At 43.8% G+C, this 53,892-nt stretch overlaps 2 protein-coding genes across 2 annotated transcripts; one reads left to right on the plus strand and one right to left on the minus strand.

Annotated features, from left to right (window-relative positions):
- Nucleotides 1-554: 554 nt before the first annotated feature.
- OSTF1 (osteoclast stimulating factor 1) lies at nt 555-34,902 on the minus strand. The gene is made up of 10 exons (XM_054397584.1): nt 34,869-34,902; nt 10,627-10,673; nt 9,966-10,016; nt 9,818-9,881; nt 5,125-5,178; nt 4,616-4,723; nt 4,107-4,156; nt 3,913-3,991; nt 3,341-3,439; nt 555-686 (listed from the first exon to the last, which is right to left on the minus strand). The coding sequence occupies exons 1-10, from the start codon at nt 34,900-34,902 to the stop codon at nt 628-630; spliced, it is 645 nt and encodes a 214-aa protein (XP_054253559.1). The 3' UTR covers nt 555-627.
- A 2,855-nt stretch (nt 34,903-37,757) lies between these two features.
- Nucleotides 37,758-42,905, plus strand: NMRK1 (nicotinamide riboside kinase 1). Its single transcript, XM_054397369.1, has 7 exons — nt 37,758-37,802; nt 38,211-38,301; nt 38,833-38,881; nt 40,270-40,438; nt 40,533-40,604; nt 41,726-41,832; nt 42,808-42,905. Exons 1-7 carry the CDS (start codon nt 37,774-37,776, stop codon nt 42,903-42,905), a joined length of 615 nt encoding a protein of 204 aa, XP_054253344.1. The 5' UTR covers nt 37,758-37,773.
- Nucleotides 42,906-53,892: the final 10,987 nt, after the last annotated feature.

Raw genomic sequence — 53,892 nt, forward strand, 5'->3', positions numbered from 1 at the left:
AGAGAAGACAAAGCATGGAGGGCAGATTGTCCTATGCCGTTCTACCCCTTGCTTAGAGTGGTACGGGAAGGAATGAAAGTAAAAAAATTGTCAAAAAAGACAAGAAAAGTCAAATCAAATCTTGTCTTGCTGGCTCCATGTGGGCAAAAGATGGTCACCCTCCATGACAGCACCTCCATTCATGCTTGTCAGACAGTACTTAATCTGCCAGTATTATCTGACGAAGAAACCCATACCCAGGGAGATCTGCGAAAATGTTAGCAATGGTGTCCTGCTGTCCTAGAGGAAGCTTTTAGTTTGAGGAGCATATTCTAGACATGTAAGGCACTTGCTGAGAAGGCCTGAGAAGAAACCTATGAGTTTCAAAGATGGTTCTCTGCCCATTCAATCAGGTGGGTATGTCATGCTTCCTCTCCAAAATAATTCCAAAGGAACTCTAATTTAAAATATGACATCTTCTGGCATACATCAAGATTATTCCTTTAGAAAGCATGATTTCACTCTCGATCGTTTATATGCTACATTGGAAGACTGCAATACTCTAATGCATTTTTACAGTTGTAAAGGTATGTTTTGGGAACGACATAGGCAACATAAGTTATAGTTCTTTCAGCTGAACAAAAAAAACTAATCGGAGTCTTCATCATCAAGGTATTCCTCTGCATTACTTAATGTTTGGACTGTACCTGTAAAGAAACAAAGCTCTCTCTTAATCCAGGATAAAAATCACAAAAAGCCTCATATTTGCAATGCTTGCAAACCAACATCTAAGAAACTTCATCCTCTATCATTTAGAGATATTAGAGCTACACAGATAGGGCTGTAACACAGATCTCAAAGGCAGGGCTAAGCCAGTAATCACATCTTCTACATAAAAGATTTAGTCTTTTCATGAACTGGAAGAGCCATCTTCTGGCTCCTTGGAACCTGAACTCTCTGGAACTCTTCAGTTGTATTTTCTGCATGTTACCTTTAAACCAGAAAGGAAAAGATGGGTGAGTTGGTGGAAGAGTCTATGGTTTTATTCTGGGTGTTTAGCTGGCTGCCATTCTCTGCTTAAAATCAAATATATTCTCTCCTCTCACTAGTTTTTCTCATGAGTAAGTATTACTTAAATCTAATTAATTAGCTTTTGTAAGACAGTAATCAGAAAACAGAATATATTCACCAGATGTGCAGCAGTGTCTGGAGCGCTACATCCACTTTTGGGACTATATGAAGATACACAGTGTAAGCTTTTTGTGATAGGTGATTATTTGCCTACAGATTTTCAAATATATTGGAATGGGAATATGGATAAAGTATAACACACTGTACTGATGAGATCCACGAACCACAAGACCCTTGTTAGTCATAGCTTTGCAACGACATACTAAAAGTGTTAAAAATATCAGATGCAAACATAGTTAAGACTGGAACAGAAATGATAACCATGTTATCCTAGACTTCTGGAAGAAGAAAAAGGAGTAAATTTCAAACTGTATTTTGGTAAAGACATGTAAGAAGAAAAGAATACTTTTTTGTCCTTTTTGAGTAGAGGAGCAACGTAAGAAGGAAGGAAAAAGAAAGAATATTTAAAGCTCTGTGTTCAAAGGACCATACTTTGAGAAAGGGTAAATCCCATTTCTTCATTCAGGAGCACAAATAACACAATCCTTTTGCATTTCTATGACAGGATTTTAATAACTTTCATTTCTTAGAATATACTTCAGCAATTGTGACATTTCAATGTTTGAGTACAAATACAAAACACAAAACTAACTTGTAAGTGGAGAAAAGTAAGCTTCCTTGGCAAGAGAAAATGTTTCATAGATGGACTATGACATAAGACATCTCTCAAGAGGAACATACTTGAAAATTGGGATAGAACTACTTAAATGGGACTGAACCTCTGGAAAAGAAAACCATTTAACATTGGAATACTGAAATCTAGGATCAGTTGACATAGATTAATGAAACTAATAAAAATAACAAACAAAACAGAAAATATAAGGAAAGTATACAGATCAGTGGTGTCTCAGAGACTACAAAAGGCTAAATTAAGACAGAAATACAACCCAGGAAACTACCACTGAAACTGCAGTTAGACTGAGAAAACCAGCTCTGGTATGAAGGCAAACAAGAAAAAAGACTGTGCAAGATTATCAAAGACTGGTGATAGCTTGACTAAAGATGAAAAATCAGCCAACTATGAGAGAGAATTTAGAGGGAGGGAAGCAAATGCACCAGAAGTGAAACATTAATGCAATTATTAGGGACATTACAACAGAGAATACTCTTGCACTGGGTGCTTACAACTGACCGGCAAAGATCAACAAAGTGCTCCTAACAGGGATGAACTAACATCAGGAAAAAAATATGGAAACAGAAGAAATTCTGCCCTTTGTTACAACTCTTTTCTTCAGAGTAAAAACTAATGAGAAAAAATTGTCAGTTTTCTGTTAAGCCCTAATATTACCTGCTAGGCAGTTATTTTTGCTTTAACTGCTCCTCCTGGCCTTCTAAAGATGCAGTCAGCTATTCAACCATTTAAATCCAACAATCACTAACCACTGCATTCCCTCTGCTCTTGCTAGCCCACTAACAATACAGCTGCTAGGCTGCACATCCCACTCATATAAGCAGTAATTCTGCTTGTTTTCGACAGTAATTTCTCATTTCCTGTGTAAGTCATCTAGGATTTCCACTCTAACTTCAGCCTTCTGAGAGCTGAAGGTAGTACTACTTATGTGATACTAAACATAAACACTTCAGTCTTTGATCAGCTTTTAGTCTCGTATCTCTTTAACTGTTTTGTGTAAGGACACTATGTTATTAGGTGAGATGGAGGTGAGTGTGAAGCAGTGAGACTATTTTCATAAATATCTGAAAACATTATTTCCTTGTTTCTCCAACAGTCACTCAGAGAGACACAGGAATAAGAATTTTTTCAAAATTAGCATCTCTTGGTGTTTGGCTTAGACTGAAGGAAGCGACAGGAGTAAGAGGGAATGTACATCATGAGAGCCTATTCTTAAAGTAGTTTCCATCCTTGCTTTCTTTCTCTCTCTCCACTCTGAAGGGACTGTTTTCCATTTCCTTCTCTACCCTTACTATTTCCACATCTTCTGCTCTTTTGCCACTTGCTGACAGAGGATGGCATTTTATGTGGAGTTCAGCTACACTGAATGCGATAAAACACAGATCTCTATTATAGCTGTGCTGAACCCCTCCAAATATAACTTCTAGCTCATGTAGCTCCCAAGTGGTTTTTATGCCTAGCAACATATTGGTGTTTGATATAACTATTAAGTTTCCTCAAAAAAAGGAAAAATGTATAGAATAACAAAATTAGAAATACCTGCACTCTGTTTTTTCTTCAGGAGGGAAGCACAGGCTGCATTGGTTGCCATGTCTAAAGCCAGTTTCTTCTCATTGTTCTTCAGATCTATTCTTGCTCCTTTATAATACAAAATTTTCATCATGAATCGCTGTCCTGGCTATTTTGGAGCACTAGTATAATGATATGAGTTTCAGTAGTATGTGTACAACAGTAGTGGGCCGGGGAATCTCATCAGTGGACTGCTCTGAGGCAGACTAATAGTTATGGATGTTCTCCCATAAGCTACAGTTGGCTAGGAAATTCACTGTCTGCTCTCCCTTTCCAGGAAGCAGATGTGACTGCTTTTCTGGGGTTAAGTGCCTAATTTTGTCTGCAAAGCAGGATGAAATTATTCTTGAGCAGGTGAGATGTCTACTTTCCAAACAGCTGCCAAAATTTTCTGCAAGGCTTACAAAGTCAGGCAGGTGAGCAGGCTAAGGACTGCACACGGATTATAGGAAACCATTTTTTTTAAAAACAGAATAGATTAATAAACATTGAGGAATCTAGTCTGCCACATAGATTGTTGAAATCTTGGTGAAGATCTTTACCCTTTGCCAGCAGCATCTCTACAATATCTGCATAACCTTTCCATGCAGCAGCATGCAAAGCTGTGTCTCCCAATTTGTTCTGTGGAGTTAGAGGGAAAAGCAACAGGATTAAAATAGAGCAAAAAAACTTTCAGCTAGTACCAAGGATGACTAACACCACACCATTACTGACAGGGTCTGTTGGTTTAACATACCTGTTGGTTTAATTCTAGGTTTGCCTGGGTAAACAGAACATCCACTATATCTGCAGGATACATGATTAGGGTGGGGTAGGAGGAATAAAAAGAAAAAATTACTGGAAACAAAAGGGGTTTTTGCATCATAGTATAAATTTTGTTTAAAGATTTAATGGAAGGACTGATCCAACTGGTTAATGAAAGTCTGTTAACAGTGAGAATGCATTGAGCAAACAACCACTAGTCATCACAAAGAAATGCTACTGCATAAAATACCCCAAACAATACAAGACTTTTTTTGGTTTGTCCTTCCTCCCACTCAGCTTATAACAGTTACACTGGTTAGAATTTCTGCTTCAACAGCAACAACAAAACAGAGAGCATTTGATGGAACTTAATGTCCCTTCTATCTTTATTTTATAATGACATTTTTTAAATTCTGGCTTTATTAGTTAGTACTGCAATTTTAGCAATCAGGCCAACACACAAATCCAGAGAACAGTCATTTCAAACTAAATCTCTGATACCTTTATGGCCTCCATGGCATGCCCAATACAGAGCTGTGTTTCCAGCTTTGTCTAAGCCATTGACCCCAACTCGATTATCCAAACACTCTCTCAACCAGCTCAGATTGCCTGAAAGACAAATTCAGTTTTAATTTATTTAACAGAACCATATAGTTCTTCCTGAAGACTATTGGTCCTCCTATGAACTTACAAGAAGAAAAAAAGTGATTAACAGCAACACTTGTAATTCATAAAACAACCAGCCCAAATCATACTAAACACCTTTTCTTCCACTCCCAGAAGAATTTTAAATCTCTGTGGATAATACCAAGACTTTTTTCTGTGTATACAATCAGAAATTCTACCAGATTGTAAACCATCCCAGCTTCTGAAAGCTACTAGATAAACTTGTTCAAGATACCAGACAATTAAGAACATGTACAACATCTTCATTCTAAATATATTATTTTGGCAGAAAAAAAACAAATCATCTTTTAGCATTACATAACTAAAACTCAGTTCACACTCACCACGTTTGGCAGCTTCATGCAGTGGGTTATCAATAGACTCAGCTTGCTCTGCCACTGAAATGGAACGGAGAGTTAATTCTAACTACTTCTGAACAGGTATTTGACATCTATATGTAAATAAAAATTTGATTTATTCCAGAAGAACCAGTAATACATATTTGATTCTGATATGAAAAGGGAGTTGTGTGTGATGAGTCAGTCACAGATACACTTCAATTTCCTGTATGGTGCACTGGTTTTAGGGCTATGCCTTTAAAATTTTTTACAGATCTTGAGCAGAAAGTAGTAAGAATGTAAATAAATCACTTTTGGGTGTAAAAAGGAAAAATAATGATCATTCTAAATGATGCCACTGGAGGGACAGAACCTTCTAAGATTTAGTTCTCAAAACAAAGTTCAGTCTGGTCTGTTCTCCTGCAGCAGTCTAGCTAGGTATTCTCTTCTTGCTTCCTTTGCTGGGGAAGATAACGACCTGTGAGCTGACCTTGGCAAGTTCTAACAATAATCTCTGCTTCTCTCTCTCTCTTTCTTTCCTTCGAATAGGGCAGGGAGGGAGGCAGAGAGCCAGCTTTCCTGGCTTTGGCCAGGAAGGTTTTTGTGCTGTTTCTGTTAATTCTGAGTACCTGTAAATATTGTAAATACTGTATATTTTGCATATATTCATTGCATTCCATTGTAGACTGCAGTGTCGCTTCTAAATATAGCTTCATTTGCTTCCGAACTGAGCTAGTCTGGTCAAGTTAATGTGCGAGGGGGAATTTCAACCCACCACAGTATGGAAAAGCACTTCCACAGACAGCTTGTGAAAACTTCAAAGAACAGCATCAAACTGATCAGTGGCTGCAAGCTACTAGGAATCTGGCAATACTTCATCTTGGCTGTTACTTCGCTTTCTACACTTTCAAGATGGTTTTGAGCAGTTGTGTGTGGCTAGGCTTTCTATCTACAGCTTGCCATGCGTACTTACGAAAGAATTACTGTCAGCAGACTTTCTGTTTGTTTTATAGAGACTTTTTCTTTTCTCTGGAAAACTTGCAGGAGGTCTGCAAGTTAAACAATGAACACAGTGATGGGCACATCGAGGCAAAAGCTTCTGTAGACCTTTTCTTCATCTTGCAAGCTTTAGGTTTTACCAGACAGGAGCAGCAAACAGTTCCTGGTCACCATGCTATTGCAACAGCAGAAAAAGTACAGTTGGAAGTGGGACCATGATCTGGAAACTCTTGTTAAAAATCTCATTTTTAAAATGGGAAAACACCATGACTACTAAGGGTACGGGCATGTAGGACAATGTGCAATCTGAGACAAGCAGCAACTCTTAGCCCTTTCACTATGACAAGAGGCAGGGTGAATAAGAAAGTGGGTTTCCTCAGATCAAACTGTTACTGTCATAAGTCTCAAGACTCTTGTGGCCCATCCGTTCTTCTCCTAACTTCAGTGCATATTCCTCCTGTAACACCTGTAATTGCAAGATTTCACATGCTCACCTCTCTAGCTGTCAGCAAAACAAAATGCAAATGCTAGGTTCTGATATTTCAGTTTAAAAAAAAATTGTGCAAACAGCGAACAGAATCCTAAAGCAGAGTTAGAGAAGCCAGTTCAGCATAGTCACCCGTAACACAAGCAGGACATGCAAGTCACTTTGAGCAGTGCCTATTGTGCACAGCAGAAAACGTTAATACTAACATCTCTCTCTCAGGGGCCTAAAAATAACTTTGTCTTTAAAAAATTCTTGTCAGAAGCTAAGCAACAAGTAATTTTAATGCAGATACTGATTCTGTCTTCACTAGCCTTTCCATTCACATTCTAAACCATGTTGCCCAGCAGATGGAGCACACGACCTGACAGGACACAGTCATTTCAGGTCTGTCTCCACCTATTGCAAAAATGTTGTAGAAGACCACAGAAGATTACAGTCTTTCAATGGCTAAGACAGAACCTAGGCAGTCCTAATGGTGGCAACCAGGATAAGCAGACGTTAGGGGATTTTACAGTTTGTCTAAATCAGAAGACACGTTCACAGTAGTCTCCGTTTTTAAAGTATGCAGAGGCTTCTGCTTACACATGAAATTTTTGCAAATGTGCAGGCAGAACACCACTATCCTCCCACTTGGCATAAAACAGAAATTACAACTGTTGCTCAGATAAAATTTCAGCAACTTTTCCAAATTAACCCAATGGGAACATAAACTGAATTAGTAAATCCTTGTGTTTATTTTAAATATAACACATTTCAATGCTCCAAAGAAATCTGACTGTAGGTAAGCATATGTAAACTACTCTCTTTGTATATATATAAGAGACCACCTCTTGCACACTGCAAGAATAGAATCAGCCTGGAAGTCACAAATTAAAGTGAAATTGGATGTCATGGTCTCAGTGACTGCACTGCAGGCTTCTAATTCATGTATTTCTTCTAACTATATGTCAGGACTGGGAATCACACCATAATGTGTCCTAGTGAAAAAGGGACAACACGGAATAAGCAGAGTTACTAATGTACTAGCAGTCTGTATGCCATCTGTCATATGACGCCGCTACTCCACATACATTTCACGGAATGTCAGGATCTGGAAAGGACCTCGAGAGAGATCATCTAGTCCAACCCCCCTGCCACAGCAGGATCTCCTATATCAGATCACACTGGAATGCATCCAAGTGGGTCTTGAATATCTTCTAAGAGGAAGACTCCACAGCCCTGCTGGGCAAGTGTCCAGTGGAGTAATTCTTCCTCCTGTTTCCATGGAACTTCCTATACCTCAACTTCCACCCATTGCCCCTTGTCCTGTCATTGGGCATCATTAAGAAGAGCCTGACTCCATCCTCTTGGCACTCACCCTTTACATATTTATAAACGTTAATGAGGTCAGCACTTAGTCTCCTCCTCTCCAACCTGAAGAGTCCCAGCTCCCTCAGTCTCTCCTTGTAAGGAAGATGTTCCACTCCCTTAAACATTTTCATGACTCTGCACTGGACTCTCTCAAGCAGTTCCCTGTCCTTCTTGAAATGAGGGGCCCAGAACTGGACACAATATTCCAGATGCTGAGGGCAGAGTAGAGATGGAGAAGAACCTCTCTCAACCTACTAACCACACCCTTTCTAATGCACCCCAGAATGACATCAGCCTTCTTGGCCACAAGAGCACATTGCTGCAAGGATGCTGTGGGAGACAGTGCCAAATGCTTTACTGAAATCAAGATAAACCACATCCATTGCTCTACCATCATCTAGCCAACTGGTTACATCCTCATAAAAGGCTGTCAAACTGGTCAGACATGACTTCCCCTTGGTAAAACCATGCTGACTGCTCCTAATGACCCTCTTGTCCTTGATATGCCTAAGGACAGTGCCGGGGATAAGTTCCTCCATCACCTTTCCAGGGATGGAGGTGAGGCTCACTGGCCTATCGTTACCAGGGTCCTCCTTCTTACCCTTTTTGAAGATTGGAGTGGTATTTACCCTCCTCCAGTCCCCAGGCACCTATCCTGTCTGCCATGACTTACCAAAGAGAGTGGAGAGTGGTCTGACAATCAGCTCTGCCAGCTCCCTCAGTACCCTTGGGTGCATCCCATCAGGACCCATGGATTTATGGATATCCAGATGACTTAACTGTTCTCTAACCCAGTCCTCATAAACTAAGGAAAATTCCTCATTTGTCCTTTGGGGCCTCAGGCTCCTGAGGACAGCCTCCAGCAGTATAGACAGAGACAAAGAAGGCATTTAGCAACTCTGCTTTCTCTGTTTCCTGGGAGGACTTGGAAAAACAGTGCCATCTTGTTTGCACTCATGGCTTTTCGAAGTGATTTTAGTTGAGTATGAAAATGCAATTTCTATTCAGTCTAAAAACGCATAGGAATGTGATGAAAACTGTTGATTACTGCTTATGATTGATTACTAGTATTTGTTAGTGATGTATGCTTATTATGTGACATTTGTATGACTACTAGTGAAAGACGTAGCTTAAACAAAATATAGTTACTAGTGAGGATGAAATGCCGTGAGAATGTATTCAGTTTTCCTTATTGAGAGGCAGACCATCATTACATGCTTTATACACAAGTAAAAGACTAGTTTACTACTTTAACTTGGTGTCTGTGTCCCTTGCACTGACCCTGTCAACTTGCAATACAGATATTTAATATGGTGCCATCCCCAAGATGTGCCTGAATATATTAATTCAAAGGTAACAAATAGAAAACAAAACAGCCCCATTTTTTTAAGTGAAAAAAAAAAAAAAAGAAAAAAGGCAGTCTTCAAAATTGCTCATAATATGTTTTAGCATCCTGTTCCTATGCAGACTTACTTAACAAATCCACTATTGATCACCCATTGCTGACACTGTATCCAACTTCTTGATCTCAAAGATGCTAAATGCTGGCCTAACAGTTTCATGACCCATCTGTAAGATCATCTTTTAATTCAAGTGTTCTTTCCCTCAAAACTGAGAACTGCTGTTACCTGCAGAACCAAAAGTATGAATATCTGCAAACTCAAGACGCCTCTAGCTTATAAAAACACTGCTGATGTACACTGATGACTGACTTTCCAGACATATTCTGAAATATTGTAGTAAAGGACTGTTCAATGCCAATACTGTGGTCAGTTTTTGAAAATAAGTGTATCAGTTATTTTCATTTAGTGACTTCCTGCAACTGTCAATGATCATATAAAACGAAAATATTCCAGACATTACCATAGTTGCTTGGAATTAGTCCAGTTCTCCCTTTGCAAGTTCCTTTCCACCAATTTGTGTCGCTCTGCAAAGAAAATGGAAAATATTTTAGAAGGGATATGCTGCATCTCAGAAGTATTCAGTCTGTATGAGATGTCTTAAGACTCACCATGTCTGAAATGTAAATGATATCTCCTTCCTCAAAGTACAGCTCATCTGGCTTAAAAACAAAACAAAACAAAAGCAGCATAAGCAAATATCTGTATGTATGTACATAGGTAAAACAAATACCTGATTAAAGCAGAGTATATGCAGCTCTTCCTTCAAAAGAATGGTAACACAATAAAGAACAGTAACACAGAATCTCTAGCAAACAGACAACCACCTGACAGTCTTTCATACCAGAGTTCGAATTGCCTACAACTATCTTTTCCAATTGGTGTCTTTCCAGAAACTAAATAAAAAGACTGCAGCATTTCCAATAGAACACTGTGCAACAAAAGCAGCGAAATATATGTTTGTTAACTTCCTCCTCTTTTTGGTTGGTCCCATCTCATCAAATCTCTTAGTTCTCAATTATCTTAGCTTGCAGGTGAGACTGATACTAGAGATGAATGTGTGCTGCTTTTTAAAAAAGCTGGACTTGAAAAAAGAGTAATGATTAATTGGGCAGTTTTAGTCTCATTTAGAACTGATACCCATTTACAGGCTTTTTCACTGTAAACACTACAGTAAGTCTAATAGGCCAGCCCTAGCAGAACTGACTAAATGCTACTAGAGATAACATAAAAATTAAGCTTCTCAAAATCCTAAAATCTGGATGTACTTACCGTTCTGGGCTCAAATGTGTACAGGGCCCTGAACACTTTAACCTGCCCTAAAAAAAAAAAAAAAAGGGGGAAAGAACAAAAGCTATCAGTATCATACCTTCTAACTACAGCATATACATAGAGCCCTTAAATCCAAATAAATTCCTTAACCCTTAAAGTGGCATGCTTAATGAATTTGTGCTATGTCTCTGTCAATCAAAATCATAATGAGAAGACTCAAACCAGAAGCATGTGTTCTGAACTGATTATCTAAATATAAGCTGTCTCCTGTGCAAATCTAACATGGCATGTAGAATGTAATTTCCTGACACAGCTGGTGAGCTGGAGAAGGTGCCCTCCTGGACATGCTGGATAACAGAGAAGGACTTGTAGGAGAGTTATCAGTTGCAGGCCATTCTGGGCTTAGTGATGATGAAATAATAAGAGTATTCAATTCTCTGAGAAGTAAGGAGGGGCTTAGCAGAAATGCCACCTTGGACTTCTGTAGGGCAGACTTCGGCCTGTTCAGGAGACTGATGGGCTGTGTCCCTTGGAAGGCTGTGTTGAAAGAGTCAAAAAGGGCTGGGTACTCTTCAGGAAGGAAATCTTCAAAGTACAGAAAGCAGCAATCCGCATGTGCCAAAAGACAAGCTAGCAGAGAAGAAATCTGGCCTGGCTGAATGGAGAACTGTGGCTGGAACATGGGGACAAAATTAGAGTTTAGGGCCTTTGGAAAAGAAGACAGGCCACTCATGAGGACTACAAAGATGGAGCAAAGCTATGCAGGCAGAAAATAAGAAGGGCCAAAGCCCAACTACAACTCAATTGCTGTAGAAGACAATTAAAAAATATTTCCATAAATACAGTATCAACAAAAGGAGAATTAGGTAGAATCTTCACGCTTTGCTGGTTGCAGGGAGAAACATAGTGACTAAGGATGTGGAAAAGGCTGAGGTACTTAATGCCTTCTGTACCCCAGTCTTTAGCAGGACTAGTTGTTTGCTAGACAGCCAGCCCCTCCAGATGGAAGACAGAAATGGAGAACAGGTGATCTCCATAATCTGAGAGAAAATGGTGGGTGACCCACTGAACCACCTAGGTGCATATAATTCCATGGAACCAGATGGGTTACACCCGGGAATGCTGAAGGAGTTAGCAGATGTGCTTACTAAGCCACTTCATGATTTATCAGCAGTCCTGGCTAACTGGGAAGGCCCCAATGGACTGAGATTAGCTAATGTGACACCTATCTACAGGAAGGGCTGGAAGGAGGATCTAGGAAACTACAGACAGGTCAGTCTGACCTTGGTGCCAGGGAAGGTCATGGAATGTATAATCTTGAGTGCCACAACAGACCATCTAAAGGACAATCAAGTGATCAGACCCAGTCACCAGGGGGTCATGAAGGTTCTGCTTAACAAATCTCACTTTCTTCTATGACAAGGTGACCTACATGATTGATGAGGGAAAGACTGCAGATGTTGTTTAGCTGGATTTAAGTAAAGCCTCTGACACTGTCCCCTACAGCCTCCTCATGAGGAAACTGGCTGCCCTAGGCCTGGACATGTGTACATTCTGCTGGATCAAACACTGGCCAGATGGCCAGGCCCAGAGAGTGGCAGTGAATGGAGTAAAACCCAGTTGGTGGCCAGTCACAAGTGGTGTTCCCCAGAGCTCAGTGCTGGGGCCACTCCTGTTTAATATCCGTGACCTTGACAAGAACATTGAGAGCACCTTCAGTAAGTTTACAGACAACACCAAGTTAGGTGGGAGTGTTTACATGCTGTAGGGTAGGGTAAAACGGCTCTTTGGAGGAACCTGGACAGGATGGATTGATGAGTTGAGGCTCATATACGCTTCAACAAGGCCATGTACTGAGTCCTGTACTTGGGCTGCAATGGCTCCATGCCAGGGGCTGAGTGGCTTGAAAACTGCCTGGCAGGAAGGGACTTAGGGCTGCTGATCAACAGTCAGCTAAAGATGAACCAGTGGTGTGCCCAGTAGCAAGAAGGACAGGAGCATTATGGCCTGCATCAGGAATACTGTGGCTAGCAGGACTAGAGAAGCAATTGTCCCACTTCACTCAGAACTGGTGAGGCCACACCTTAAGCACTGTGTTCAGTTTTGGGGCCCTCACTACAAGAAGGAGCATGTCCTTGAGAAGGGCAAAGAAGCTGATAAAGGGTCTTGAGAATAAGTCTCATGAGGAATGGCTGAAGGAGCTGGGGTTGTTTAGTCTGGCAAAAAAGAAGCTGACAGAAGACCTTACTGCTTTCTACAACGACCTGAAAGGAGGTAGTAGAGAAGTGGGTGCTGGTCTCTTCTCACAAGTCCCAACTGATACGGCAAGAGGAAACAGCATCAAGTTACACCAGGGGAAGTTGAGGTTCCATACTGAAAGGGTTATCAAAGACTGGAACAGGCTTCCCAGGGAAGCAGTTCAATTGCCTTCCCTAGATGTATTTAAAAGCTGTCTAGATATGGTGCTCAAGAACATGGGGTAGTAATGCCTGTGGTACAGTTAGATAATGGTTGGACTTGAGTATCTTTGAGGTCTTTTCCAACCATCGTGATTCTGTGATTCATAGTTCACCGTGTAAGCCAACTAAAGTGTTGTGATGGATTTTTAAGGCAAAGTGCAGTTTCAGTCATATACACTCCCCACACAGTCATGCATGTAGTAGATACCATTAATAGTATCAGATTTGTCAAATAATACAGAAATAAAGAGTAAAGATACAAAATTATGACCAATGCCTGCAACATGTTCTCATACTTACTTGTAATTTCAAATTAAGAATGATGCAGCAGCAATCATTGCACTTAAGAAAAATGAGAAATGGTCACCAAGTTCCATTTATGGAATGTACATCTGACATTGTTCAGTTCAGATATTTAAAATAGGGTATAGTGTTTACAATTCCAGTAAGTGTGCAAAGTTTATTTTAATAATGCAGTTTTGCAGACCGTCAGCAGAGTTCAAGCCAAGAAAAGATAACCTTAATGCAGAGATTAAAATGTAATTGCATAAACTAAAAACCAAAAAGCAACAGAAAACAAAACAAACAACCCCCCCCAAAACAACAAAATATCCACCTGCAAAAAACAACAACAAAAAACCCCAAACATCCTTACATGCATTTTTTTTTTTTAAATAAATACAGGTACATTTCAAGAACACCTAGAAGATGAGTACAGGAGAAGAAATACATATCTTACATAATTGTAACCCTCAGTAAGTTAGTAAGTTTGCACTTACACTGTGGCCAGCAGGAACACAGAGGTGATCATCCCCCTGTACTCAGTACTGGTGAGGCCACACCTCAAGTATTTTGTTGTTCTGGTGCTGGAGCATGTCCAGAGAATAGCAACAAGGAATGTGAAGCACTTGGAGCACATCACCTATGGAGAGCATCTGAGGGAGCTGAGATTGTTCAGCCTGGAGAAAAAGAGGCTGAGGGGAGACCTTATAGCTCTCTACAACTACCTGAAGGGAGGTGGGAGCAAGGAGGACAAGCAACAAAAATAAAGGAAATGGTTATAAGCTGCACAGGGAGAGGTTTAGGATAGATATCAGGAAATATTTCTTCACTGAAAGGGTTATCAAACACTGGAATGGTCTGCCCAAGGCAGTGTTAGAGACACCGTCCCGGGGACGTTCAAGCAGTGTGTGGACCTGGCACTTAGGGATATGATTTAGTGTTGACCCTTCAGTATTGGGTTGAGGGTTGGACTACATGATCTTCAGGTCTCTTCCAAACAGATATATTCTCCAGTTCTGTATTAGTTGAACTGCTGAAGTCCACTGAATTCAGTGGAGAACTATATTAACTAGACTGCCATGTATTGTTCACTTTTAAATATCTGAAATCTTAAGTATGTAGGTTTCTTTACTTTTTAATATCTTAAGTATGTAATTTATTTCATGTTCTTACACTAAACTTTACATATTTATATAGATTAACTTGTGATTGAAGCAGCATTTGATCTATCAGGACACCATATTACTTACACAACACCTAGCCCAGTTATATCCTCAGAGAAACTGATGAACTTACTACCAAAGGTTCATGCTGTACAACAAAGCGTGTGTATGTAAAAACTTGTCTAGTGTATTATATGGAAAGAACTCAGTAATGAGAAAATAGGTTTCCTTATGTCCTTAAGCCTTACCTTTCCATAAAGAACTATTGCTGTAAAGTTTTTTGCTAGATGTTATCTTTGTTATCCAAAAGCCTACCCAAAACAGCAATCATTTTAGAAAGTTAACTTAAAAGCTTTAGAAATGTCAGTCTAAATGTACATATGCTACAGGTTTGAGAAAGAAGGATTGTGCTCAACTATATAAGCTGCCATTTTGCAGAATACCCCACAGTCTTGGGGTGGTTCTTGATAGGTGTTTTCAAATACTTCTGGATATTCCGTAGCAAAAGCCTTGCAACAACACTTGTTTATAAAGTCATATCTACCAAGGCATAACAACTAAGCAAAATTCTGTACTTCTATGTCTCAGGCTTTTCTGGGGTGTGGTAGGTTGAAAATTTCCCCCAACATAAAACTATCATAGGGGCTAAGTGTATGTAGAAATATAACCATAGAATTAACCCGCATCGACTTTCCAGATTGCTAAATGCATGTAGACACTGTATACAGGTTCTAATAGTATTCCATGCTCCTCACAGATCTTATGCTTTAATAATATCATATTTCAGTTTGGCTTTACTGGTTCTCTCTCACACACAGCAGCCATTTCCTATACATAAAAAGTCCAACGCTTCTCAGACCTTTCCCTCTGAAACTAAGTATCTGCGTGGTGGCAACAGCTAAAAAGGGTGAAACCTCTGCTGTTACCTACATAGAAATGATGAACAAGGACAGTAGAAAGCAGATGTCCTACATCTAAGAGCTTCAGAATTAAATGCCTGAACTGCAGCTGGGAAGAAGTAAAACAAAATAAAACAAAGAAAGAAAAGGAAATAAAAAAGAACAAGAAAATACAAAACAAGAAGGGTGACAAATTGTAATAAAAATGTATATTTTTATATATTTTATAATTAATATTTCTTGGAGGTGGTATCTTCAAACACCACTGCAACTTATTTACAAAATGTATTCACAGGTTCAGTTACTCGGTTGTGGGTTTACACTGCACATATAAAGACAGTTAAATGATTTAAGCACAGATCAAACATTTCCAACACAGCAATTCAAATTGGAAATACAGGTGCTGTGAGCTGTGGTTTTCCCACAAATGGGATTCCATGGCAGATTAGTCAGGTACTCACAACTTGCTCCTCTGTCTGGTATCTTCCCAGATGCTTTGGCTATGATTCGAGCAGTCCTTGGCTTGGAGAGGGCTAAGGGGCCTCTCTTCTTGTGCCCAGTTGTGGTCTGGAGCTTGCCCTTGGCTCAGAGAGGGATAGGGGGCCTCTCTCTTGTGTGGTCTGTCTTTGGGCTTCAGCCTCCTCTAGGATTCAACTCCCTTGAAATTTTTCCCCTTCCTGCCTTGGTCCACGTGCAAGGCATGGGTGAAGCTGTTGGTCTGCTAGAGCAGATTCTTCAGCTGCTACTCGGGCAGCATTTGGCTCTTGTTGCCGTCTGGGTGAGAACAAGGCAAGCTGTGTGACTTCTTGGCTGGTTTAAACGCTGTCCCAAGACAATGAATGCCCTTTGGTAACAGAGAACGCTGATAACTGGACCTATAGGATGGGGCATATCCAGACATGGCCAGGGGCACATACAGTTCACAGCTGTGTTACAAAGTTAATTACAGGTGGTACTTGTTTATATGGACTCCAGGAAGTGTCCAGGTTTGCTTACAATGTTAATCACATGTGCTAGGTCCAGATAGAACTGTCCAGGTTAGCACATTTGCAGGTGCTTAGCCCATTGTCTGGGCTAGAGCATGTGTCAGGGTTTGACCCTTCAGGACACAGATTACTGTCGCTTCTCTTTGGATCTTATATAGATGACAGAAAAATGCAAGACAGAACTGCACACTGACGACTCTGGGGACTCTCATCATCACCCAAGAATTTTCAAGTTTTTATATAAGAAGAAAATGGGCACTAAAAAGGGAAGAATAAATATTAAAAGGGGAAATGAGAAGATGGTAGAAGACAGAGAAAAAGCAAGAAATGTAGATTTGTGTGTCATCAGTGTTTCCTGTTGTAAGGTACTGCATCTGTGTCAATAGGCTTTGTAAAACTATCACACCCTAAAGAGAGAAAAATAATGGAAATATTGATGCTCAGGAAAGTATCGTTGACAATGTTTAAACAAAAGGCGATTAATGGTTGCCTTTTTTTTTTTTTTCAGGGTGAGGTTTATTTTGTTGTTTGGTTGTGGGGTCTTTTTTCCAATTCTATACAATTGAAATAGATAGTCACTTCCTCAGATTTCAAATTGTGGTGTTACACACAGCACAACAGCGTGCTAAAGCGTTTTCCTGTGATGAAATACAAAGTACAGGCTTGAGGGCCTGGTTAATGTTACATTTACAGCACTTCATATAGAAGTTAAACACTAATCATTAGTCACAAACTTTTAAATATTTCTCGACAGACATTAAGCTTGGTTATGTTGCTGCATTTAAGGATCACAAACAACACAACTCTTGCACTGGGCAAGGCAATTATTTGTGCTGAATTTTAATGCAAAAAAAAAAAAGTCAGTCTAAAACATTTAAAACAATAAAATATAAACATGCAAGAGGAACATTAAACTTGGATTCCTGTTCTGCAAATACTGACATATTTCACTAGGCTCTTGAGTACTTGCAAGTACTTTAAGTACTTTTATCTAGCAATGCCCATCCCTCAGCATGTAGACTTGGAGCTTACACTGGCTGGTGTCCTTTGGAATAAGCAGTAAATTAGTGCCTGACAACCTCCCATGATCCCCTTTGCTATGACTTCTCCACTACAAATCACAACATTGGGATTCATGTAGGGTGATCTGAATTTTTCAAAGCTGACTTACTGCACTTCCATACCATGTACTTCTTGAAACAAAATAACTAGAATACCAAAGATGCATCTATCTTTTCAAGATTTCAGAGCATTAGGCAAATATTAACAACTTTGCTCTTAGGACGAATTCCTTTTCAAAACATAGGAAATGAAGGCACAGTGCAGTGATATGTCCAAGAGTAAGTATTTTTTCTAAACACAGGGAGGAATTTAAATGTTATTTTAAATCCTACACTTCAGCCAAGAGGCTGTTTTCTCTCTTCTTGTGGAATTTGCATTAAACATCTGCAAAACAAGTACCTGAGAAACAAAGGAGGTAATTTATTACACATACTAAACAGATACAACAGATATTTTTAGCATACAAACTCTCTAACCCACAATTTGCAAACCCTATCCGAGTAAAAAAAACAGGATAAAGGAGTCAAACTAACAATTCTCTCTAATCAACAACATAAACCAAACAACTTTATCAGACTGGGCTAATCTCACAGTTCTCAAATTATTCCCAGTAACTTCTCTTATGAACCTCTGCTTTTATGAGGAAAAGAAACAGGCAAATCAGATTTCTGACATGACCCTCTCCCAGCTAAATGCATAAAAGTAAAGAAACAAAGGTGCTAATTATGAACAACATCTTTAAAATGCAGCTTTGGATATATACTGAACGTAAAGGAGATCATTGCCATGCTTTGTAATACAAAATAATTAAAACAAATTTTACAAAATTCTCTGGTGTAGAAGCTTTTTGAGGCTTATTTCTAATTTCTTGTTTCTTGGAAGTTTGGAGGTTTATTTCTAATTAACTGCAGCATCATTAACAGAACACTGCTTCTAAAGAAGTGCTAAGTGCTTTTGCAACAGGGTGTTACCGTTTAACAATGATGCTTCCCCCCCACCACTTCCTTTTTTTACCCCAGCTTCTCTATACCACCATAGACACTAGCACCAAAAACCCTTCTTTTACTCAACTTACCATCAAACCATTCTCTACTTTCCTCTTACTTGCTTTCACTCATTGAAGAAAACAACAGAAAATTTAAAAAGACCCACCCCTACACGTTGTTACTCATTTAGATATTTAACTTAGGCTGAATTTCCATCACTAAAAGGGAGGGGAAATAATTTAAAAATCTGTCAATTTATACTGCATCGAAAACAAACAAAAAACCAACGCCCCAAAAAACCCCAAACCAAACCAAACACATACCAACAAAACCGAAAACCAACCCAGTACTTGGTGCAAGAGCCATTTCTTTTAGTTAAGAAAACAATCATGTCAGTAAGCCGATGTTCACAGGAGCTACTAAGGCTGGGTCCTAGTAGAATATCTTTTGCTAGAATTTCACACCTTGTTTGCCTGTCAAGACACAACCAACTCTCACTGATGCAAACAAGTTTCTACAAATCATGATGCAGGACATTTCGTTAGCTAGACTTGGAAAGAGCAGCTCTAAGGTAGCATAAAAATCAGAATAATAACACAGTTTAGATCAACAGACTCACTGGGTGTCAAAAACCACTATTAGTGTCTAGAATAAATGAAAAAAAAAAGGATAATCTCTGTGCTTTAGAAAATCAGAATTGGCCACATTCATCTATGGATAAATTAGAAAACTTCATGTCTATCAACTCCTGAAAAGGATTCAAATTAATCCTGGGCTAACTGTCATCAGCCATCCTCCTCCTTCAGGCTGCACAGAAGCTGTTGACAATTGGGTACTCTCTTTGGCACCAACTTGATTGAAAACAACTAATTTAAATCTGCAACAGTAACAAATGGCTCAAAAAAAGAGAAAATATGCTTAAGAATTGGGATGTAAGGAAGAAAAAGGACAGGTTTCAGGGCCTACGGTGATTTTAGAGTCTCCTCCCAGAACACGTATAGCTAGGAACACAAATTTTGAAATTTGTATTCAGCTATATTTCTCTAAAGGAAGTGAGAGGCATCTTCTGCCTGACCACAGGAAAGTCGGTGTGGTGGAAAAAGGACAGTGTCCCTGTTTTCTCAATATTGGCCTAAGAACCTGCAAAGGAATTGTGCAACCTGGCAGTGCACACCACCGATTTTGAAGTGACAAAGGCAGGCTGCAAATCAGAACAATGTGTGATATGCCTGCAGTTTGCTTCAGTAAACAAAGAGATATTCATGTTAGGAGCTGCATGTCTCTGAGAAGTGCAATTTTATTGGGAGGATGGTATTGCCAGATTGAAACGCTATTTTTCTGTCTTCTAAGGAACTGGAAAATAAAGTGGTTTATACCCCATCCTTCAAGCAGGAATAAAAGTGGTGGAAACATGTTTTACAGGAGCACAGCTTGTATTTTGGCATTTTGCTCACAAGACCTTACACAGAGACACACATTTAAGTATTGTCACAACTGACACCAAGAAAAAGCGGAGTCCCCACTGTTAGAGCACCATCTTCCACTTTTTGGTGGTTTTAACTTATACATCCTGCTGCAAGTCTGATGCACATGCTGATGCTTTTGAAGGTGTTGGTATTCACCCTGGCCACAAGACAGGATATTCCTGTCATGGATCCATGGTTCTGATCTCCTCTACATGATTTTGGTACCTTTCAGGATGAGGTTTCAAAACCCTGATTTTTAAAGATGTCTTGGCCAGAGCTCTGCTTTGTGGGGTTTAAAATAAGTAATTAAGCAGGTAAGAAACTGCAGATAAATTTGTGTAGTCATATATATGACTCTTTGGTTGGAGGGTGCAATTAGTTGAGCAATATAAAATGATTAGGAGGGTTATGCACAGTTAATTGGAGGCATGGTTATAAACCAAGTACTGCCTGTTAGAAAGGGGAAGTGAATGCAGGGCATACAAATCAGAGAGGAGGAAGTGGGGAGAGTGTATTAAACACACAAAAAAGCCTTCAAATCTGTTCAGGGACATGTTTAAAGGAATCCAATGTGTAGAATGATGCCAGTGTAAGTGAGAAGCTGTGGTAGCCCAGGAACAATCGTTGACTATACCAGCTAGTATCTGTAGTGGAAGTAACAAATAACCATTTGTCTACAGAAAATCAGAATTAAGGATATTCTCACAGAAGATGTACGTGAACAAAATTTCACTAATTAATTTTGACCAGTACAATTTAAAACTGTAATTTTCTACTTCTTACCAGCTTTATTTCTGCAAATAAAAGAGACTTCAGGACCTTGGGGCAACTGCTAAAGGGATCAAGAGCTCAAGTTATGTTCTCCATCATTCTGACATCCACAATGGACAAGGTAACATTTAGGAAGAGTCAAAAGGTCAATTTATGGCTCTGGTGTCATTGACAGGGGTTTGGATTTCATGGTCACAGCTCAGTTTACAGGGCACCAGAGCTACAAGCAACCAATGGGATGCACCTGTCCCAGAGGGGGAAAAGGATTCTAGGGTAGAAGTTAGCAGGGCTCACTGATAGGGCTTTAAACCAGATTCCAAAGGGGAAGGGGTTGTTAATCTCATGCTTGCCTGTGACAAACATTGGGGCAGCTCTCCAGAGGTAGAGGGATGGAGTACTAGAAAGGGCTCTCAACTTGTTGCCCTGAGGCGAGGCAAGCCAAGGACGAAGCACTGGGACATCCCAAGAGAATCAAGGGGAATTCACCTACGAGGGTGACACAGCCAGCCCAGCTGAAGTGCCTCTATGCTAATGCACACAGCTTGGGCAACAAACAGGATGAATTAAGGGACACTGAGCTGCTAAAATGCTATGACATAGTGGCTGTTACTGAAATGTGGTGGGATGATTCCCATGACTGGAAGTAGGGACATATGGGTACAAGCTCTTTAGGAAGGACAGGCAAAGTAGGAGGGGAGGACATGTTGGTCTCTGTATCAGTGACCAGCTGGAAACAGTGGAGCTCCACCTGGGGAAGGATGATGAGCTGGTCAAAAGCATATGGATGAAGATTAAAGGGAAGACAGGGATAGGAGATGTTACTGTAGGGGTCTGCTACAGGCCACCTGACCAGCAGAACCAAGCAGATGAGGCCCTCCACAGGTAAATAGAAGTAGCTTCACGTGCACAAGCCCTGGTCCTCATGAGGGATTTGAACCATCCTGACATCTGCTGGAGGGACAACACAGCTAGGTACCAGCATTCCAGTATGTTCCTGGAATGCATAGATGACAACTTCCTCCTCCAAATGGTAGAGGAACCAATGAGAAAAGGTGCTATGCTGGACCTTGTTCTCACCAATAGAGAAGGGCTGGTGACCAATGTGAGACTCAGGGATAACCTTTGCTGCAGTGACCATGATGCAATAGAATTTAAGATCCTCAGGGCAACTAGGAGGGCACATCCCAAGATTACAACCCTGGACTTTAGGCATGCAGACTTTGATTGCTTCAGGGATCTGCTGGCCAAAGTGTCGTGGGACAAAGCCCTAAAGGGAAGAGGGGCCCAGGACAGCTGGACTGTGTTCAAGGATCACCTTCTCTCTGCCCAGGAGCAAAGTATCCCCATAAAGAGGAAAGCAGGAAAGAATGCTAGAAGACCTGGCTGGATGAGCAAGGGGCTCCTGGACACGGTATCACACAAAAAGAAACTCTACAAGGAGTGGAAGAAAGGACAGCTAGAATGGGGGGCATATAAGGAAGCTGCCCAAGCAGCAAGAGACCTGGTTAGAAAAGCTAAAGCTCAGTCAGAATTAAATCAGCCAGGGAGATCAAGGGGAACAGCAAAAATTTCTATAGGTGTATTAGTGGTAAAAAGAAGACTAGGGAAGTCACGGGCCCCCTCAGAAAGGAAACAGGTGATATGGTCACAAGTGACATGGAGAAGACTGAGGTTCTCAATGGCTTCTTTACCTCAGTCTTCACTGGCAAGGGCTCCAGCCACACTCCTGGGATCATGGAAGACAATGGCAGGGACTGGAAAAAGAAACTGCCCATTGTGAGTGAAGATCAGGTTCATGACCATCTGAAGAACCTGAACTGTTCAAGTCCATGGGACCTGATGAGATACAACCATGGGTGCTGAGGGAACTGGTGGATGAGGTTGATAAACCCCTCTCTATTATATTCCAAAGGTCATGGCAGTCTGGGGAGGTCTCCACTGACTGGAAAAGTGGAAACGTAACTCTCATTTTCAAAAAAGGGAAATAGGGATGACCCCAAGAACTACAGGCCAGTCAGCCTCACCTCTGTGTCCAGTAAGATCATGGAGCAGATCCTCCTGGAGGCACTGCTGAGACAGAAGAATAGTGAAGAGTTGATTTGGTACAATCGATATGGCTTCACCAAAGGCAAATCCTGCCTGACAAACCTGGTGGCCTTCTATAACAAGGTCACAACCTTAACAGATGAAGGTCGAGCAACCAATATCATTTACCTGGACCTGAGCAAAGCGTTCGGCACTGTCCCGCATGACATCCTGGTCTCCAAGCTGGTAAAGTCTGGGTTTGATGGATAGACCACTGGCTTGATGGCCACACCCAAAGAGTGAAGGAATTGATTTAGGGACCAGAACCTCAGACACTGTCTTACTGATAGAAGGAGATGCTTTAACCCTGATGGGTGGCAAACCCTGGGAACAGAGCGCAGCTAGAAGGAAAACACAGACAGGTCGGCTCCCTAGAGGCCAGTTATGGGGAGTTATGCAGGGACCTGATAACAAGAACAAAGCAAAACTTAGGACAGAATTAATGAATCCCTTTATCTCTTGCTTGATGGTTGCTTAAGCCTTGGAAAAAATATATGCGTTTGTGTGATACTTTCTCTCTGTAGCCAATCATGAATTTACAACTGCAGTATGGACATACCAATGACCAATTACAAGCTGCCTTCTGATACTATGTTAACCTATATAAAGAAAAAGCTTTGTACAATAAATGGACACTTGGCTTGCATCAGGCCTCGTCCCGTCTCTCAATCACAGCCTAATGGCGACCCTCGACGTGATGAGGCAATAACCACTATACTGTGGCGTGCTGTGACGTCCCACAGAACTCAAGTGAGCTGCTGAAAGGAAGCAGGACGCCGGCTGGCACCAAATCATCCCTCCGGGAAGTGAGGTGAGCTGTGGGAAACTGAAATGGGGAATCAAGAGTTGTCCCCAGAGAGAGATGTATATGAACTAATTAATGCACTCCTTAAAAAGCATGGCAAAGTTATTTCTGGCCATGATCTTGGAGTAGCGCTGAAGTGGGTGCAAGAAAAATCCCCACAGTTACAGCATGGACAGCGGTATTGGGGCAGCGGGAGGAGATGGCCCCTGGCTGGGCCATCACGAGTCTCAGAGCGGCGGTGCCAGCCACAGCAGGGAGCCAAGCGGCGACCCCCGCGCTGGCTCTGGCTTGTCCCGTGGAGGAGGCGGCGGCTGCTGTTCCCATCGCTCTCGTCTATCAGCAGCGGCAATAGCGTTTACAGCCCTTGATTCTTTAAAGAAATGTCACAGTTTTTTCATCAAGAAATGAGTAAAAAAGCAACCTTGGAGCTGAAGGCAGTGCTCATGCAGTCAGAACCTTCACTTCAAAGCTGGAAAATCTGCACATTTCTGAAGATAACAGCGTGTGAACAACGAAAAGAAAAAAAAGAAAAAAGTGTCTTCTCTACTGCCGTTTGCCTCCTCCCCTTTTCTCCCCCCCCTTCCTTCTCCCTCCTTATCTCAGTCCCTTGTTTTACTCCCTGTTGAAGGTCTGCAGAAACCTGTGTTCTGATTTTAAAGTAACAGTGTTAAGTTTTGTTAAGAAAGGTATTTCACCATTTCATGAATGCAACTGATATCTATATATTGTTTTTATCATTATTTCTGATTTTAAGGCATTTGGGAATTTATTATTTTAGTGTTTGCAATTGTTGCGTTTCTTTACAATAAGCACAATGGTAATTGACTACCCAAAAAACAAACTTGGTATTTGTAATAAGGTATACTGTTATAGAAAATGACTTTTGCTTATAAGTTTTCAGTGATTGTGTTAAAGTATTTTTCTTAATTAACAAGCATGATACTGTGTAAGTGCTACTGGTTTTATGAGTTTATAGGTTAAGGTTTCTCTTTTTTCCTTGTTTCTGGTTCGAACCTTTCTTTTTTTTTGAGTCTGCCGGCAAAATTTTAAAAAGAGCTCTTCATGGTAAAAAAGTTTTCATTTTGAAAAGCGTGCATTATCTTTTTTTGTGGTTTTTTGCACATTATATTGATGGGTTAATTTTTATGTAGTTTTTTTAAGTTTTTAGGACCTTTTTTTGATATTAGCAGAACATAAGACTATTTTAGGAACATTATAGAGTGTTCTATTGGTTTTTGTGTTTATAAAGGTTTTAAGATAAGGTTATAAGAATATGAAAAGCGACCAAAAAAAAAAAAAAGTTCTTTTCCTTTTTTGGTACACAGGTTTTCCCTAAGGAAAACTTAGGGCTAGGAAAGGGATTCACCTTTTCCCACCTACAGGTTTTTCCTGATGCCAGCATGGCAGAATACCAGACTCAAAGGATGGGACAAACAGCAGTGCCCGTGAAGTTGACAATCAGCTGACCACTGAGTCTGACCACAGTGCCTGTTTAACTGAGATCAGAAGCACCGATCTGAAGCTGACTGCACGAGTGTCCCCGGAGGAAACATTTCAGTCGGGACTGAATGTTTCAATGCCTTAATGTTATGTAATTAGGGAATATGTTTATGTAGATTTATATGTTAACTCACCAGCATGTTATAGTTAAACAGTGGTTACCCAGGAATAGACAAATAGCCCAGCCTATCTATCTGGTAAAATTAATTCATTCTTGCAATTGTGGGGTATCGTTCATGTTCCCTGTATTCCTTATTCCCTCACACAGTACACTGAAGTGACTTTTGCAAAAACTAAAGAGAGGGAATGGCTGGGGCCTCTTCAGAGGCCTTGTTAAACAAAGCTATGTATGTTTTACATTTTAAAATTTAAATTTTTTACAGCTTCCTAATGATTCCCAGGAAACCCCAATAACACGTCATTTTAATTTTTTAACTACCACCAGTGTATTAATAACCTCGGGTGGAGGACATGCTTGTGTCTCAACAGGTTTTGGACTGTATTGGGTCCCAGTGCTTTCATCATCCTTTGGATGCTGACTGCAGCAGCAGCCTTGCAGATACCAAAGCAACCACAGCAAAATGTGTGGATCACGCTTGCCAAGGCCATAGGACGAGACATGCTGTGCCTCTCCGTATCAACACCTGCCAATCCATTCAGCACCTGTCTGGTGGGCATATCAGTGAATGGGTAAAAGGACATCACTGAAAAAAACTGAACCACTGAACTTGAAAAGATCATTCTACATGTGCTTCCTGGCACACTTAAAAGCTTTCATAGTTTTGGGTGTAAAGGATTTGAAAAGACAAATCTGACTAGCCTCAAGAGATAAGTATGTTAGGATTGGTAAGAATGGATTACTGTGTTGGGTTTAATTCTACATCAGACAAGGCCACAGATACTCAGGATGTTACTCCAGCAGGTAAGAGGTACAGAAATTACACTGCATGGTGCAATTGAGCTGAATTCATAGAAGTGAAGAGGCATTCCCATCCTCATTGTCTGGCTGTAGTTGTTTTCCTTATTTGTGGGGATAGAGCCTGGCCAGCTCTGCCCTGACAAATCAGAGGAAGACTTTGCAGTCTCGGTCCTTTAACCATTTTGACTGACTTTGTAGTCTTGCTGAGACAATCATTTATGCTTTTGCTGTTTTGCCTTTTTTTATTGCTTTTTTTTACCCTGTATATTGCAATATTTATAAGGTTTAATTAATTGATCACTCAAGAGAGTTCTTATCGTACAGCAGGGAGGGGGAAATGAAGGAACTGATTTAGGGACCAGAACCTCAGACACTGTCTTACTGATAGAAGGAGATGCTTTAACCCTGATGGGTAGCAAACCCTGGGAACAGAGCGCAGCTAGAAGGAAAACACAGACAGGTCGGCTCCCTAGAGGCCACTGTGACCTAAGGGAGTTATGCAGGGACCTGATAACAAGAACAAAGCAAAACTTAGGACAGAATTATGGAATCCCTTTATCTCTTGCTTGGCGTTTGCTTAAGCCTTGGAAAAAATATATGCGTTTGTGTGATACTTTCTCTCTGTAGCCAATCATGAATTTACAACTGCAGTATGGACATACCAATGACCAATTACAAGCTGCCTTCTGATACTATGTTAACCTATATAAAGAAAAAGCTTTGTACAATAAATGGACACTTGGCTTGCATCAGGCCTTGTCCCGTCTCTCAATCATAGCGAAAGAGTGGCTGTCAATGGCTCCATGTCCCAGTGGAGGCCAGTGACAAGTAGAGTCCCTCAGGGCTCAGTCCTGGGACCAGTCTTGTTCAACATCTTTGTTGGTGACATGGACAGTGGCATTGAGTGCACCCTCAGCAAGTCTGCTGACGACACCCAACTGTGTGGTGCAGCAGACACGCTGGAGGGAAGGGATGGCATCCAGAGGGACCTTGACAGGCTGGAGAGGTGAGCACAAGCCAACCTCATAAGGTTCAACAAGACCAAATGCAAAGTCCTGCATCTGGGTCAGGGCAATCCCAAGCACCGATATAGGCTGGGCAGTGACTGGCTGGAGAGCAACCCTGAAGAAAGGGACTTGGGGATGCTTATAGATGAGAAGCTCAGACGAGCCACCACTGTGCACTTGCAGCCCACAAAGCCACCACATCCTGGGCTGCATCAAGAGAAGCATAGTCAGCAGGTCAAGGGAGGTGATTCTCCCCCTCTACTCCGCTATGGTGAGACCCCACCTGGAGTACTGCATCCAGTTCTGGAGCCCCTATTACAAGAAGAATCTGGATGTGCTGGAATGTGTCCAGAGAAGGGCCACCAGGATGATCAGAGGGCTGGAGCACCTATTCTATAAGGACAGACTGCAAGAGTTGGGGCTGCTCAATCTGGAGAAGGCTCCCAGGAGACCTTATTGAGGCCTTCCAGTATCTGAAGGGGGCCTACAAGAAAGCTGGGGAGGGACTTTTTAGGAGGTCAGGTAGTGATAGGACTAGGCGGATGGAGCAAAACGAGAAGTGGGTAGATGCAGATAGGATGTCAGGAAGAATTTTTTTCACCATGAGGGTGGTGAGACACTGGCACAGTTTGCCCAGGGAGTTGGTAGAAGCCTCATGCCTGGAGGTTTTTAAGGCCAGGCTGGATGTGGCTCTGGGCAACCTGATCTAGTGTGAGGCGTCCCTGCCCATGGCAGGGGGGTTGGAACTAGATGATCCTTGAGGTCCCTTCCAACCCTAACAATTCTATGAATCTATGATTCTAAATACAAAGAATGCCTTCACTCTTACAGAACTTGTTTGTGGCTTGCAGTAAGAAAAGTGTTTGGGGTCAGAAATTAAAGTTTAAAATTCATGTTGAAATCAGACTTGGAACTGTTTAATTGATCCTCTGATGTTCTTCTCCCATTAGAGCTGCTGACCACAGCATAACTCCCCACATTCACATTGTCACATTTCCATAGCTAGCAGAAACCTTTCTTTGATGACAAAAGGAAACCAAATGCACCACCTATGGCAAATTTAAGCCTACTGCTTAGGCATGCGATTCAATGAAGGTTTTCTGCTCGTGCAAATGCTGTCACAGCTCCTACTTTACCTAAGAATTAAGATGACCTTGGTTGTGATTCAAATGAAGTATTTTTCTGAAACTTATTTTAACTCTGACAGCCACTAGAGACTGCAAAGTCAGCAAGCCTACTTTAAGGTAATTACTTTTTAGGCTACATGTTTCCTCCTGCCTCCCCTCCTCTCAACTGGAATAATTTTCAAGACTGTGGTTTCCCTAGGACAAGGATAGGTCTTTCTCTATAAAATGTGAATGTTGTGTGGACTCTGGCCAGGATGAACAATTCTTTATCTGGAGAACATGAGAGATAGCACGGTTTCTATAAAATGTTAATATATCACTTTCACCTCCCCAAAAGCTATTGCTGCACACTTTGTAAGGCTCTAATAAAAAAATCACATGGTTTGGAAGGGACCTCTGGAGATCACCGAACCCAACTTCCCTGTCAGAGCAGGTTGACCTAGACCAGGCTGCACAGGAATGCACCCAGGCAGGTTTTGAATGACTAAAGAAATGAGGACTCCATCACCTCCCTGGGCTGCCTATTTCAGTGCACAACACCCTCAATGTAAAGAAGTTCCCCCTCAGGTTTAGATGGAACTTTGTGTATTCAGGTTTGTGTCCTGTCCTGTCACTGAGCACCACTGAGAAAAAGACTGGTCTCATCCTTTTGACACCCACCCTTTAGATATTTCTAAGCATCGGTAAGATCCTCCTTCAATCCTGTCCAGTCTAAAAGCCCCAAGTCCCTCAGCCTTTATTTACATGAGAGATGGTTTAGTCCCCTAATCATTTTTGCTGCATCCTAACTGTTCCTTGTCATTCTTGAACTGGGGAACCCAGAACTGGATATAGTACTCCAGGAGAGGCCTCACCAAGGTGGAGTAGAGGGGGAAAAGAACTTCCCTCAACCTGCTTGCCACACACTTCTTGATGCATCCCAGGATATCATTGGCCTTCCTGGCTACAAGGGCACATTACTGCCTCAAGGTCATCTAGTTGTCTACCAAGACTCGCAGATCTTTTTCCACAGAGCTGTTTTCCAGTAGGTCAACCCTCAATTTGCACTGATAAATAGTTATTCCTTCCTAGGTCAGTATCCTACACTTGCCCTTGCTGACCTTCATGAGGTTTGCCCCTGTCCAACTCTCCAGCCTGTGCTGGTCAGGTTGGATAGTAGCACATCCTTCTGCTGTGTCAGCTGCCCCTCCCAGTTTTGTATCATTGGCAAGCTTACTGAGTGTACAGTCTGACCCCTCATCCAGCTCATCAATAAACACACTGAACAGGACTGGACCCAGTACTGGGGAACACCCCTTGTTACAGACTCACAACTAGGCTGTGTCACTGGCCAAAACCCTCCGAGCTTTCAGCCAGCTTTCAATCAACCCCACTGTCCATTCATCTCACCCACACTTTCTAAACTTTCTTATGTGGGAGACAGTGTCGAAAGCCTTGCTGAAGTCAAGGGAGACATTGTCCACTGCCATGTCTTTCCCTCATTGTGATGGTTTTAGGGCTGTGCCTTTAATTTCTTCCAACAGAGTTCAAGCAGAAAAGAGAAAGAATGTAAATAAACCACAGTTGGGTGTAAGAAAGAGAAATAATGATTGTTCTAAACACTTTCATTGGAGAGATAGAAATGTTTAAGAGTCAGTACTCAAAACAAAGTACAGACAGTCTCTCAGTCTGTCTCTCTGGTGTTTCTCTGCTGGGCAGTTCTGCATTTCTCTTCCAGCTTTTGGAGATAACACACACCCGCACACTGACCTTGAAAAACTAAGTTTAACAATCTCTCTGCTAATTGTACATATTTGTAAATGTTGTGAATGGAGTGTATTTGTACATATTCGTTGCATTTCATTATAGATTGTAGTTTTGCTTGTAAAATACAGCTTCATTTGCTTCTGAACTGAGCTAGTCTGGAGTCGTTAATGTGGAAGGGGAATTTCAGCCCACCATATTACAACACATCTATCCATACATATGCATATATAGATATATATAGATAGATAGATAGATATACAGATGCATGGAACCATGTAATTGCTTCATCTTAAAAAGACCTTTAAGATCACTGAGTTCAATCATCTCCCTGCAGAGACTATTCCATTGTTTGAAAACCCTTTCAGTGACTTTAAACTTCCCCTAGCGTAACTTGAGGCCATGTACTCTCAACATATCACTTGTTAGTAGGGAGAAGAGACCAACATCCACCTTGCTACAACCACCTTTAAGATGGAGAGCGCTGTTCAAGCAAACAGCTAGTTGAAGCCAAGTAAGTAACGTCTGTAAAAAGGATTAACATCTGACACAGAATGTTTAACAAGTTTATGAACTCTGCAAAGAATAATGTAGTTTGGAGATATTAATAGAATTTTTGAAAGATGAAACACGACCCCTACATCACATCCCTTACTATGCACCGGCTTCTGGGAAAGATGAACAATACAATGGATAGTTAAAGAATACACTGAGAGCAATGGAAGGGTGGTACCTTCAAACACTGCAATTCACATTTAACAAATGCCTCTGATCAGTCAACACTTAGAGCATCTGTAAAACAAGCTGGCCCTGCCCAATAAGAACTTTCACATACTGCAGAAAGGGATAAAGTGCCTGTGGTGCACAAAACATACCAGGAAAAAGAGTTTGGGTTATTTCTGCCTTGGGCCAAAGCAAATCCATCAGTTTCGCTCTAGGATTTGGGTGCACTTGGTGGGTGGTGCAGAAGTCCAACGCGTGCCTCAGGGGCATTTGATTTTTGGTGAGAATAGCCAGTGATTTGTATATAACACTGCCACTCTCTGTCATCTTTAATTGTTATATGCTGTATCAACAGTACTGCAGCAAGAACCACTTAAATAAATGAAGAACTAACTTTGCCAAACACAAACTTAGGTGTAGTAATGATGGAACAAAAACTGACTTCAGCATGTAACAATCCAACACCACACACCATCCCTCAATTGCACCCAATGCACCTGCCTGCTGCACCACACCAAAGTCTGGTTCTGTTCTACCAATTGAACAGACTTGGCATCATCTCTCCTGCCCAGAAAGACCATCATAACACATGGAGCCCAAAGTAATGGACAGACATTTTATAGAGATGGCCCACAGGCTAAGAGGAATGATATGTGTGAATGTATTAAAAAACAAGAAAGGTGTTAGTGATGAAACTGGATTTACTGAGAAGTGTGGGACCTGGGCAGGATGTAAATGGTATAGAATAAAGTGTGGATATTATTGTGGTTTCAGCTGGGACTGAGCTGGTAGAGTGATGTGTTTTATGCTTAGTGTGAGAACAATGTTGATAACAAACTGATGTTTTAGATGTCACTAGTTTGGCCCTTATCCCAAGTTAAGGTTTTTTCAGCTTCCCAGGCTCTGACAGCAAGCAGGTGCACAAGAAGCTGGGAGGGGTCAGAGTCAGGACAGCCGATCCAAACTAAACAAAGGGATATTCCATACTACAGAAGATAACGCTCAGCACGTGAACCGTGGGGAGGTGGCTAGGAAGGGCTGATCACTGCTCAGGGCCTGTCTGAGTATCCACTGTTCAGAGGGTGGTGAGCAACTGCATTATGCATCACCTGTCTTTTCTTGAGTTTTACTTCTCTCTTTTTGTAATAGTCTTTTTCATAACTATTATTATATTTTAGCTATTACATTTAATTTTAATTATTAAATTGTTGTTTCAGCTCATGACTTTTACTTCCCCACCCTGCTCTCCAATTCTCCTCCTCATCTCACTGGGAGCAGCAAGAAGTAAGTGGCTGTGTGGAGCTTAGTTGCTGGCTGGGGCTAAACTATTGACAACATTCTGACAGAGAAAAAAGTTTCTGCTATTTTCAAGTCCAATTCCCCTACTTGTATCTTCAACAGAAACAATACTAATACAGAGCCCCAGGAGAAAAGCAAAGCTAGGCAGTTGCTTAAAGGCTTTAAAGAAGTCTCAAAACACTAGAAATTAAAAGCCTTCTAAAACCTCTAAAAATAATCATGACCCCTTACTGAAGGGCTAATTACAGAACCCCAAATACCAGCTCAAGTGTTGACAAACATTATCAGGTGATATTCTAAAATATATTTGCACCCAAACCACACTTAATACTACAGCTCATTAATTTTTCTCCCTTTGCAACACATTTTCCCCCACATTTTTTTAAGCATTATCTAGCCGTTGAACTCCAACGTCCAACACCCCTGTGATGAAAAGTGAACGCTATTTTAAAGAGGATGAGTATTTATTTCACAAAATATTTTCACTTCCCTTTTACCTGCTGTATCTCCTTCCATCTCTCTCTAGCCTCCACCTATTTTTTCCCCCGAACTCAAACAGAAAGGCTACAGCAACTGTATCATCTTTACCTGTCTTGAACTGTAACAATTCAGCAGAAAGATACTTCATTTTGTTCTTCCCTGACACAGGTTAAGCCCGTCTTACAGACTAGGTACGTGGTAATAGTGAAGAAAAATTAACACAGCTTGACCAAATGCACTAAGATTCTACAAACTGCAGACTAAAAGCCATGAAAGGAGGCAGATTTATGCTGCTGAAGCCACTATTTGACCACATGCAGCACATTTTAAAATTGGTAACCCTGTGAGATTTAATTACAATACCAGAGGCATAATTGATATTATAGACAGAACAAAATAATCACAGAAGTATCTTAAAACATGCTGTCCATTCCTGAAAATGTTTTGGAAAAAATTCAATGCAACAGCCTCTGTAAGGCTTTTTCTCTTAAAAAAATTACACATTTGGCAAAATTAATCTTACTACCCTTAACCAGCCCTGAATGCCACTACCAAGAGTGTCTTATTCACTTCCTCTTCCTTCTTCAGACAATTATTTCTATCCATTTCCTTTTGCTGTGTCAAGCATTCATGCAGTAAACCAGCTCAGCAAGTTTGTTAGGCATAATATAAAAGGTCAGAGCACCCATCCAGCTTGTCTTGTCACTAAATGGAATGGAAAAGGGATGGTGGGGGTTTGGAAAGGGGAGGGAATCTGTCCTTTTTGATAGCAATCTGCATTTTAACAGATCAAGCATGCCACAAAACCACACCCCAACAAACTAGTAGGAGACACCAAGTATGAGCCGTAACACAGCTCATGCAGGTTACACAGGGCTGGAGCCTCTAACTTCTTGACAATCTTTGGTAAAATTTGACTCATCCTTTGCAAATCAGAAGACTGAGTTATCAACCTCAGACTGGAAAAAATCTACTTTTCTTATGTGAAAAGCAATACCACACCCTTCCACAAACCTGCAGATTTCCTCAGTACAAGTTTTCAGTAAGAATTCACAAAAGCAACGCTTCCATTACTGTCCTTTTCTTTCAAGTAAGCAGTTTTCAAAGAGGCTTAGTAAACTGCATTGCAGAGAAGATTGTTCCAAGGACGAAATTCTACATTCAGCGATCTTTAACAGATTTTGCTTCTGTGGATAGGTTGAGACTGATGGTTTAAATTGTCTAAATTTGGGCTCTATTGACTTGACTTCAAAATAAAAACTCTTTTATAACTTGCCTAGTTAAAATACTCAACTAGGTTATGTATTTAAATATTTCCAAAACCCTGAGTGTTACTAAGTGTAAAAGTCTAAAGTATTTAGAGATCAGATAATCATATTTTGGCAGACACCAACTACTCTTATGTATTAACTACATTCACAATAAACCTTTAAATGCTAACAATTTAACCTTTCATAGTGCGAGATGGTATGTGGTATACATAGCAACTGTATTTTCCACATCAGTTCCTTATTCAAAAAAGCAAAATCCTAACCCTAGTGGCTTAAAGTCTGACAGAATAATGTTCAACTGAAAGGTGCCATTTCTATTGCAAGATTTAATACTGTGCAACCTCCAAAGTTTTTTCAATGTATTTTTAGAAGTCTGTGACTGGTATCAATTTATTGAAGTTAATTTATCTGAAGAGTTCAGGAGCAAAAATTTGTGCATCAGTCATTAAATGAACTAGAAAGGGCAACGCACATGTTCACACTAGAATGTCCAAGGACACATTGCAAGTTTGACTACTGAGAGCCCTACAAGGGAAAGCAGTTGGAAGCCATGCAAGAACAGGAGCGGTGCACGGGACTACACCATAAAACTGCATCTATGTATTGCTAACCCAAGCCATCACAAGGCAAACCTCGGAATATTTCAATGCCTGTTTATTAACAGGTTAACAGGTGTTCCTCCCAACAGCAGCCGCTAGCTGGACACACCACCAAGTCTGGCACTGTAAGGCACAGTGGCTCCTCTGACCTCACGTCAGAGGAAGCAAACTGCGCCGAGGGGTCTCTGCACAAGCCCCTGACACTGAATGCCTGTCCCCGGGCCACGGCCTTCCCCCGAAGCATCCTGGAAGTTTCTCCCGAGCCAGAGCAGGTGCAAGATCCCGCCCACAGTCGAAGCCTACGTGTCGAGGGTTCCTTGCAGCGGGGCCTCTGGCTCTTGTACCGCGGAAGAGGCTACCTCGCGTGCCGACACTGAGAAGCGGTACCACGGTTAATGGCGGCGGGGAGAGGAAATGAAGGCGGAGGAGCTCCTGCTCCATTCCCCCCCAGCTGCTTTCCACTCTCTGACAGCTCAGATCCGACTCGCAGACCGTCCACGTGTCAGTAGGCAGAGGGCTGCTCCGTGCCCAGCACCGACTTCGCGCGGCGGGACGCAGCCGGTGAGGCTGTCAGGAGTCGTCGGGCCGAGCCGCCGGGACCCTCCCTTACCTGGCTTGGCTGGTTTAGGTGGCGGCTTGGACATGACTGCAGCTGGGGAAGCAGCAGGGCGGCGAATGAGCACGCGGTGCCAGGCAGGGCGGACGGCGGCCGAAAGACCTCACCGAACTCCGAGAACAGAGCACAGCGGCCAGCGCCGGACAGAGGAAGGAGGAAGGCAGGAAGGAAGGGCGGGCGGAGAAAAGAAGAGAAGGATGGGTGCCACGAGCAGCGCCCCCGAGCGACGGCCACAGACAATTACACAGTCTCAGGCAAGACACGGCCAATCCACGCGCACGTAAGGCTGCGGCACTCCCCTTGCTCTGCGGCCCTCCCTTTGGTCTGGCCTTTCCCCTGCTGTGGTCCTCCCCCGCGGGTGACGCCACGGGGGAGGGCAGGAGGTTGGCAGAAAGTGTCGTACGGAGGCGGCCAATGGGGCCGCGCAGCAAGAGTAGGGTAGCGGCAGGTCTCGTGCCCAAAAGGCTGTTGGTGGCGGCGAGTTGTGGAGTGCGGGCGGGCGGTAGTGACGTGACACGGGTGGCACCGGTGGGTTGCGAGGTGGTCCGTCCCGAGCGCGCGATAGGAACCCTGTGCGCGCGGGGTCCTCGGTCTGGCTGGTAGCCGCGCCTTGGAAAGTTTCGTAGCTGGGCATGGGAGGTGGGGTCTCCGCCCACATGGAAGCCCATCGGCTGGAGAGTTTCTTCTGGGTACCTTCCAGGTGTCTTCATGCAGTGGGTAAAGTTGCATGTTGATTCCGGAGGTGCTTAAGTGTTACGAGCTGTTGGGAGAGATGTGGAGTTCTGCAGCGGCCGGCACGCACTCTGCTTGACCCATTTGCCAGCCCAGGTGGCTGGGTTTGGTGACTGGGAGGGACATTTTCTATCCGGGTGCCTAGAAGGAAAAAAATGCTTCGGCTGTAACCGTGTGCTTGAGCTTTGTCATGTTATGCCATTAAAAACAGGGTGATAACAATTCTATGTTAAGTTCATCATGGGGTTAAGTTTTGTTTAAAGAGTAGTTCGGGATTTTTGTGTTGCTACAATGGCTACAAATTGCTTCTGTAATTAGTTTTATACGTTACTCGGGGGAAGGTAAGAATTGGTGGTCTTTGCCTTAAAATGGGATTAACTTGATAGACCATGACGTAAACTAGAGTCCAAAGCTCAGCATGTGTGTCCAGACGTTATTTAGTTTGTTACACAGCATTATTTTTTTGTGGGACAAAGGATAATCCTCTGGAACACAAACCTTATTGATGATTTTTAGAAAAGAAGTGGGATTTTTGCATGGGTTGGTTGGTTGGTTTGTTTTTTTTAATAGATTGTCATCACTTTCTGAGCAGAATTCATCTGTTAGTGCTCTTTGAATAGATAAGCAATACCATAAACATGTGATGCATCTTTGAACTCGAGAATTACCGTATTGTTAGAAAATCCTCACGTTAACTTGTAAAACTTGCCAGATGCAACTGCTGTGGGTGTGCAGCAGCACCGCAGGGCAATGGCTGTCATACTGATGATGATGTGGACTAGTCAATATGCCTTTAACTTTTTTAATAGAAAAAAGTGTGTAGAAGAATGGTACAGACATCACATCACAGAACTGTGAAACAGTTAAACTTTCTGCCATTGCACCAAATGCAAAATTATACTCATTTCAGATTTCATCTGCACATCTAAAACTTACTTTCACAAAAATAATGGGGCTTTACTTTCAAGCTGATGCCTTGTAGCAATATTTTTTTTCTGATGTAGAACACATACTTGTTTGCTGGGGAGAAGCAACTCAGTTACCTACTCAGTCCTGCAAGGTCACAGGTGTCATAGACCTTATCTCCTGAAGTGTGACCTAGAAGGACAGAGCAGGTAAAAACAGGGTGTTTGCATGTCATTAAGTAGTTACTGAATGTCCTAACAGAATGCAATGTTTGAGAAACGTTGAAGTAGTTTTAACAAACTTTGTATATTAGTGCTGCTGCCAGGAGAGGCCGCATTTCTGCCTTCACGGGTAATTGGATTGTAAGCTGGAGGGAATTTGTTCAGCTGCAAACTAATATTCTTTCCCTCCCTCATCCTTTGCAGAACTGTTCTCCAGCTGGAGTAGTTTTCCATTATAGTTCACTATATTGGAAAAACATGCAAGAAACTGGAGGCTTTGCAAACACCTAATCCAGAAGAAGGTTCTGGAAAAAATAGTCAATAGTCAGGGAAAGACAGAAATGTGTCTTCTAGCAGCTCTGACTGCTATAGGTTTGCAGCCAGCTGGAGCCTCAGGGTTGTTTTCCTGGCAGCAACAGGGATACGGGTAGACAGATGTAACCTTTTTCAGAGTTTCAGTCATCAGCTTTTTCCTGGAGAAGATAGGTACTGTCTAGTCCCTCTCAGTATTATGTCAGCTACAAAAGCTTAATGACTCCAGATTAATTAAGCTTTGAATATACTCTTTGTTATAACCCTTAACAAAATTTTTAGATTATCTTTTTCTGCAGCATGTCACTTTTTTTTTAAGGCTTTTGTTTGCTTTGCCATCACAGCTTATGTTTACTTAGTGCTTTTTTATATACCAAAAGGCTTGAACATTGTGCTTTTCTTAGGGATTTCTGTGGTATTAATACTGGTAGAACTGAATCTCTCAGAGTTACCCCACAAATGAATAAAACAGAGTTTAAGGTAAAATGCATTGAAATGTATTATTTATGTATGTTGCAAAGCTTTTCTTAGCATTGAAACAAGCAATTGATGCTCTTAACATTACTTTTGCAGAAAGAAAAAAACAAAAGACAGAAGGACAGAAAGTCTTATCACTAATTGGTATTTCGTAATACCATAGCAGCTTTACTTGTTCCTGAATTAAGAGTTTGTATTCACTACTATTTTTGACAGTGAAAAGGAAGAACTCACTGAGGAGAAAACAAACTATGAGAGTATTAGTTATTGGCCTTGGAGGGTAAGTATTAAAATTAAATTTCCTCTACAACTCACGACTAGTGTTCCTTTCAGTATGCAGTGATGCCATTTCTACTTCTGAATTGATTGATTTTTTTTTTTTAAACAGTACATAATTGTCTCATTTTATGGTATCCAACTGAAGAATTTGTTGTGCATCTGTAAGAGATCTTATGTGCCACCTCTCTCTAACCTCCTTCTTGGCACTGTTACATTTACTGTCTGAAAGCTGCTGGAACCAGCCATAAAACTTCTAGAGGGAGAGAGTATTTAATGTAAATAAAGATTTGGGGAGGTTTGGATCGTGTCTTCATCTACATTGAAATGTGTGACCTTGTACATACCAAAGATAAAAAGTTCAGAAGATTGATTTTTGTCTTGATGCCATTTTTACTGTTTTCTAACTCAGTGTAACAAATGGGGGAAAAACAACGCTGGCAGAAAAGCTTAAGAAAATGCTTCCCAAGTGTGATATAATCTCTCAGGATGACTTCTTTAAGGTAACAGTATTGGTGGAAAGATCCAATAGGTAAAGATAGGCTTGAATAGATTTTAGTATCATTTCTTCTGTTTTTCAGAAGATCAACTTTTAAAAACTGATGCTGCTTAAAACAGTGTTATCTTCATGGGAAAGAAATTAAATGAACATTGGGGTAATTGAGTTTTTAGTAGCCAGAACCACTTGAGTGCATACAGCACAAAAAATTTTACTGTCTTCTTCGATAACCTTCTTATTTTAAATCTCTTATATTGATGCTAGAGTTGATTAATGGAAGCAAAGAAGCTCTTCTGAAGTAATGCTCTAATGAACTTAAGGATATGATTTGAAGAATTTGTTATTCTAGATCGAACAAACTCTTGTATTTTAACAGTTGTGTACAGCAGTTTAATGTTTAAGATAAACATAATCAATTGGGATGTAAAAGTATATAGCTCTTACATTTGTAACTGAAGAGTATATATCTGTATTTGTGGTCATAAAAGCAGCCTTGAAAATACTTTTTTTTTTTTTAAATCTTTTTCCTTGTCAGCCAGAGTCTGAAGTAGAAACAGATGAACGTGGATTTAAGCTATATGATGGTCAGTGTCTTTGATACATTGCTTTTGAATGCTGTACTGAAATTCTTTCATGCTGAGCTTGGAGACTTTTTCCCTCCACCTTTTGCCCGCCTTTCCTTCTGAGCAAAGCAGTAAACAAATGGTCGTTTCAGAGCAATCCTTTCTTCTTTCAGCTCACATACATAATAATACATAATAATATTTGCTGAAACAGTAAAAAGCTGGAGCTAGTGCTTTACCTTTCATTTCCTCTTTTTAATTGTTTCTTCTCTTTCTATGTTTGTTTCTGGTGTGGTAGCAAATGGTACTGTTCAGTGAACTCTTGGCTTGCAGTACTGGCATAAGATTCTCTATGTAATGATGGATTTTGTTTTTTCTCCTTTAATAATGAACTCCTGGGATACTCTTGAGTCTTTGTCATATTCCAAATCAGTCACACTTGTGACTGAACATGATGTCTTTTATTTCATGTTCTGAGGTTCATAGTTACTGCTGGCTCAGTGTGCCAATTTAGTCTTAATGGACTTCTGGATGCAGAGCCATGTCTGGCAGTGCTTTGGGACAGATTATATCTAGTTGAGAACAGTTGCCTATTAGCTAATTTCTGTTGATACTTGTTGATCACAAAAGTATTACTCTGATCATTGACTAGGACTTTAAATTATCTCTGAAAAATTATTCCTGTTAGCTATGCAGTCTTTGGCTCAGTTCTAGACTTTGTGAAACTGGAATGTGAAACTGGAGGAACAAGATGGATGTTCTGGTTCAAATATCTGGGTTTAATGATGCTCTTAAGAGAAAATATTTTAGACGAGTTTGCTATCCAAATTCTTCCTTTTATGTACCATTCAGTACTTAGCTCAGTATCTTCTAAAATGTCTACAGAGAAAAACAGGTGCTACATTGTGCTTTTGGCTTTGTATGCCATCCTTCTTTCAGTCCATCCAACTCCACCCTCCAAATACCTAAACCTAGTGAAAACTAAAAAAAAAAAAAAAAAAAAAAAGGTGCTCATGCTCTTTTCACCTGTGTCAGTGACAACTGACAGAAAGGTGGAGGTCTCTCTCATGGTAAGTTTTTACTAGTTTTGTGGAATAATAGAATGGTACCTGCAATTTCTATCATCAAGAGAAAGTCTGTGACGGGAGTCCTCATGCTTTCTGGTGCCACAGAATTCAGAGAAACCACATCCAACCAATCCTGGGAAAAGCTTTATTTTCAGGGTATGTTCAGTTGCAAATATAAAACTGCTTATATGTGTTGGAGAGAATATTTGGGGTAGTCCTGTTCCTTTTCATTTGGACTTGGATATAAATTACTTTATTGTTACTGATGAACCTAGGGGTACTTGGGGGTTCTTGTTAACTTTTCTCTTTTAAAGGGGTGCCTAACTTTCTGTTTTCATGTAGTACTTGATGCCCTCTATATGGATGAACTGGTGCAAAGTATTCGCAATTGGATGAAAAACCCAGCAAGCTCAGATGTTTCAAGAGAGCTGCAGAGTCCATGTGACAATCTGAAAAATACAGAAGATGTTTATATTTTGATTGTTGAAGGCTTTCTTCTATACAATTACAAGTAAGCAGTACTGTGGAATATTACTGGAATATTAAAAGCTGTCCTAAAAAGGAAGAGGAAAATAAATGTATTAGTATTGTTATTGTTATCTTAGGCCACTTAATGAACTATGGAATAGAAGATATTTTTTGACGCTTCCTTATGAAGAGTGCAAAAGGAGAAGGAGGTAAGATAATTCGGTTGTTGCTCACAGAGTCACTCTACTCCCTAACCTAGAGTCATTCTTTTTTACTAGCTTTTCTTTGGTGCTTGCCAAATGTAAGCTATTGAGATCATCTGTCCTCTGTAAGTATTTAACCAACATTAACAACAGCATGCAGAGATTTGTGGGTTATTTGGTTTGTTTTGTGGTTTTTTTGGTTTTGCTTGGGGTTTTGGTGGGGTTTGTTTGTTTGTTTTGCTGGTGGTGTTTATTTTGTTTCGTTTCTTTCTTCATTTTATACCACAGGGAAATTACTACATTATATTTTTTACAAACATGGAAAGGAGAATTTGTTTGGGTAACCTGTGTAGATTGCTGACTGCATATTGGAGTTAAATAATGTTTAAAATGAGAAACAAGAAATACTAAGCAGTCTTATCCTTGATTAAATACAGCTACATGATTATTGTTAAAATGGGTTTTACGTACGCTTTCTTTAGACTATGCATTAGTTGTACCATATATCTGATTCAGATTATTGAGTCAGTGTCTGACTTTCTCCAAATTTGGAGCAATATTGTGTGCTTGGAGCAATATTGCATGGGCATGAAATAATAATCTGCTGGCTGAGTAAGGAATTCAACTGGCTTTGGTTGATTCCACTTTTCTTGGCTTCTCACTAGACTTACTTTTAAAAGAAATTCAGTGTCCAGGCTCAAAGTGATTAGACAAAAACAACTAGTTATTTAAAACTTGAGAAATCTGTATGCCAAATAAAAAAGTGATTTGTTGTGGTAATACTTTCAATGCAGCTTAATTTATATGTTTATACCTTTTTCTATTAGCAAAAAACCAACCAGCCAACAAAAAAACCCCACAAACCCCAAAACGTCAAAACAAACCAACCAAATAAAAAAAACAAACCCAAACACCTTTTACCTTAAATGTAATTTGATTAGCAGAAATAGGTAAATTAGCAAGAGTTCATATCACAGATTATATTAAAACAGAAGAGCCTCCTTTGCTTCAAAGGTTATGCAGCCTGCCAGTCTCTTTTAATTTTGGCTAGATGCTCTTAATTCAACCATCTGACATTAGAGGTAAATGTAAAACTTACATGGGAAAGCAAATATGTTTTTGTGCAGCACCAGAGTCTATCAGCCAGCAGATACCCCGGGTTACTTCGATGGACACGTATGGCCTATGTATCTAAAATACAAAAATGAATTGGAAGAGAACGCAAGTAACATTGGTATGGTGTCCTTAATTTTAAACTATGAAATGCTTAAGTGTGGCACTTTTTGTGGGATTGCGTTTTTGTGGCTGGGGGCTTTTTTTGTTGTTGTTGTTTTTGGTGAGTTGTTTTATGGGGGAGGGGCAGAGATTGGTTGGTTTGTTTGGGGTTTTGGGGTTTTTGGGGTGTTTTTGGTTGTTTTTTTTTTTAATGGGAGAAAGTTTTCTTCAGTTGTTTTTATGACACTTGGACAGTAAGTTTGGGCTTTTTCTTGGTTTATTTTTCAGCTCTAGAGGATTTTTAAAATAATGGAAATGATGAAATTAAAAAAATGTCCTGCTCACCAAGTCCATTTAACAAGCTAGTTTGTGTGTGCATGTGGGTTAAATAGGAAGCTTCTGAGAATGATGCACTACCATAATTCTTCTGACTATAACTTAAATCCTGCATGAAGTCCTATAATAAGCTGAAGTGTACACACTACAGTCACCAGCTTACATGAGCAGTGTAAAAGCTGGGTGTTCACACTTCTAGTAGTTTGCAACATCTTGGACTGCCTACTTCTGGAGTAGGGACCAGAGGAAAGAGAAGTGAGGTGGCACTTCTGCTTCTTACTGTGCAGTGAGGGTGGGTACCACAGTGCTCTTCCCTGACTTGCTCAAAACCTGAAGGTGAGGAAGAACCTGTGGTCTTTCTCTGCATAGGAGCCTTTCTGCTGGATTATTCCATTGCTCTACTGCCCTAAAGTTATTACCATTACGCTTATGGGGACTTCCATAGCACAAAAAATTGTAACGTAATTCTTCACTGCAATACTTTTCATTAATTTTTAACATGTAAAATTAATTTGTGAAAGAATAAAAGGGAGGTACTGTTACTGGTTTTTATTTTTCCATTGTTCTGATCGCATCCTTAGGAATACGGAAAGCTTTGCCAGTTGCTATTACAGATAATTGGAATAGAACTTTTTAATTTCCGTTTCATCTTTCTTAGTTTATTTGGACGGAACAAAATCCCAAGAGGAGCTTTTAACCAGCGTGTATAGTGATATAATACAAGAACTAAAAAAGCTGATGGAAGAAAGTAAGTAATGTTACTGGAAATTGAATCATTTATCCTACTCCAAGTTAACCAGAAGCTAATCATTTTCTTTTAAAATACTGGAAGGATTGAATAGACCCACGTCTCTTTACATATTGTAGTCCTTGTACATGTATGTCCATTATTCCAAGTCACCATAAGCTATAATTTTAAAGTTCCTTGAAATCGGATGGTCTGAAATAATAGATGAATCCACTGTTACCTAACTACAAAAAGAGGAACAGGAGTACGGAGCAAAACAGTGAAAGCACATGTATTAGTGGTATTAAGTTTCTAATATAAAGTGATGTTGTGTGCAAGCAGAGAAGTGACACCCATGAGTTAAATGTCTGCTTCCCCCCCCCCTTCCTTCCTTTTCCCCCCCCTTCCTTCCTTTTCCCCCCCCTTCCTTCCTTTTCCCCCCCCTTCCTTCCTTTTCCCCCCCTTCCTTGCTTTTCCCCCCCTTCCTTGCTTTTCCCCCCCTTCCTTGCTTTTCCCCCCCCTTCCTTGCTTTTCCCCCCCCCTTCCTTGCTTTTCCCCCCCCTTCCTTGCTTTTCCCCCCCCTTCCTTGCTTTTCCCCCCCTTCCTTGCTTTTCCCCCCCCTTCCTTGCTTTTCCCCCCCCTTCCTTGCTTTTCCCCCCCTTCCTTGCTTTTCCCCCCCCTTCCTTGCTTTTCCCCCCCCTTCCTTGCTTTTCCCCCCCCTTCCTTGCTTTTCCCCCCCTTCCTTGCTTTTCCCCCCCCTTCCTTGCTTTTCCCCCCCTTCCTTGCTTTTCCCCCCCTTCCTTGCTTTTCCCCCCCTTCCTTGCTTTTCCCCCCCCTTCCTTGCTTTTCCCCCCCTTCCTTGCTTTTCCCCCCCTTCCTTGCTTTTCCCCCCCCTTCCTTGCTTTTCCCCCCCTTCCTTGCTTTTCCCCCCCTTCCTTGCTTTTCCCCCCCTTCCTTGCTTTTCCCCCCCCTTCCTTGCTTTTCCCCCCCCTTCCTTGCTTTTCCCCCCCTTCCTTGCTTTTCCCCCCCTTCCTTGCTTTTCCCCCCCCTTCCTTGCTTTTCCCCCCCCTTCCTTGCTTTTCCCCCCCCTTCCTTGCTTTTCCCCCCCTTCCTTGCTTTTCCCCCCCTTCCTTGCTTTTCCCCCCCCTTCCTTGCTTTTCCCCCCCCTTCCTTGCTTTTCCCCCCCCTTCCTTGCTTTTCCCCCCCTTCCTTGCTTTTCCCCCCCCTTCCTTGCTTTTCCCCCCCCTTCCTTGCTTTTCCCCCCCCTTCCTTGCTTTTCCCCCCCTTCCTTGCTTTTCCCCCCCCTTCCTTGCTTTTCCCCCCCCTTCCTTGCTTTTCCCCCCCTTCCTTGCTTTTCCCCCCCCTTCCTTGCTTTTCCCCCCCCTTCCTTGCTTTTCCCCCCCCTTCCTTGCTTTTCCCCCCCCTTCCTTGCTTTTCCCCCCTTCCTTGCTTTTCCCCCCCTTCCTTGCTTTTCCCCCCCCTTCCTTGCTTTTCCCCCCCCTTCCTTGCTTTTCCCCCCCTTCCTTGCTTTTCCCCCCCCTTCCTTGCTTTTCCCCCCCCTTCCTTGCTTTTCCCCCCCCTTCCTTGCTTTTCCCCCCCCTTCCTTGCTTTTCCCCCCCCTTCCTTGCTTCCCCTTCTTGCTTCCCCCCCCTTCCTTGCTTTCCCCCCCCTTCCTTGCTTTTCCCCCCCCTTCCTTGCTTTTCCCCCCCCTTCCTTGCTTTTCCCCCCCCCTTCCTTGCTTTTCCCCCCCTTCCTTGCTTTCCCCCCCCTTCCTTGCTTTCCCCCCCTTCCTTGCTTTCCCCCCCCTTCCTTGCTTTCCCCCCCTTCCTTGCTTTTCCCCCCCCTTCCTTGCTTTTCCCCCCCTTCCTTGCTTTTCCCCCCCCTTCCTTGCTTTTCCCCCCCCTTCCTTGCTTTTCCCCCCCTTCCTTGCTTTTCCCCCCCCTTCCTTGCTTTTCCCCCCCCTTCCTTGCTTTTCCCCCCCTCCTGCTTTTCCCCCCTTCTTGCTTTTCCCCCCCCTTCCTTGCTTTTCCCCCCCTTCCTTGCTTTTCCCCCCCTTCCTTGCTTTTCCCCCCCTTCCTTGCTTTTCCCCCCCCTTCCTTGCTTTTCCCCCCCCTTCCTTGCTTTTCCCCCCCTTCCTTGCTTTTCCCCCCCCTTCCTTGCTTTTCCCCCCCTTCCTTGCTTTTCCCCCCCCTTCCTTGCTTTTCCCCCCCTTCCTTGCTTTTCCCCCCCCTTCCTTGCTTTTCCCCCCCCTTCCTTGCTTTTCCCCCCCTTCCTTGCTTTTCCCCCCCCTTCCTTGCTTTTCCCCCCCCTTCCTTGCTTTTCCCCCCCCTTCCTTGCTTTTCCCCCCCCTTCCTTGCTTTTCCCCCCCCTTCCTTGCTTTTCCCCCCCTTCCTTGCTTTTCCCCCCCTTCCTTGCTTTTCCCCCCCCTTCCTTGCTTTTCCCCCCCCTTCCTTGCTTTTCCCCCCCCTTCCTTGCTTTTCCCCCCCCTTCCTTGCTTTTCCCCCCCCTTCCTTGCTTTTCCCCCCCCTTCCTTGCTTTTCCCCCCCTTCCTTGCTTTTCCCCCCCCTTCCTTGCTTTCCCCCCCCTTCCTTGCTTTCCCCCCCCTTCCTTGCTTTCCCCCCCCTTCCTTGCTTCCCCCCCTTCCTTGCTTTTCCCCCCCTTCCTTGCTTTCCCCCCCCTTCCTTGCTTTTCCCCCCCCTTCCTTGCTTTTCCCCCCCCTTCCTTGCTTTCCCCCCCCTTCCTTGCTTTTCCCCCCCCTTCCTTGCTTTCCCCCCCCTTCCTTGCTTTTCCCCCCCTTCCTTGCTTTTCCCCCCCCTTCCTTGCTTTTCCCCCCCCTTCCTTGCTTTTCCCCCCCCTTCCTTGCTTTTCCCCCCCCTTCCTTGCTTTTCCCCCCCTTCCTTGCTTTTCCCCCCCTTCCTTCCTTTTCCCCCCCCTTCCTTGCTTTTCCCCCCCCTTCCTTGCTTTTCCCCCCCCTTCCTTGCTTTTCCCCCCCCTTCCTTGCTTTTCCCCCCCCTTCCTTGCTTTTCCCCCCCCTTCCTTGCTTTTCCCCCCCCTTCCTTGCTTTTCCCCCTCCTGCTTTCCCCCCTTCCTGCTTTTCCCCCCCTTCCTTGCTTTTCCCCCCCTTCCTTGCTTTCCCCCCCTTCCTTGCTTTTCCCCCCCTTCCTTGCTTTTCCCCCCCCTTCCTTGCTTTTCCCCCCCTTCCTTGCTTTTCCCCCCCCTTCCTTGCTTTTCCCCCTCCCTTCCCCCTTCCTTGCTTTTCCCCCCCCTTCCTTGCTTTTCCCCCCCTTCCTTGCTTTTCCCCCCCCTTCCTTGCTTTTCCCCCCCTTCCTTGCTTTTCCCCCCCTTCCTTGCTTTTCCCCCCCCTTCCTTGCTTTTCCCCCCCCTTCCTTGCTTTTCCCCCCCCTTCCTTGCTTTTCCCCCCCCTTCCTTGCTTTTCCCCCCCCTTCCTTGCTTTTCCCCCCCCTTCCTTCCTTTTCCCCCCCTTCCTTCCTTTTCCCCCCCCTTCCTTGCTTTTCCCCCCCCTTCCTTCCTTTTCCCCCCCTTCCTTCCTTTTCCCCCCCCTTCCTTCCTTTTCCCCCCCCTTCCTTCCTTTTCCCCCCCCTTCCTTCCTTTTCCCCCCCCTTCCTTCCTTTTCCCCCCCCTTCCTTCTTTTCCCCCCCCTTCCTTCCTTTTCCCCCCCCTTCCTTCCTTTTCCCCCCCCTTCCTTCCTTTTCCCCCCCCTTCCTTGCTTTTCCCCCCCTTCCTTCTTTTCCCCCCCCTTCCTTGCTTTTCCCCCCCTTCCTTGCTTTTCCCCCCCCTTCCTTGCTTTTCCCCCCCCTTCCTTGCTTTTCCCCCCCCTTCCTTGCTTTTCCCCCCCCTTCCTTGCTTTTCCCCCCCCTTCCTTGCTTTTCCCCCCCCTTCCTTGCTTTTCCCCCCCCTTCCTTGCTTTTCCCCCCCCTTCCTTGCTTTTCCCCCCCCTTCCTTGCTTTTCCCCCCCCTTCCTTGCTTTTCCCCCCCCTTCCTTGCTTTTCCCCCCCCTTCCTTGCTTTTCCCCCCCCCTTCCTTGCTTTTCCCCCCCCTTCCTTGCTTTTCCCCCCCCTTCCTTGCTTTTCCCCCCCCTTCCTTGCTTTTTCCCCCCCCTTCCTTGCTTTTCCCCCCCCTTCCTTGCTTTTCCCCCCCCTTCCTTGCTTTTCCCCCCCCTTCCTTGCTTTTCCCCCCCCTTCCTTGCTTTTCCCCCCCCTTCCTTGCTTTTCCCCCCCCTTCCTTGCTTTTCCCCCCCCTTCCTTGCTTTTCCCCCCCTTCCTTGCTTTTCCCCCCCCTTCCTTGCTTTTCCCCCCCCTTCCTTGCTTTTCCCCCCCCTTCCTTGCTTTTCCCCCCCCTTCCTTGCTTTTCCCCCCCCTTCCTTGCTTTTCCCCCCCCTTCCTTGCTTTTCCCCCCCCTTCCTTGCTTTTCCCCCCCCTTCCTTGCTTTTCCCCCCCCTTCCTTGCTTTTCCCCCCCCTTCCTTGCTTTTCCCCCCCCTTCCTTGCTTTTCCCCCCCCTTCCTTGCTTTTCCCCCCCCTTCCTTGCTTTTCCCCCCCCTTCCTTGCTTTTCCCCCCCCTTCCTTGCTTTTCCCCCCCCTTCCTTGCTTTTCCCCCCCCTTCCTTGCTTTTTCCCCCCCCTTCCTTGCTTTTCCCCCCCCTTCCTTGCTTTTCCCCCCCCTTCCTTGCTTTTCCCCCCCCTTCCTTGCTTTTCCCCCCCCTTCCTTGCTTTTCCCCCCCCTTCCTTGCTTTTCCCCCCCCTTCCTTGCTTTTCCCCCCCCTTCCTTGCTTTTCCCCCCCCTTCCTTGCTTTTCCCCCCCCTTCCTTGCTTTTCCCCCCCCTTCCTTGCTTTTCCCCCCCTTCCTTGCTTTTCCCCCCCCTTCCTTGCTTTTCCCCCCCCTTCCTTGCTTTTCCCCCCCCTTCCTTGCTTTTCCCCCCCCTTCCTTGCTTTTCCCCCCCCTTCCTTGCTTTTCCCCCCCCTTCCCTTCCTTGCTTTTCCCCCCCTTCCTTGCTTTTCCCCCCCCTTCCTTGCTTTTCCCCCCCCTTCCTTGCTTTTCCCCCCCCTTCCTTGCTTTTCCCCCCCCTTCCTTGCTTTTCCCCCCCTTCCTTGCTTTTCCCCCCCCTTCCTTGCTTTTCCCCCCCCCTTCCTTGCTTTTCCCCCCCCTTCCTTGCTTTTCCCCCCCCCTTCCTTGCTTTTCCCCCCCCTTCCTTGCTTTTCCCCCCCCTTCCTTGCTTTTCCCCCCCCTTCCTTGCTTTTCCCCCCCCTTCCTTGCTTTTCCCCCCCCTTCCTTGCTTTTCCCCCCCCTTCCTTCCTTTTCCCCCCCCTTCCTTCCTTTTCCCCCCCCTTCCTTCCTTTTCCCCCCCCTTCCTTCCTTTTCCCCCCCCTTCCTTCCTTTTCCCCCCCCTTCCTTCCTTTTCCCCCCCCTTCCTTCCTTTTCCCCCCCCTTCCTTCCTTTTCCCCCCCCTTCCTTCCTTTTCCCCCCCCCTTCCTTCCTTTTCCCCCCCCTTCCTTCCTTTTCCCCCCCCTTCCTTCCTTTTCCCCCCCCTTCCTTCCTTTTTCCCCCCCCTTCCTTCCTTTTCCCCCCCCTTCCTTCCTTTTCCCCCCCCTTCCTTCCTTTTCCCCCCCCTTCCTTCCTTTTCCCCCCCCTTCCTTCCTTTTCCCCCCCCTTCCTTCCTTTTCCCCCCCCTTCCTTCCTTTTCCCCCCCCTTCCTTCCTTTTCCCCCCCCTTCCTTCCTTTTCCCCCCCTTCCTTCCTTTTCCCCCCCTTCCTTCCTTTTCCCCCCCCTTCCTTCCTTTTCCCCCCCCTTCCTTCCTTTTCCCCCCCCTTCCTTCCTTTTCCCCCCCCTTCCTTCCTTTTCCCCCCCCTTCCTTCCTTTTCCCCCCCCTTCCTTCCTTTTCCCCCCCCTTCCTTGCTTTTCCCCCCCCTTCCTTGCTTTTCCCCCCCCTTCCTTGCTTTTCCCCCCCCTTCCTTGCTTTTCCCCCCCCTTCCTTGCTTTTCCCCCCCCTTCTTGCTTTTCCCCCCCCTTCCTTGCTTTTCCCCCCCCTTCCTTGCTTTTCCCCCCCCTTCCTTGCTTTTCCCCCCCCTTCCTTGCTTTTCCCCCCCCTTCCTTGCTTTTCCCCCCCCTTCCTTCCTTTTCCCCCCCCTTCCTTCCTTTTCCCCCCCCTTCCTTCCTTTTCCCCCCCCTTCCTTCCTTTTCCCCCCCCTTCCTTCCTTTTCCCCCCCCTTCCTTCCTTTTCCCCCCCCTTCCTTCCTTTTCCCCCCCCTTCCTTCCTTTTCCCCCCCCTTCCTTCCTTTTCCCCCCCCTTCCTTCCTTTTCCCCCCCCTTCCTTCCTTTTCCCCCCCCTTCCTTCCTTTTCCCCCCCCTTCCTTCCTTTTCCCCCCCCTTCCTTCCTTTTCCCCCCCCTTCCTTCCTTTTCCCCCCCCTTCCTTCCTTTTCCCCCCCCTTCCTTCCTTTTCCCCCCCCTTCCTTCCTTTTCCCCCCCCTTCCTTCCTTTTCCCCCCCCTTCCTTCCTTTTCCCCCCCCTTCCTTCCTTTTCCCCCCCTTCCTTCCTTTTCCCCCCCCTTCCTTCCTTTTCCCCCCCCTTCCTTCCTTTTCCCCCCCCTTCCTTCCTTTTCCCCCCCCTTCCTTCCTTTTCCCCCCCCTTCCTTCCTTTTCCCCCCCCTTCCTTCCTTTTCCCCCCCCTTCCTTCCTTTTCCCCCCCCTTCCTTCCTTTTCCCCCCCCTTCCTTCCTTTTCCCCCCCCTTCCTTCCTTTTCCCCCCCCTTCCTTCCTTTTCCCCCCCCTTCCTTCCTTTTCCCCCCCCTTCCTTCCTTTTCCCCCCCCTTCCTTCCTTTTCCCCCCCCTTCCTTCCTTTTCCCCCCCCTTCCTTCCTTTTCCCCCCCCTTCCTTCCTTTTCCCCCCCCTTCCTTCCTTTTCCCCCCCCTTCCTTCCTTTTCCCCCCCCTTCCTTCCTTTTCCCCCCCCTTCCTTCCTTTTCCCCCCCCTTCCTTCCTTTTCCCCCCCCTTCCTTCCTTTTCCCCCCCCTTCCTTCCTTTTCCCCCCCCTTCCTTCCTTTCCCCCCCCTTCCTTCCTTTTCCCCCCCCTTCCTTCCTTTTCCCCCCCCTTCCTTCCTTTTCCCCCCCCTTCCTTCCTTTTTCCCCCCCCTTCCTTCCTTTTCCCCCCCCTTCCTTCCTTTTCCCCCCCCTTCCTTCCTTTTCCCCCCCCTTCCTTCCTTTTCCCCCCCCTTCCTTCCTTTTCCCCCCCCTTCCTTCCTTTTCCCCCCCCTTCCTTCCTTTTCCCCCCCCTTCCTTCCTTTTCCCCCCCTTCCTTCCTTTTCCCCCCCCTTCCTTCCTTTTCCCCCCCCTTCCTTCCTTTTCCCCCCCTTCCTTCCTTTTCCCCCCCCTTCCTTCCTTTTCCCCCCCTTCCTTCCTTTTCCCCCCCCTTCCTTCCTTTTCCCCCCCCTTCCTTCCTTTTCCCCCCCCTTCCTTCCTTTTCCCCCCCCTTCCTTCCTTTTCCCCCCCCTTCCTTCCTTTTCCCCCCCTTCCTTCCTTTTCCCCCCCCTTCCTTCCTTTTCCCCCCCCTTCCTTCCTTTTCCCCCCCCTTCCTTCCTTTTCCCCCCCCTTCCTTCCTTTTCCCCCCCCTTCCTTCCTTTTCCCCCCCCTTCCTTCCTTTTCCCCCCCCTTCCTTCCTTTTCCCCCCCCTTCCTTCCTTTTCCCCCCCCTTCCTTCCTTTTCCCCCCCCTTCCTTCCTTTTCCCCCCCCCTTCCTTCCTTCCCCCCCCCCCTTCCTTCCTCTCCCCCCCCCTTCCTTCCTCTCCCCCCCCCCTTCCTTCCTCTCCCCCCCCCCCTTCCTCTCCCCCCCCTCCTTCCTCTCCCCCCCCTCCTTCCTCTCCCCCCCCCTCCTTCCTCTCCCCCCCCCTTCCTTCCTCTCCCCCCCCCCTTCCTTCCTCTCCCCCCCCCCTTCCTTCCTCTCCCCCCCCCTTCCTTCCTCTCCCCCCCCCCTTCCTTCCTCTCCCCCCCCCTTCCTTCCTCTCCCCCCCCCTTCCTTCCTCCCCCCCCCCTTCCTTCCTCCCCCCCCCCTTCATTCCTCTCCCCCCCCCCTTCCTTCCTCTCCCCCCCCCCTCCTTCCTCTCCCCCCCCCTTCCTTCCTCTCCCCCCCCCTTCCTTCCTCTCCCCCCCCCTTCCTTCCTCTCCCCCCCCCCTTCCTTCCTCTCCCCCCCCCTTCCTTCCTCTCCCCCCCCCCTTCCTTCCTCTCCCCCCCCCCTTCCTTCCTCTCCCCCCCCCTTCCTTCCTCTCCCCCCCCCTTCCTTCCTCTCCCCCTCCCCTTCCTTCCTCTCCCCCCCCTTCCTTCCTCTCCCCCCCCCCTTCCTTCCTCTCCCCCCCCCCTTCCTTCCTCTCCCCCCCCCCTTCCTTCCTCTCCCCCCCCCCTTCCTTCCTCTCCCCCCCCCCTTCCTTCCTCTCCCCCCCCCCTTCCTTCCTCTCCCCCCCCCCTTCCTTCCTCTCCCCCCCCCCTTCCTTCCTCTCCCCCCCCCCTTCCTTCCCTTCCCCCCCTTTTTGTTTTTAGATCAGCAGGTTGCAGAATGATAATTTAGGAATCCTGTGTTCTATCTGATACCATCTGAAAACCCCAAGACCTAGTAAGATGACCAACTGAGCAGGTGCAGCGTGTACATACAACACAAGTGGATGTGTAGCAGCTATTGACTGAGACTCAGATGTTCCTGAATAGTACCAACAGTGCAGTTCCTTTAACCAGTCATGCTTTCATTGATCTTTAAATCTGACTGAATGTGTACATTTTAAAGATTATGAACAAATGCAGGTCTGTTGGATTAATAATCCTGTTCAAACACAAATGCAATTTGAAGTGTTAATATAGGAGTGACAGTTATTACATCTAATATTTTTATGAGCTTCTAATCACTGATAAACATGGTTGGAGGAACTAGCTATATGCCTTGACAAAATCAAGTGTAAGACTGTATAAGCTGTTACATCGCTTATTCTGTAAGTGAACTTGGTACTGAATACGTCATAACTGAGCTTACTTAGACTTGCTAAATACCTCTGTGGTGGGTGTCAAGTAGTTTGTATATGGTGTACTGTATGGAACCGTTCACGACGTATATTTTAAAAAATAATTTAAAAAAATAGATAAATCAGGTTTGGAAAAGGTAAGCGAGTAAGATGTTGGAGAGGATGCAAATGCATCACTTTACAAGATGAAGTACATGTATGGTGCTGAGATTGAGAATCAGGATGGCACAGACTACTAGATGATCAATGTATGCTTCAGGGAGGAGGAAGGAAAGAATATTCATAGCGCAGGCTGAAACTATAGTAATGAAGCATTCAGAAAGTGAGTATGCTAGATGTATGTTAAAACTTCATTATAGGATTTGTGTACCTAGGCTTAGATAAACTTAGAAACTGGGAATTTTAATCTTATTTAGTTACTGAATAACTAATGTACTAACTTTGAGCATTTTCTATACAATATCTTACATGTTTATCAGCCTGAATAAAACTGAAGTACAGACATGAAAATCAAAGGATGGAAAGTACTTACTATGGGAAAGCAAAGTGCTTACTATGTGTTAGCTAAACTGATCACATAATGTTAGAGGTTGGAAGGGACCTTGAAAGATCAAGTCCAACCTAAGTGCCAGAGTAGGATCACCTAGAGTAGGTCACACAGGAATGCATCCAGGTGGGTTTAGAGTGTCTCAAGAGAAGGAGACTGCATAACCTCTCTGAGCAGCCTGTTCTAGTGTTCTGTCACCCTCAGTGAAAAAGTTCTTCCTTATGTTTACTTGGAACCCCCTGTGCTCCCATCTTTTTCCTGTCATTGGACATCACTGAGAAGAGCCTGGCTCCATCCTCTAGACACTCACCATTCATACATATATATATAAACATTAATGAAGTCACCTTTCAGTCTCTTCTCCAAGCTAAAGAGACCCAGCTCCATCAAGCTTTCCTCATATACTTCCTCATTGCTCATTACTACAGTATTAAAAGGCCTAAACCTGTTTAAGCCAAAGGACTTAGACTAGAGCTCTGTAAAGATGTAAAGACAAAGTGCTTCCAAATACTATTATGTGTTATTCTTTTGCAGTAATACTTTATGTTGAATTTGCTAAAATACAGTGACAGACTGATTGTAAACTGTAATGTTGTTTCTATTTCCCTTTGGAAGTGGAGCAATTCTGGGATATTAGCTAATACAGGAACGGTTGTGGTGAGCTGACCTTGGCTATCCACCAAGCCACTCTTAGTACTCCCCCTTGTCAACTGGACAGGTGGAGGGAAGAAAATATGACAAAAATCTCAAGGGTTCAGGATAAGGACAGGGAGATCACTCAGCAATTACTGTCACAGGCATAACAGAGCAGACTTGGGGGAATAACTTATTGCAAATCAAATAGGATAACGAAAAATAAATCTTCAAGCACCTCTCTCCCCACCCTCTCCCCAGCTTAGCTTCACTCCTGGTTTTTCTCTCTCTCCCCCTCCCACTCTGTGTGTGCACACACACACACATACCTGCCTCCAGAAGAGCAGGAAGACAGGGAATCAGGGTTGCCTCTGCTGATGAGCAAGGAACTGATTTTAATTTACAGGTAAGTCCCTTCTAAATGACTGCACTTCATGAAATTAACAGCATATTTTTGCAGACGGTGTCTGCTTCTAGAAGTGCTAACACTTAGTGTTTCTAAGTTAATACCATGAATTGCTATGCAGAAAGGCTCTTGCATATACTTGCTCCTGTGGAGACCAAGGTCACTGGTAAATCTTGCATACTGCAAGTAGGATGCCATAGAGGTGGTAGCTGGAGGGAGCAGCAGACAGGACAGGTGATGCTAAACTGACCAATAAGGGATTCCATCCCATGTACATCATCTTAAGGATAAAGCTGACAGATCACAAAGGTTAAGTTCTTTTCATCAGAGGCTGGCATCTAAGGAGTATTCTCTGGCCCTTCTTCTGACTTTGATCCCAGTCCATGCATTCTTGAATGCAGTTTTGGAATCTAGCTCCT

This window comes from Indicator indicator, chromosome Z (assembly GCF_027791375.1).
Source record: "Indicator indicator isolate 239-I01 chromosome Z, UM_Iind_1.1, whole genome shotgun sequence".
In the NCBI taxonomy this organism is placed as follows: domain Eukaryota; kingdom Metazoa; phylum Chordata; class Aves; order Piciformes; family Indicatoridae; genus Indicator; species Indicator indicator.

What these genes read in the sequence shown, in the direction of transcription:
- OSTF1 (XM_054397584.1), bottom strand. Translation starts at nt 34,902, where the DNA reads ATGTCCAAGCCGCCACCTAAACCAGCCAAGCCAG. An exon ending in ACACATTTGAGCCCAGAACG is followed by an intron (nt 10,017 to 10,626) that starts GTAAGTACATCC and finishes TTTGTTTTTAAG; the next exon opens with CCAGATGAGCTGTACTTTGA. An exon ending in ACTAATTCCAAGCAACTATG is followed by an intron (nt 5,179 to 9,817) that starts GTAATGTCTGGA and finishes GTTCCATTTCAG; the next exon opens with TGGCAGAGCAAGCTGAGTCT.
- NMRK1 (XM_054397369.1), top strand. Translation starts at nt 37,774, where the DNA reads ATGAGAGTATTAGTTATTGGCCTTGGAGG. An exon ending in TGGATTTAAGCTATATGATG is followed by an intron (nt 38,882 to 40,269) that starts GTCAGTGTCTTT and finishes GTTTTCATGTAG; the next exon opens with TACTTGATGCCCTCTATATG. An exon ending in AGAGAACGCAAGTAACATTG is followed by an intron (nt 41,833 to 42,807) that starts GTATGGTGTCCT and finishes CATCTTTCTTAG; the next exon opens with TTTATTTGGACGGAACAAAA.